The sequence below is a fragment of the Malania oleifera genome, chromosome 1 (genome assembly GCF_029873635.1).
Source record: "Malania oleifera isolate guangnan ecotype guangnan chromosome 1, ASM2987363v1, whole genome shotgun sequence".
In the NCBI taxonomy this organism is placed as follows: Eukaryota; Viridiplantae; Streptophyta; class Magnoliopsida; order Santalales; family Ximeniaceae; genus Malania; species Malania oleifera.
The window spans coordinates 133372150-133444238 of record NC_080417.1 but is presented as its reverse complement, the minus strand read 5'-3'; the positions used below and the strand labels follow the sequence as shown (position 1 = coordinate 133444238).

Here is a 72089-nt window from a genome sequence, read left to right as displayed (position 1 = left end):
TAAAGAGTGCAAACAACAAGATTCAAATCTTTGTCGCTTAAATATCATAAAAATAATATATAATTTGACTACAGTTGCCTTCTTTGAAAAGCACAAAGAAGGAAATTTGTTTATCTATGTAATTCCCTTTGAAAATTTTCTCATGAATTTGATTGTTAGGGTGTGATTGGTAGATGATTTAAAAGGAAAACTAGCTTTAAGAGTAAAAGTAAGAAAATTAAAATTAATTTTATTATTATTTTTTTCCCTATGAGCAAACTGGTTGGCATCATTCAATAAGAGATGAACTTGTTTCTATAATTATTACAATTCAATGAACATTGATTTATGCTGCATTTGTCAATGGCTACTGCCACTATTATCTTTCTATAAACAATATTGCTGCTGCTTTTACAATTTAAGCTACTATCTCTAAAAAATTTGAATAAAAAATTGCAAAAAGAAGAAGCTTAAAATGAAAGAGGAAGATGTTGTCAGCAATAGAAGAAAAACACAATTACATGAAGAACTTGTAGATGCATGTGTGAGTCAAAGTAGAGCTTCCTTTTTGTTTTTGGTCTCTGAAATTATATGTGTTGTTTCTAAATATATTAAAGTAATTTTTAGAATCATTACAAAAATATTTTTTTACTACAAACTAAAAGATATTTTTTTTAAAGTTGGTTATCTTTAATTTTTTCTTTGTTTCCTTTGAGAAAAATTACTTTTAATTTTTTAGAAATTCGTTTTATGCTCCTTTGAAATATATATATATATATATATATATATATATTGTGTATGTAGGTTATCAATTAACAAAATATAAATAAGGAAAATCCTTCTTGTCCCGAGCTCGTGATATCACGAGTTGGCATAGGTGTAGGTAGGGAGGGAGTCCATGTGGAGACCCCTCGTGATATATATATATATATATATATATGCTCATGTTGTGCTTGCTTGTTGTGTTAGTTTGTGACCATTATTAGTTCGTGAAGTTACATTACTAATATGAAAAATATTTTTTAAAAGATTGTTTTCTTAGCAAAACAATGCCTTATTGGTCTTTTAATAAAGTTCAATAAGAATTCTATAGATCCTTTGCCCTCTTCAGCATAAGTCAAAAATGATAAAATTGGGGGTAGGGGGGAAAGGAAAGGTGTTAGATTTAGAGTTTATTTTTAGGCTTACCTTGACTCCTCAATATTGAGGAAAAGAAGTATTTGAAAATGAGAAGATGAAAAAGAATGTTATTTTGTTATAAATTTGATTTTTCTTATGAAAAAGAAGAGATTGATTTTGAATCTTTGGCTAAAAACTTGCAAATTAATTGAAATGTTTGAAAAAAGTCAAATGAATGTGTCATTTTAGTAGACATAAATAATATGTGGATACTTTCATACTAACTTTCACAAGATCTCTAGAAAAAACTAAAATTAACTACTTGAAAGTGTTTAAAAAAAAAAAACTATTTGACAAGTGGGTTGTATCCAGTTTTTTACTTTAAAAAAAAAAAAAATGCAATCTTTATTAATATGCCCTCAGTATTGACGGAAGAATACCGTGATTACAAGACAAACATTAGGAGATTACAAATAAAGAAATTAAATCCCTCCCAAAAAAAATAAAAGTGCACAAAACTTACTCTAAGAAAAATAAAATAAAAAATAAAAGTGTGTGATAATTATGGGAAAAAGTTGCATGTTTTATTTAGCAGAAAAGCGATAGATATTGAAAAACGAAGAGAGAGATTTTTTATTTGAGTTACTGTTCTTTTATCTTTGTAAAGTTGGAAAGAAATATAAGAAAGATAGAGAAAGACAAGAGTATTATAATTTTCTTGAAAAATAATATGTATTGTGGTCTATGTCCCGGAAAGAGATAGGAGAATGAGACCTACATGAAGTTTTGTGAGGCCCACCACCTTATGTCTTGCTGAAATATGTTTCAAGACACACGTGTTGACGTTGTACCTAACCAAATTCTTATTTTCTCGAATAGTGACATAATATTTAAACTACCTGACTTGATTTAGTATATAAGTCATTTAAATTAACCCAATTTTATAACTAAACTATTATAAATGTTGACACACAACTTAACACTTTTGAAAAAATTATTTAGCTTACAAAATATGACTATAGAGCTTGTAATGAAGTCTTATTTTTTTTATTAAAAAAAAAATATTCAAAATGTCTTCATATCTTCTTTTTTTTTTTTTGCTAAATTTATATATAAAAAATATATGAAATAAAGGAGGAGAAAAGTTTTTTCGGAAAAATATCTTGACTTGCATGATATTTGGTAACAAGATAAGAACCAAGAAATTTCAAAATTTTCATGGTCAGAGTCCATTTGGATTAATGATTTTGATTTGGAAAAAGAAAGAAAAAAGTAAGACAGACTCATTTTCCACTATATTTTCCCTCTAAACCAAATAAGGGTAGCAAAACAGGTTCACGGGCCAGGACTGAGCGGGTCATAAATGGGTCAGGATTAAATAAGTCACAACCATGTAAACCCTAACCCGCCCGTTTAATAGACAGGCGGGTCACGGGTTGCCGTTTAAAAATTTTAATTTATTTATTTTAAAATTTTAATGGAAAGAAATTACATTTACAGACAAATTTCTCTCTCTCTCTCTCTCCCACTTTCTCTCTCCCTCTCAGTCTCGATTGAAGAAGAAGAAGGGGTTTAAATCAAAATCAAAATTTTAAATCGTGAGGGTTTAAAACTTTAAATCAAAACCAGTTTGAAAAAGAAGAAGAAGAAGAAGAAGAAGAAGTGCGAGTCTGCGTGCAAGCAGATGCCTAGAAGAAAGGTGAAACGGGAATCGAGAGATGCGAGAGACGTGCTGGTGAGGGAGGAGACAACGACTCAAGGAGTGGAGCTGTGGAGCCTGTGGAGTGGAGACTAGATCTGGGGCCTATGGAATGTGGAGTGTGGAGGTTTGGAGGAGACGACGACTCAAGGAGCAGCAAGAGGACTTTGGAGGAGGTAGCCGCAGCCCACAAGAGGAAATTAGGAGATTTAGGATTTTCTCTCGTCGAGTAGTGCCTTGTGGAGTTTTTTCTCGTTTTATTATTATTTTAAAATAAAATATTAAATAATACTATATTTGGGAATGTTAGCTTTACTATAATCCCAAAAGGGGGGGGGGTAAATTGGTATTTTAAAATTTCTTCCCTAGGTTAATTAACGACCAGCAGTATTTCACAACCGTAGGGTCAATTTAGTGCTGATATAAAATAAATCAATATAAATAAATAAATAAATAAATAAATATATATGCTAAAATTAAATTACACAAATAAGCTAATTACACATGCAAGGTAAAGCAGGTAAAGAGAGATAACTCCAGATTATTACCAAGGTTCAGTAAACTACCTACGTCTCCGCCTTGGCTCACAAGCACAAGGATTACACCGAGGCTTACTTCACGGGTGGAGCGGCACCATAATACAACCAAGTCAAATTAACACAGGGCTGACCTCAATCTTTTACAACCCATCCTTTCGGACTAGATTAACGCCCCCTCAGGCCACACCTAGAATATAACAGAATCACAATATACAATGTGTTAATTCAGGTGTAATCCCAAGAAGGGGTGAATTGGGTATTTTAAAAATCTTTAATTTACCACGTAATCCCTATTTCTATATTTAACAAATTAATTGCAAGGGTTTGAAATTAATTCAAATTATTATCTCAATAAATTCGATTTTACCCAATTAATTATCAAGTGCGTGTGGGGTTATTCAATATACGCACATACAAGATAGGTAATGAAATGCGTTGCAGAAATTAAAAGGAGTAAAGGGAGAGAGAACGCAAATAAAATTTTTACGAGGTTCAGCTAACCCGACCTATGTCCTCGCCTTGAGCAACCCACTCAAGGATTCCACTAAATCCCTGTTCCTTTAACCGGGATAGAGCTTCCTTTACATTCGATGCTTACAAGAGGCACAACTTCCTCCTCACCTGGTTCACAACCCGAACCGTGATTACAATATAGAATTTCAAATATGAAAAACAACTCAATATTGTTTCTAACAAAGCTAGTGAGTACAATGGAAAACCTAACACATATCCATATGATAAAACTTGAAGTTCAGTATGTATGTAACGATGTAATCCTTATATGAACGATATACTTCACAAAATTTCCCTTTGATCAAATCTCCCAAAATAATTATATAAGTAAATTCTTTGGAAAACTTAGGATTTTAGTTCAACTTACTAGATGCAAGAATACCGAATGTGATCTTATTAAAAAATTGATCTTGAATATTATGAAGATCTAAGTTTTTGCTATCAAATAATTTGTAAAGTTGAATCTTTGAATAAATAAAAGGCTTTGAGTATTGCAAAGATTTAAACACTATTTGTTACAACAATATTTCTCACAAATGTATATTGAGAACATTTATACTTTTCAATCAAGTTGATTTCGCAATAACAAAGTATTGAGTCTTTGAATGAAAATGAGAACTTGAAGATCACCAAATATTCGATGTTTAGAAAATCCTTTCACAAATAAATTTATATGTAACAACACAAGGATTTTTCTTTTTCAATAAGAGTAATAGATGTATGAGTATGAGATATGAAAAATCTTCAAGATATCTATATATTGAAAATGCAAACCAATCTCTTGTTTACCGAACCTCAATCACCAAAGCTTGCTATCAAGATGTGTAAACGAAATCCCTTCGTTTTGCTGAGATGATTTGCCCAAACTTGATGAGCATAAGTTGGAGTGCAAGCAATCGTACTGCAATATGTTCAAGTCTCTCAATTCTATTCCAAAAGTTGGGGCACTAGGGTTTAGAAATTGATTATATAGGTAAACTTGGCCTTAGGATAAGTCCTGACCATTGGATCAAATTGATCAAGTGTAAAACCTGTGTATTCTCTCACTAAAGATTAAATTTTTAAACTTCCCGCAGTTTCAGATGACTGAGGTCTAAGGTTTAGACGTCTGATGTTCCTTAAAGTTTCAAAAAAATTGAACTAGACAAAGGGTCAGACGTCTGAAGTTGAGGATCAGACTTCTGAAGTCCCTGCTTCAAACGGCTGAACTTAAGGTTTAGACGTCTGAAGGTGTTCTGCTTGTTCTGTGTTTCAGCAATTAATTCTTCAGACGACTGAACTAATTCTTCAATCTTCTGAGGAAATTCTTCAGACGTCTGAGGGTAATCCTTAGTTGCCTAGGCAGTCCAACTTCAGTTTTTTTATTTTTTTCAAAAATCATTTTTGCTTTCTTGCTTTGCTTCTTCATAAAATATTTTCTAGGGTTTTAAATAGAGTCTCTAAGTCAATGAATAACCCCTAAAATATTTTCATGAGATGCATAAGTCCTAAGATCAGTTTAGGGTATATTTTGAGCTTCGAATTAAATCATATGAAATATGTAAATACATTCAGTTCTATATACCTATTCCCATGACGATCTTGAACTTGCTGCTTGCATCTTCATTCTTCTACTCTTTTAGTTCCATGGAATGTGCCAAGATGTATATATTTTAATCTTCATGGCTTCCATGACTTTCTAGCCTTCCGTGCATGCTAAATATTATTCTTGTTCACTATCTCAATGCACAGATCAAATACCAAGTGATTTTTCATTATCAAAACAGGATTAGACTCATAGAGTCAACAGAATGTGTACAAATTATATGAATCTCAATCAAGCATATTTGCACCAATATAATCAACACATACCGATAATGTAAGAACTAGAAGCTCAGATGTATATGTGTGCAAATAACACTCAGAGTAATGTCTATATTCAATCACGCACAAGAGTGTATCAACAAGCTAATCTTTGAAACTATGTATAGATGAAAATATCAATCACAGTCTAGGATTTCAAAGATTTCTACCAAGAGTAATCAGAATATCTCAAAAATATTTTCTCAATAATCAAGCACAAAGGGATATTCAAAAGTAAGCTTGTGAAGAAATTTTTTGCACACTCAAAAATACAAGCTCAATGAGTCTTGCAATGAAGATGCAAAGACTCGCTAGCTATAAGATTTTTCCCACACACAGATTTATTAAATTAAATTGGGGGAAAAATCTTTACTCATCTCTCAATATGAAAATCAAACAACAACAATGCAATGAGAGTTTCTAGCAATGTATAATCACTCAAATAACTCCCACAAGGTTTGGTTTAGCTAAGGAATGAGTGTGTGAGAGAGTATAGGCTATGTATTTTGCAAAAAGGTTCTCAAAAATAGAGAGAATATTTTGCTAATTGGATTGCTAATTAATTTCTAATCTAAGCAAATGAACCCATATATATATAGAGAGAGAGAGAATGCCTAAATTATAATCGTTGGGGATACATAGGGAATAATTAAATTTTTTTTAATTGATTTAAAAAAAATTAACCCAGTTCAACCCCAATTAACCACGGTAAAATTTAAGCTAACCTAAGAGTTTCGGTCGACCGAGCCATAGGTTCAATCGCCCGAACACTCACATACAGAAATGTAATTTTTGAAGTTCAGGTGCTTGAATAAGGGTTCAGTTTGCTGACCAAGGCGATTTTCCAATCTGTCCGAGGTTCGGTCGCCTAGTCTCAAGTTCGGTCTGCCAAACTTGAACATTCGGTCGCCCAGAGGTATTTTGAACATGAAGTTTGGGCACATGAGTTGTTGGAAAAAGTTAGGGCTTGAGTTCGGTCGACCGTGGACACTCAATTTCATTTGAGTATGGTCACCTGAAGTCAAGTCAACTTTTTGACCATTCAATAGTTAGCCTCATCTTTAAATAGAGAACTTGCAATAATGACTCACACTTATCAAGGACCATAACTGCTGGGACATCTCAGACCAAGATGTGTAATCATTTACCCATTAGATCAATTGTATAAAAGGCACTTCAAAACTCTTACTATAACTTTCTAATTAGTTGGAGTAAAAATTATATGAACTCTCAAACATTCCCTGAAATTCTAATCACCCAATTTCTTTTCAATGCCAAACTAATGCACATGCTTACACTTATAAATTAGGGTAAAGTATCATTTTTCCTACCAAATTGGTTTTTAGATTTTTTTCCTGCTTCAAACAATTTTTTTTAAAGCCCAACTTCTAACCTATGGTGGCACACATTGAGTGTCAAAACATAGTTGGAAAATATCCTCAATGAAAAATATGGATTGCAATTATGGTAAATCTATGTCCTGGTATACAAACTTCAAGCCAATCATGATCTTGTTCCAGTGACTGGACAAGTATGCAATAACAACACATCTTGGTTTTTGATATAGAATACAATACTACTGAAGTTGTTTAGTTAGCTATGATAAGTGATCGGTCATTTTCTGGCAACATAATTCTTGTGTAAAATGGATTAGGAAGGAAAAGATGGCATTTATTTGTACTAAAGAGTTGCTAATGGTAGAAAAATTAGATTCTAAAGATAGATTCAAAAGCCACAATCAACTGCAGATAACAACAAAAGATTTAACATCAAGTTTTATATAAATCAAATTCGAACTGAACCAATGCCTAAGCGGTTAAATTGGTGTTCCATTGCCAAGTAGGATTCGCAAAGGATAGAGCAAAAAGATAAAGCTCTAGGTCCTAGCATGTATGGTTTTTCTTCTAGATAGCAGATTGCTAAAGGTTCGAGTATCATTATGATTTTTCTTCTAGGTAAGTTGAGAAAGATGATTCTCTTAGGTGTTATTTGGTTCACAGGATCCTTCAGAAGACTTGGCAATGTGATGCCCATGACATCTTGATCCCATGGTTGGTTTCAGGTTATGGTGATAACCCCAGTTCTCAAGGAATAAAGAATCTCCATAGAACATAGGAGTCTAATTGTTGCCCATTTAGTATCTTACATTTTTATGGGCATCCTAACTTTAGGATTACACTGTCCTCACTATTTTGGCTGACTTATGGAAATATGGACATATGTAGTCGATGCACACTCTGATCGACCCATCTTCCTTCCTCACAAACAATACCAACGCTCCCTAGGGTGACACCAGGCCGAATATACTCCTTATCCAATAGTTCATGCAACTGTTCCTTCAACTCTTTTAATTCTGTCGGTGCCATTCTATACAAACTTTAGAAATTAATGTTGTCCCCAGAACTAGATCAATAACAAATTCTACCTCACGATAAGGAGGTAGTCTCGGCAAACCTTTGGGAAATACATCAGGAAAACCCCTCACTACAGGGATATCCTCAATCCTCAACTCCCCTTCTGATACCTCCTTCACACAATCTAAATATTCTTGGTGACCCTCTAGCAACAACCCCCTTGCCGGAATGGCAGGCAAATATTGTGGTGGGGTGTGCACTCATAACCTCACAAATCTATACTACTGTCCTCCTAAGGATCTGAATACTACCACTTTTTGATAACAATCTATACTGGCGTAGTTAGCAACTAACCAGTCCATCACCAAGATTACCTCAAACTCGTGCATCTCTAAAACCACCAAATTAGCTGACAAACATCTCCCCTAAATATCCATTAGACAGTCCCTGAGTATCTTTTTGCATATCCCTATAGGTCAAGTTGGCGTAGCGACAAACAATCTAACATCTAACTGCTGAGGTTCAAACCCACATCACTTAACATATTCTCGGGCGATAAAAGAATGATTCACCCCGACATCAAACAAAGCGGAAGCTAAATGAAAGTATTGAAACAGTACCTGTCATCACATCTCCTGCCGCCTCAGCATCTCCCGACGTCAGTGCATAAACTCGCGTCAGAGCAGTATTCCTCTGCTGTTCACCTCGAGGTGCTTGATAGCCTCCTCTATATGATCGAGGAGCAACCGCTATCGCTGGCGGTGCCTGGCAATTTCTCACCATATATCCAGGCTGATGGCACCAATAACAGACAACCTTCCTCACCCAACACTCTCCCGGGTGTCTCTTATAGCATCTGGAACAGAGAGAGGGCATCTGCCTGCCCTGTACCACTTGGTCTCCCATTCCTTGGCTCTGTCCTACACTACCACCATATCTACTCCAAGTCCCCTAACTGGTAGCTACCTAAAATTTAGGAGGCATAAACCTCTTCCTCCGGTTTAGATTCATAAACTCCTCTATCTGGGCATCTCTGGTAGAATAGTGAATGCATTGATCATAGAAAATTTTCTTAAAATGGCTCCATGTCAAGGTTACTGGTTCTGGCCTTTGTTCTTCAAGTAGCTTTACCGACATCCACCAATGCTTGGCCTTCCCAATCATTTTCAAAAGTACATACAGAACTCTCTGCTTGTCTGCACAATGGAGACTTGCTAACAAATCTTCCATATCTTGGATTCATTCCTTCGCAATGATTTGATCGGCTCTCCCCGTAAAGGTCGGGGGATTCATGTGGATAAATTGCTCAACAGTGCAGCTCGGGTTAACTAGTGGGTAGTTCTATCCCCTATAGTTCCACGCAATCCCTGCCATGACTTGCCGACCTACACTACACAACACCTATTCAAGGTCACTGCCACCTATGCTGGAAGCCCCCTCTTCGCCACTACTTCTGGTATTTACATTATTATTCCCGGGTCTCTCCTGAAAAGGGAACAACCAGTCTCAAAACTCAATTACTATCACGCAACCAATACACTTATCAAACTACAACTCATGAAACATTCTTTTATAACCATTCATCATAACATCCACAATCCCAATTTAAAATTCAAACCTACCACTTAGAAACAAGACCCAACGATTGTTTACTAGGGTTTTCCTGAAGTCGTCACTCCAAGAAAATCATAGAAACAATCATGGAATTTCCTGCCTCCAAGCTGTAATATAGAACCCCAAATTCTAATCTCATACTCTAACAACAACCAACTCATATATTAATTTACCCATCTCCTATTCTCCTCACAATCCATTCCTATACTCTGGTATTGTATTTTGTTGTTTACTAAAGTCTGCAAAACCTAGCAACCTAGGCTCTGATACCAAACTTTGACGCCTTGATTTTCATACCAATTTTTTTATAAAAAAAAAACAATATTAAACAATCATATATCGGTCACATCAAAACTCTAATACCATAAACATAACCCGACCCGCATTGGGTATCGAGTAAACAGGCATTTCACATACACAACCTAACAGCGAAAGACATAATGCACATACCATCCAGAATACAATATCCAGAGTATCAATATACATATACACTCATTCTATCATACCCAAAAACAACACAACCCTAGGGGAATTACACCTCCCTAGTCCAAAACTCACCCTGTATATCAGGATCTCAGCTCCCTACTATCTCAGAGCTCTATCAACTGGCCTATATTTGTTCCTTGAAAAGTTTAGATAATTTGGATGAGAGACATCTCAGTAAGACGGAATAAACTATTTATAGTGTGTGGTAGTATGAGTTTCATTATATCATAATATATAGACATATCAGTGATTGTATCTTTTGAGAAATTATACCATTCCATATATACAGTCATATAGATATACAACACAAGCTTTCAAAAGCTTTTAATTTTGTTTCCAAAATCATTCATACACAACTCATGTTTACCAGCGAAGTTCCTGAGAATAGGGAAGCTTAACCACCCATACAAGCAATTTCTCTCTGCCCTAATATCATTTGTATTCTTACCCGAATAACTCGGGTTCGGCGACAACTAATACTTGTCAAGGCACTCACCTTACTCAGTAAGCCCTTAGGCGGTGAGTTTTACTTCGCTTTAATTATTTATAATGTTAACCCACACAATTTCATTTCACATTTTCTTTCTCATTCCCATTTTCATTTCATTTCCACTTTTATCTAGCTCATAAGTGTGCTTGGTAACCAATACACCCATGTCTGTAACTCATAGCTGCCCTGAGGATATTGGCTACACCATGCTTCACCCCATGATCAAGGTCTCACTCCATATTCCATGCCATGCTTCCCACCATAGTTAGGGTTGTACAGCCTGAAGGTTGGATCTAACCGCGGTTGGCCGACCCTATTAGATCAAAATATCATATCATATATCCTGTATCTGTAGTACGACTGGTCGACCTATAGCCCTGATCCTGCCTCAGGGGGCACAACAACTCTACTAAACAGCTCAGTTGACTGTCATGCCACACGCTCCATGAGTCCGTGTGGTTGTACTAACACCACTAGCAATGATACCATGCTCAATATCACAACCCATCATTAGGGTTTCCATATCCATCCCTCGGGGTTATCATTACCACATATTCGCAATCATTATGCGGTATTGGCATTTTATCAATCATATTTCAATGATCCCATTGCAGCTTTCGCACTTTGCAATGTTCACATTTCAATTTCCACATTTCAATATTTATATTATAGAATTCACATTGTAATATTCCCATTTTTAATATTCACATTTCAAAATTCATTTCATAATAATACATATATATCTCGTTTCACATTACTCAACATTTCCCAATGAGACGTTTCTATACTGCGTATTTCATCATTTTTCAGAAAATACTCTTCAATATATTTATATATCCTCGTTTCAACGTTTCTTAATAAAACAATTCTCATATCAGTATATTTTAATTCATCTCTATAAAAATATTCTCATCATTTTTTATGCACATTCCATCATCTCATAATAGTATATACCATGTTTCACGCATTTCAACATTTCTCAGAAAATACTCACTAGTATTTATCACTTTTCATCACCTCTTATATTTCAAATACCAAAACACCACAATTCAATATAAGTCATATACCACACAATTTTATCTGATATTCATATCATAATGATTTTAGGCAAAATAACATATTCTCATTTTCACGTATTAACTAAATCAGTAATTCTCAAAATTAATTGTAATAATTTATTCCCCTTACCTGACTTACTGAGATCTTGCTAAAAATACCCAATTTCTACGCCCCTTGGCATTCGCAACGCAAAAACCTGAAATTCACATTTATCCCAAATTATCCAACTCAACTCCCAAAATAACTTCCATTTATCACTTCCTAGAGTTCATATACTCCAAATTAACATTAAAATTCTAAAATACTCCACTTACCCTGGTTTTCCTGAACTACGCCTATTGGGATCCCAAAATTATAACCATGACGTTCACCTGAATCCTGAATTCAATAACCCAAGTTCAACCTTAGAATGCCCAATATTCTAACATTCCAAATCTACATTAATTAAATAAAAATTAATCTCTAAATAACCCCCTTATCCTAATTTTAGGGCTATACCTACGACGATCCCACAAGAAATTTGCTCCACTAGACTTGTAGAGAATCATCCCTAGATTCTCATGGTGGTCTCTAATCGTCAATTAGGCTTAGGATTTAAGAAAAATTTAGGTAAGAGTGAGAATTTACCTTACCCCAAGGAATATGCCTACGCTACTCATACGACAAATCTGCTCCAGTAGAAAAGTCGGTGGCGAAGAATAGAATCCATCAGTATTTTCTAATTTTCGATCGGATGAATATCAGCCAAGAAATTAAGGAGAGTGGGAGAGAGAGAGAACGAAGAGAGAGACTGAGTGAGTTGGCACAGCAGGGGGATATTCTGCTTCTTCACATTGCAATTCAATAGGAAGCTTCTTTAAGCTTCCTGTTTCTAACTTCTTTCTTTCTTTTTTTTTCTTACTTTATTATATATTATAATAATATTATATTATATACTTATATATACATATATCACTTATCCTTATACATTTATACATATACATGTATAACCATCATATTACTTAATTTAATTAATTTAATTTAATAAAGTTTAATTAATTAATTAATATTTTTTTTTAATCACTACATCCTTCTGTAATAATTATTTTTGGGACGTTACATAATCTCAATTGTTTTGTTCGTGAATGTGAGATTGGATTCTTTGAAATATTAATTGCACTAGTATTACACATTTAATCGGAACTGTATCATAGTGCAATCCAAAATCCATAAGTTGTTATTTCATATAAAACGTTTGAGCACAACAACTTCTAGGCACAATGTATTTAGCTTCGACTATGGATAAAGCAATAGAGTTATGTTTCTTAGAGAACCAAGAAACCAAATATTGTCCTTAATAATGACAAGTGCCACTAGTACTCTTCATATCTACCTTGCTACCGGCAAAGTTAGCATCAGTATAACTAACAATCTCAAATTTCGTATGCTTAGGGTACCATAAACCTAACTCAACAATTCCAACTAGGTACCTAAGTATTCTTTTCACAGCTAATAGATGACACTCCTTGGGAGCAGCCTGAAACCCAGCACACATGCACACACTAAACATGATATCAGGTCTACTAGCTGTAAGGTATAAGAGACTACCAATCATGTCATGATATAATTTCATATCAACAGGGATGTCTTGCTCATCTTTATCAAGTTTGGTGGAAGAACTCATAGGAGTACTAAGAATTTTACCATCTTCTATATAAATTTCTTAGCAAATCCCTAACATATTTAGATTGGCAAATGAAAGTCTCACATTTAGCATGTATAATTTGAAGTCCTAAGATGAAACTTAGTTCACCCATCATGCTCATTTTAAATTCACGTTGCATGCATTTGGCAAACTCATTACACAAATCATCATTTGTTGCTCCAAAAATAATATAATCAACATAAATTTGAACAAGGTGCATATCATCATTTTTAGATTTGACGAAAAGTGTAGTGTCGATTTTGTCTTGGGTAAATCCATTTTCTAATAGGAAACCACTAAGCCTCTTATACCAAGCTCTAGGAGCTTGTTTCAATCCGTAAAAGACTTTGGACAACCGGTATACATGATTAGGGTATTTATGATTTTCAAAACCTGGAGGTTGTTCTGCATACACTTTTTCATTTATATAGCCATTTAAGAAGTCGCTTTTAATATCCATTTGATACAATTTAAAGTTCTTAAAAGTGGCATAAGCAAAAAACATACGAATGGCTTCCATTCTAGCTATGGGAGCATAGGTTTCCTCAAAATCTATCCCTTCTTCCTAATTATATCCCTAGACAACTAGTTTAGCTTTGTTTCTACTAACTACCCCATTTTCATCCTTTTTATTTACTATAAACCCATTTAGTTCCAATAATGGTATGATCATCGAGCCTAAGAACTAGGGTCTACACTTTGCTTCTTTCAAATTTGTTGACCTTATAGGTTATACCCGGTTTTGATAATGACAAATACTCTTGGTATTTGATGACTTTTGAGTTTGTGTGCAAATATATAATTAGTAGATCAACTAGTGGTACATCAAGACTCAAAGTCTAATGACCCCGAAGACTTCTTTTGTTGTAATTAATATTTGCTCTATTCAAGGTCTATAATAGTAAATATAGGAAAAGGTCTGTAATATTAATGCATATCATACATGTAGGATTATAAGCTCAAAATCGTAGATTGACCTTAGGGATCACCCTTCGGTCGACCGACGCCAGGTTCTTTAGTGTACTTAAAAGGGGCTAAGAGAGACCCTAGGTCCTAGCATTTGCACGTAAGAAAGTCCCTAATATCACTTATAATATCAAAGGGGGGTAGCAATCGTTCGTCGACGAACGGATTGGTCTCGTCGACGAATGTTCTTCTTAGCTCGTCGATGAGGGTACATGTCTCGTCGATGAGGAAATACTGAGAGGGGGTTTTTCACAAACTGAAATTCATCGATGAGTTCATTATCTCATTGCCAAATTTTGTACAGGACTCGTCAACGAATCGAAGGGTCTCGTTGACGAATCCTTGTGTATAAAAAGTGGAATTCTTTCATTTTAGTGCGGATTTCTTGCATGCCTTCTCTCTCTCTCTAGAAATTTTGGCCCTTCCACCTTCTCTCTTCGATTTTGGGCTGGATTCAACTCAGTTCGACGATCAGAAGCTACCATAAGACTCTTGGGAAGATTCTCTACAATATAGGCAGAGTAGATCTTTGATTTGAGTGGGAAACATCCAAAAACCAAGGTAAATGAGTTATTTTGGAATTTCTTTAGTAAATATGGTCATTTGGGGCTTAGGAAGTATTATAAGGGTGTCTTGCTAAAGTTTGAGGAATTTGGAATTTTTAATTTTCAGGGTCTCGTTTTGTTGATCTTGGGTCGAATTTCAAGGAGCAGGTAAGGGGAAATATTTTATAATGGCTTTTTCATAATTTTAAATGACTATTTCGAGTATGAATTCTTATATATATACAGGTATAATTTTCTAAACCTTGCTGGTATGGAAAATAATATTTTTTTAGGTAGATAAATTATATTAGGAAAATTTGTGTGGTTGAAACCATTTTTTATAATTATATAATTATAATTAATGTGGAATGAAGAATTATTGAGACTGCGAATATTGTTTGGCTGTGAGGTCTACCTGGTTGAATATACTGATTTTGTGTATTTTGTGGTAAAATTATGGATGTGTTGCATAATTGGTTTGCGGTTGACTTGTGTTGGGGTTCATGTAAATTGCGATATAGCGTTGGCAATGGTATGAGGAGGTCGTTATATCGTGCCTGGTATAACCATCATATAACGTTGGCAGTGGTATGAGGAGGTTGTTATATGGACGTTTATATTGGGAGGTAAACATTGGCAATGGTATGAGGAGGTTGTTTACCTATTTACTATGAACGGAGTGCTGTTTTGTGGCCTGTGTGATTTGATTAGTTTTGTGTGGACCAGTCCTGTGTGGACATTGATGTTGTGTGATTTGATTAGTCCTGTGTGGAAACTAATGTGGTGTGAATCGATTAGTCATGTGTGCACCAGTCCTGTGTGGACATTGATGCGGTGTGATTTGATTAGTCCTATGTGGACCAGTCCTGTGCGGACACTAATGCGGTGTGATTTGATTAGTCCTGTGTGGACCAGTCCTATGTGGACATTGATGCTGTGTGATTTGATCCTGTGTGGATTGATTATGATATAGGTGTATGTGTGAAATTCTGTGAAGCGATTGTGTTGGCTGTGTATGACTATGAATTAATTAAGTATTTAGGGTAAAGTAGATTACACCACCCAAGGGCTTACTGAGAAAGGCGAGTACGCTGGTAATTAATTGTGGGTACCAGAGTAGAGGGAAGCCACTTGTATGGGCGGGTAATCTTCCCTATTCTCGGTGAATTTACCTGAATACATAACCCGAGAACTTACTGAGAAAGGTGAGTGCCTTAGTGTTAGCACTAAAGCAGAGGAAACCTACTTGTATAGGTGGGTAGATTTCCTTATTCTTGGAAACTAACATTAAAATACTGATAATTATGGGTAAGTGATTAGATGATTAAGACATTGATTTTGTGAGATTATGGGCTTGTTATCTAGACTTCTAGTGTATTGTGTGTACACTCTAGATGGATATTTTAATTATATTATAAACACTTCAGCCACAAACTATTATAAACTATTTCTTCCTTACTGAGAGGTATCTCACCTCATCATATGTTAAATCTTTTCAGGTTATCCAGGTGATCGAGCTTAAATAGCTCCAGGGCAGGGTAGTTTTGTGAGTGAGATTTAAACGGCTATGTCTTAGTTTTTATGCTTTATTAAATTTCTATCAGGTTTTGTATTATAGAGAACGTGGATGTGTGAAATGATTTTGATGATGTATAATTATAGAACTCTGGTATATTATGTTCGAGGTTGCTTTGTTATTATCCGCTGCATGAATGGTATTAGAGACGCATGTCGTTCTCATAACACTCCGGGCCCCACATGGCGGGTCCGGGGCGTTACATTTCGGGCGACCGAACCTGTAATCGGGCGCCAGAACTTTAGACCTAGCTCCTGAATTTTACGGGTTAAATTATTTTTTATCGGGGTTAAAATTAAGTAAACCGGGTTAATTTTCTTAATTGGTTTTAAAAACAAATCTAATAGTACCCTATATGTCCCCAACAGTCATAATTTACCCATTCTCTATATATATGTGCTTAAAATGCTAAACCAGAAAAATTTGTGCTTGCTTGTTTTAAATTAAAACTTCTTTTTCAACAAGCATAGCCCCCAGTACCATTTTGAAAACATCATAAGAGGGATATATATATATATATATATATATATATATATATATATATATATATATTATTATATACATATATATTTTTAAATAGCATAACTGGTTCGATAACTTCACATGTAAATGCATGCAAACTTGTTAGACTGTATTTGTGCTCAAACCAATTATTTGCTATCATATGTCGTGTGCTTTTAAACTCAAATCTTCTACAGGTCTTATGATATGTTTCAATTGTAATAGTTTGTGCATATTTATGGTCTAGCCATGTTTTCATGTCATTTCAGTCATTTAAATGACCAGTTATAATGTTTGTGTGCTTAAATGCTTTATACTTTATGAGTTATATCTCTTGTATATTGGTAGTTATAGTTATGTTTTCCGTTTTGATCATACTAGACTGTTGAGCAAGTAGTTGTTGATATATTGTCAATATATTACTCAATTAGGTCACTTGTATATAGCGATTTTTTTTTTTGGAAATGCTCTATATTCAAACGGCATGCTTCCAAAATTTCTCAAAATTTCCTAATTTCTCTCTTGTATATGAATGTGTATTTCCATTTGCCTCTCTTTATACCTAAATGTTTTATCTAATCCCTTTTTGCAACAGCAAAAAGGGGGAGAAGTGGAAAAATTGGGTAGCATTTAAATTTTTAAAATAAAATCTTTATTTTTCCCATTATGCAAAAATTCAAGGAGAGCCTATCTTGGCTATACTCATTTTTGCATGGTGTATTTGTCATCATCAAAAAGAGGGAGAATGTAGATCTTATAGGTTATACCCGGTTTTGATAATGACAAATACTCTTGGTATTTGATGACTTTCGAGTTTGTGTGCACGTATATAATTAGCAGATCAACTAATGGCACATGAAGACTCAAAGTCTAAAGACCCCGAAGACTTCTTTTTCTGTAATTAATATTTGCTCTATTCGGGTCTGTAATAGTAAATATAGGAAAAGGTCTGTAATATTAAAGCATATCATACATATAGGATTATAAGCTCAAAATTGTAGATTGACCTTAGGGTCGGTCAACCGACGCCAGGTTCTTTGGCGTACTTAAAAAGGCCTTAAAGACACCCTAGGTCCCAGCACTTGCACATAAGAAAGTCCCCAATATCACTTATAATATCAGGGGAATTAACTAAGGCAAAATTGGACTTAAAACGAAAATCACTATGAGAGGTCGAGCGACCGAACCCCAGGTATTCAAAACACCTCGGGCGCCCGAACCGTTGAAAAGTCATCTGGTTGACTAGGTTTCGGGTGACCGAATCTGTAATGAATGTATCACCCCTGGGAGACCGAACCAGTGTCATAACACTTTTCACCAATTCAGGCGCCCAAATTTTAGCGTTAAAAAAGGCCGCGGGCGACTGAACTTGCCAATTCAGTTAACTGAACTTATATCCGGGCACCCGAACCGCGGACATAATGTTTCTGACTTTTGTTCAGCCTACTGAACCTAACCTTGGGCACCCGAACCTTTAAAAACTGATTTTCTGACTGAGTCTATTCGAGCACCCAAACCTCAGACCGGGCACCCGAATCTCGCAGGTTAAATTATTTTTTATTGGGGTTAAAATTAAGTAAACTGGGTTAATTTTCTTAATTGATTTTAAAAAAAAATCTAATAATACCCTATATGTCCCCAACGGCCATAATTTACCCATTCTCTATATATAGGGGCTCATTTGTAAAAATTAGTGGTGATTAGCAAATAAGATTAGCCAAAAACTCTCTCAAATTTTTTAAACCCTATTTGTTCATTCCAACCTCATACACTTATAATACTTCCATTCCTTGAGAAGTATAGCCTTGTGAGTGTTTATTGTTTGTTATATTGTGCTAGAAACCCTCATTTGTATATTACACATTTGATTTTCATATTGAGGGTTGAGTTAGATTTTTCCCCCGATATCATTTGATAATTCTATGGTTGGGAAAAATCATATAGCTAAGTGAGTTTGCATTATCATTGCAATACTCATTTGGGCTTATAATTTTGTGTGCAAAAATATTTTTACAAGCCTATATTTCAAATATCTCTTTGTGCTAGATTCTTGAGAAAATATTTTTAGAGATATTTTGATTACTATTGTTGGAAATCTTTGAAACCCTAATTTGTGATTGAGATATACTTTGGTTTATAGTTTTAAAGATTAGCTTATCGATACACTCTTGTGCTTGATTAGATAAATTCATTATTCTGAATGTTGATTGCACACATAGAGCACTGAGCTTATAGTTCTTACATGTTTTATGTATATTAATTTGTGTTGAATCGGTACATATCTGCTTGTGTAAGAAGCGTCTATTTGTATGAAAATTTCATATTGATTATATTCCAGACGTGGGCCTGAAAAGGGGGATTAGCCCTGTTGAATAGTCTCGGATTAACTTAGACCCGGTTAGGAAAGTTAGGTGCACCATCCTAGTGAGGTGTGTATTGGTTGAGGTCAGCTCCGTTAATTGACCTAGTTATAACCAATGTCGCTCCACCCGTTAAGTGAGCTTTAGTGGAATGCTCCGGGTTGCAAGCTAGAGGCGAGGATGTGGTCGAACCTCGATAACATATTGTGTGTGTTCTTTACATTTCTGCAAATTTATTTTCCACACTTTTATTTTCAGCACATATATGTTGTATGCTTGATTCATTATATGTAGTACATGTGTTGATTGGGTTTATAATTGCATAGATAGACCCTAGGTTGCGTAATACTGTTGATTTGGATAAACCTAGGTAGCACAAAATTTTAAAATAACCAACTCACCCCCCCCCCCCACTCTTAGGAATACACCAAAGCTAACAATTGGTATCAGAGCCTCGTGGTATTGACTTAAATGTTTTTGCTAAAGATCGGGATGGCTCAAATTGGTGTATCCTCATTCGGAGAGGGACGATCACCTTCCAGTCCTCCATTAATTTATGGTATTGATTACACCGATTGGAAAATTAAAATGAACATTTTTATAAAATCTAGAAATTGGAGGGCTTGGCAGGTGATCGATAAAAGAATTTGTATACCAGTAAAAAATGATATTAATTTGTTGCATGCAAATTCACATGCCATGGATATACTATATTGTGCTTTAGACTCTAATATTTTGCTTGAGATTATGGCATGTACAAATGCAAGGGAGATCTAGGTTGAGCTAGAAAAGAGATATGGAGAGACCCAAGAAAAGGAAACCATCACTTCAGAGATGTCATGTTCAAATGATTAGGGAATGGTAAGTGATAGGGATAGTGCATCAACAAAACATGAGGTATATGATTCTCACTCTAGCTCGTTTGAGGATTCATGTGTTGAATGTTGTGTTGCTACAAGTGCTGAATCATCTATTGAATATTGTGATAATCTTGTTATTGATATACATGATGACTCTTGTGAAAAATATTGTAATATATTGTATGATGAATCATTTGGTATTCCTTGTGAAAATACTGTTGGTGTTGCATGCAATGATACATGTGAAAATTATTGTGTTAATTCTTTTGATGAATCATGTGCTGAATTGATAAATGAAAGCATACCTTCGTGTGAAAAACTGGAAAATGCTTTATTATGAATAAGTTTCTAGTTAGGGTGAACAAGAAGAAGGTATCTTTCAAAAATGAAAATGAAAGGATAGCTCAAAAATTAGAAAAATTGAAGGAATATCATGTTATCCTTGAGAAGAAAAAGATTAAGAAGGTCTTGAAAATCATCTGATTAGAAAGAAAAATTGATAATGATAGCCTTGTGAGTGTTTATTGTTTGTTATATTGTCCTAGAAACCCTCCCTTGTATATTACACATTTGATTTTCATATTGAGGGTTGAGTTAGATTTTTCCCCCGATTTCATTTGATAAATCTTTGGTTGGGAAAAATCATATAGCTAAGTGAGTTTGCATTATCATTGCAATACTCATTTGGGCTTATAATTTTGTGTGTAAAAATATTTTTACAAGCCTATATTTCAAATAACTCTTTGTGCTAGATTCTTGAGAAAATATTTTCAGAGATATTTTGATTACTATTGTTGGAAATCTTTGAAACCCAAGTTTGTGATTGAGATATACTTTGGTTTATAGTTTCAAAGATTAGCTTATTGATACACTCTTGTGCTTGATTAGATAAAGTCATTATTCTGAGTGTTGATTGCACACATAGAGCATTGAGCTTATAGTTCGTACATGTTTGGTGTGCATTAATTTGTGTTGAATCGGTACAAATCTGCTTGTGTAAGAAGCATTTATTTGTACTAAAATTTCATATTGATTGTATTCCAAGCGTGGGCCTGAAGAGGGAGACTAGTCCTATTGAATAGTCCTGGATTGACTTAGACCCGGTTAGGAAAGTTAGGTGCACCATCGTAGTAAGGGGTGTATTGGTTGAGGTCAGCCCTGTTAAGTGACCTGGTTGTAACCGGTGCTGCTCCACCCATTAAGTAAGCTTAGTGGAATCCTCAAGCTTGCGAGTTAAAGGCGGGGACATGGCCGAACCCCGATAACATATCGTGCGTGTTCTTTATATTTCAGCAAATTTATTTTCCACAATTTTATTTTCAGCAAATGTATGTTATATGCTTGATTCATTATATGTAGTACATGTGTTGATTGGGTTTATAATTGCATAGATAGACCCTAGGTTGCGTAATACTGCTGATTTGGATAAACCTAGGTAGGACAAAATTTTAAATAACCAATTCACCCCCCCCCCCCCTCTTGGGAATACACCAAAGCTAACAAAATTGGTTAACTTTTTCCTGTATAGACATTACCCAATACTCATCCTCTATGGCTTCCTTAATATTTTTGGGCTCTTCTTGAGATCAGAATGCAAAATGACTAACTAAATTTCTTAAGGAAGATCGGGTGGCTAGACCACGTGAAGGTTCACCTATAATTTGGTTTAAAGGGTGATTCCTAATGAATTTCCAATCCCTAGGCAGCTCTTGAACCTCATTTTCAACTTTATCATTTTCAATTGATTCATCATTTGCTTCTGAATTGATATCCACATTATTTTCAATAGATAACTTATCTAAACCTTTTCTAATATCAATATCTTCTTCATCATCTCTTTTAGAAAACGGATTAGATTCATCAAACACAACATGAATAGATTCAACAACAATTAAAGTTCTCTAATTAAAAACTCTATATGTTTAACTTAGGAAAATACCTTCATCACATTTAGAGTCAAATTTCCCTAGGTACTCATCATCTCTGAGTACAAATCACTTACAACCAAAGATATGAAAATAGGAAATGTTAGGTCTATGGTTGTTCCACAATTCATATGGAGTCCTATTAAGTGAGGGCATGATTATAACTCTAGTCATGATATAACATGCAGTACTCACAGCTTTTGCTCAGAAATATTTAGGTAATTTATGTTCATTTAGCATTGTCCTACCCATTTCTTGCAAGGACCTATTCTTTCTTTCTACAACTTCATTTTGTTATGGGGTCCTAGGTGCGGAAAAATTATGTGAAATGCCCTATAAGTCACAATAGTTTTCTATGCCATCATTTTTTAATTCAGTTCCCCTATCACTTCTTATATGTGTGATTTTGTAACCTTTTTCATTCTGAATTCTTCTACATAGTTTAGTGAATTGTTCATATGATTCATCTTTATAAGATAGAAATAGCACCCATGTGAACTTAGAATAATCATCCACAATAACAAAGGCATACAATTTTCCACCTAAACTTTGAACTTGATTAGGACCAAATAAATCTAAGTGTAGCATTTCAAGTGGTCTAGTGGTAGATATGAATTTCTTTTTCTTAAAACTTGATTTAATTTGCTTATCCATTTGACATGTATCACAGATTTTATCTTTCACAAAATGCGTTTTTAGCAAGCCTTTAATTAAGTCATTTTTCACAAGTTTTGACAAAAAGATCCATACTAGTACGTCCTAAACGTCTATGCCACAACCAACTAGATTCGTTTATTACAAAAAAAACATGTAACTTGTTGAGAAGTTAAATTATCAAAACTAGTTGTATACACATTTTCATGACGTTCAGTAGTAAAAAGTACTTTGTTATCAGACTTACTCTCAACAATGCATTTATCATTTTCAAAAGATACTTTATACCCTTTATCACACAATTGGCTAATACTCAACAAATTATGTTTCGAACCATCAACCAATAATACATTATCATTTGTCCTTGGTTGATGACGATTTTAAGCACACCTGTAAGAAAATCTAAGTAACTGACGTTAGTCTCCAAATTTTGTTCAGTCCACAGGGGTTAGTGCCTCGATCACCTTTGACTCTCCACACCTTTTTAATTCTTACTAGTCTATTTCTAAGTGGACAGTCAAACTGAATATGACCAATTTGTATGCATTTAAAACATATCATTCAACACCGAGGATCTTTAGGTGGAATTTGGGATTTTGATTCTCGAGTAAAATGTCTCAAATAAAATTAGGTCGTCTTACATTTACAACACCATTAAATCCAAGACCTTCTTTGCTAAGAGAGTTTCTTTGGGCCCCGAGAAGTTTTTCAAAATTACGTTGGCCCTCAGAAAATTTTATAAACAATTTTGGAGCTATTCTCCAATTTTCTCTCAAGCTTAGCAATTTTCAAATCTTTTTCTTTAAGAATAAAGGCATGAGAATTCTATGCAATTTCAAACAGTTTTGACCAGTTTTCAAATTTTTTTTTCAAAACAACATTTTCCTTGGTCATTTTGTTTGGTAATTTAGATACACAAATATATTCATATTGCAATTCTTTAAATGTAGGTATGCTATCAGAATCACAATCATCATCAGAATAATATGAAATTAAGGAGCAAAAGGATAATACCTCATCATCCCATGCCATTAGGCACAAGTTGGAAATCTCAGAGTCACTGCAATCTGAATATGAATTGCTGCTATTTTGTCTATCCCACGAGGTACTTTCATGGCTTTCTTCTTTCTCTTAGACTCCTTTTTCAGCAACTGGCAATCAAGTTTGATATGCCTGACCTTATTGCAATTGTAGCACGTGGGAGCGTTTAATTTTTTTTTTCTTTTATTAGGCTCTCCCTTCTCAAATACTGAATCTCTAAACTTTCTATATGGCCTACTGTCCTTCCTGAAGAACTTGCTGAACTTCCTAGTAAGCATAGCCATGTCATCTCTAGATTCAGGTTCACTGCACTCACTAGATGTATTAGTAGACGTTTTTAAGGCAGTTACTTTTCTCATCTTGTTGTGCTCATTTAGTCTCTCATTAATAGCTAACTCATAGATGATAAGTGAAACTATCAGTTCATCTAGTGACATAGCCTTAAGGTCTCTACCCTCAGATATGGCCGTAGCCTTTGCTTCCCAAATAAGAGGCAAACCCCTAAGGATTTTTCTGATCATTTCATATGTGGGATAGGTCTTACGTAATGCATGCAGTGAATTAATAATGTGTGTGAATCTAGTGTACATGCTTTGTATGGACTCACCAATGTTCATCCTAAATGCTTCATACTCAGTGGTCAACATGTCAATCCTACTATCCTTCACATCTCTAGTACCCTCACAAGTGACTTCTAACTTATCCCATATTTCTTTAGCAGAAGAACATGTCATAACTCTATAAAATTCATTAACATCAAGTCCAAAGTAGAGATTATTCATGGTAGTAGTGTTTATACTAAGCGCTTTTATATCATCATCAGTATATTCCTCTTCAGTCTTAGGAACTCTAGTTTCTCCTTTAGTTTTTATAGGAACATAGTTTCCTTTAAAGACAACTCTCCACACCTTCAAGTCAATAATTTTAAGGTAGATACGCATCCTCTGTTTCCAGAAGGCGTAATTGACACCACTGAAAATCGGAGGATGTGTGGAAGAGTGTCCCTCAAGGTAGATACACATCCTCTGTTTCTAGATCTTTTGCAGAAAAACATTTAAGTCTATTCTACTAGGCTCTGATACCATTTTTTAGCTTTACTGTAATCCCAAGAGGGGGTGAATTGGTATTTTAAAATTTCTCCCCTAGGTCAATTAACTAGCAGCACTATTTCACAACCCATGGGTTGATCTAGTGTAGATATAATATAAATCAATGTATATATATATATACATATACATATATATATATATATATATATATGCTGAAATTAAATTACACAAGTAAGCTAATTACGCATACAAGGTAAAGCAAGTAAAGAGAGATAACACTAGATATGTTATCGAGGTTCGGCAAACTGCCTACGTCCCCGCCTTGGCTCACAAGCAAAAGGATTATACTAAGGCTCACTTCATGAGTGGAGCGGCGCCGTAATAAAATCAGGTCAAATTAACACAAGGCTGACCTTAACCTTTTACAACCAATCCTTTCGGACTGGATTAACGCCCCCTCAGGCCACGCCTGGAATACAACAGAATCACAATACAGAATGTCTACAAATTATATGCTTCTTAATTAAGCAGATTTGCACCAGTATAATAAACACATACCGATAATGTAAGAACTATAAGCTTAGATGTATATGTGTGCAAACAACACTCAGAGTAATGTCTATATTCAACCACGCACAAGAGTGTATCAACAAGCTAATCTTTGAAACTATGTATAGATGAAAATATCAATCACGGTCGAGGGTTTCAAAGATTTCTACCAAGAGTAATCATAATATCTCAAAAATATTTTCTCAATAATCAAGCACAAAGAGATATTCAAAAGTAAGCTTGTAAAGAAATTTTTTGCACACTTAAAAATGCAAGCTCAATGAGTCTTGTAATGAAGATGCGAAGACTCACTAGCTATAAGATTTTTCCCACATACAAATTTATTAAATAAAATCGGGGGAAAAATCGTTGTTCAACTCTCAATATGAAAATCAAACAACAACAATGCAATGAGAGTTTCTAGCAATGTATAATCACTCAAATAACTCTCACAAGGTTTGGTTTAGCTAAGGAATGAGTGTGTGAGAGAGTATAGGTTTTGTATTTTGCAAAAGGGTTCTCAAAAATAGAGAGAATATTTTGCTAATCGGATTGCCAATTAATCACTAATATGAGAAAATGAACCCATATATATAAAGAATTCGAAAATTATAATCGTTAGGAATACATAGGGAATAATTAAATTTGTTTTAAATGAGTTTAAGAAAATTAACTCAGTTTAACCCCAATTAACTACGATAAAATTTAAGTCAACTCAATAGTTTCGGTTCACCGAGCCATTGGTTCGATCAAGCGAACACTCACATACAGAAAAGGTGATTTTTGAAGTTCAGGTGCCTAAATGAAGGTTCGGTTTGCAGACCAAGGCGATTTCCAATATGTCCGAGGTTCGGTCGTCTGGTCTCAAGTTTAGTCTGCCAAACTTGAACATTTGGTCCCCTAGGGGTATTTTGAACGTAAAGTTTGGGCGCCCAAGTTGTTGGAAAAAGTTAGGGCTTGAGTTTGGTTGACCGTGGACACTCAGTTCATTTAAGTACGGTCGCCCAAAGTCAAGTCAACTTTTTGACCATTGAACGGTTCGGTCGATCGAGGTGTTTTGAACACCAAGGTTCAGTCGCCTAAAACCCTAATAACTCAACACCTTAAGTCTTGTTCTAATTCAATAAGTTCCCCTCATAGTTTATGTGATTTTGGGGACAAACCTAAGTGTAAGTGCAAGGACCTAGAGCCTTTCTAAGGTCTTTCAGCTTATTAGTTTCTACATGCATGATATGCATTAATTTTTACAAACCTTTCCTAATTTACTATAACATACTCGAATTAAACTTAATATAAAATTATAACAAATGAATCTTCTGGGTCTTCTTTTGCTTCAAGGTAACATATGTCATCATACGATCTTACAAATATGAACCTGCACACAAACTTGATTAACATTAAATACCGGAGTATTTTTCATAATAAAAATAGGGTATGACCTATAAGGTCAACAGGGAAAAATTTTCCCAGTTTAATGCTTACGTAATGTCGCGGCTTGGTGTTGCGAGATTTACCACGCGTCAAAAGCCTAATAGCCCTGGTCATTTAAATATCGCAGCTTCGTCCTGCGAGATTTACCACACATCAAAAACCTAATAGCCCTAGTCAATCAAATCTTGTAGCTTGGTGCTACGAGATTTTGCATGCATATATATATATAATTAAAAATGCATATTTCTTATTATTGGTTGTCAAAGAGCTCAATTACTTTTATAACCAATAAAAAAAATAAGGAACTGACTTATTTTTTTTTTTTGGGAGTTTGTTTCTTATTAATTAACCCCTAAAATGCATATTTGTTCCTATTAAATATTCATATATATAGAGAATAAATGCTTTAAATTTTGTACCATAATTGGCCCCCATCACTGTCTACCCAAAATGACAAAAGTTCCTCGATTTTCAAATGCATACAAACATCTATAATTGGCCAAGTATTAATATAAACAATAAATTGAAATTAAATTTATGTTTGGAATAATACAAATTTTAAGTATTAAATTTGTATTTTTATAAAATTTTACTTAATTCACAAAAATTTAAATTCAAAACCTAAAAGTTTGAAATTTAATTCGTATTATAAATTCAACACCAAAAACAACAAAAAGTCTAAGTCATTAGATGAATCATTTTCTGTCAATTCGCTCGATCGAGAACATTTTCTTTTACTAGATTATGAATTATTAAATTCTTCCTCACTATCCCATTTCAAGTTATTTTAAACCTACCCTTACTTCATTTCATGTTAGAAATGGCAACTCACTCACTCACTCCTTGTGATGCCCCGATTTTGATACCAAAAAATAAATAAAATTTCCTATATAAACCACACATCGGCCACGTCAAACACTGATATCCAAATACATAACTCGACCCATAAGTGGGTACTGGGTATACATTATACACACATACATAATCTTAATAGTGGAAGCCATTTCAAATTCATATATACATCCCACAATGAATACACATACCAGAGTACAAAACCATCCATAAATACAAGTCTAATACAAAACCTCAAGGGAAACCAAACCTCCCTAGCTCAAAATACTCACCGTGGCTACTTAGAGTATCTGCTCCCCTCTATCTCGGAGCACTATCACCGAGTCTATCTCGGTTTTCGAAAATATTTAAATGATTGGGTGAGACACATCTCAGAGAGATGGAATAAATTATCTACAATATGTGGCAATATGAGATTCATTATATCATAACATATAAGCACACTAGTGTTAGTATTTTCAGAGAAAATATTCCATTCCACATTTACTATCATATAAATATGCAAAATAAGCTTTCAAAAAGCTTTTGATTCCATTTCCAAAATCATTCAGTGTAACCTAAATTTACCTACGAAGTTCCTGAGAACAGGGAAGCTTACTCGCTCATGCAAATAGCTTTCTTCTGCCCTGATATCGTTTGCAGCCTAGCCGATTAACTTAAGTTCAGCTACAACTGGTACTTATCAAAGCACTCACCTTACTCAGTAAGCCCTCAGGCGGTGTGTTTTATTTCGCTTTAATTATTTATTAACTCACACTATGATCCTCATTTCGTTATTGTTCCCATTTTCATGTTCATTTCCATTACCTTTTCCTTTCCATTTCCATATCTAGATCATGAGTGTCACCATATTGAGGTATCTGTGTCTACACTCATGGCTACCCTAAGAATCTTGCTCCACGTCATGCTTCCCCCCATGAATAGGGTTGTGCAGCCCGAAGGCTGGACCTAACCACAGATGGCCGACCCGATTAGGTCAAATGTCACCATATATCTCATGTATGTAGTATGACTGGCTGGCCAAAGCCCTGATGCGGACTCAAGGGGTACAATAACTCTACTATATGGCTCAGCTTACTGCCATGCCACACGCTCCACGAACCCGTGTGGTTGCACTACTCCACTAGCAACGGTACAATGCTCTCAATATCATAACCCATCATTAGGGTTTCCATATACATCCATTAGGGTTTTCACTACCACATACCAACAATCATTATGTGGTATTGACATTTCATCCATCACATATCTGTATTCCACGTGCAGATTTCAACATTTCATTTCTCACAATTTAATATTCATATTGCAAAATTAACGTGCAATATTCACATTTCACATATTTACATTTCCCATAATCATATTTCATATTTTCATATTGTAGAATTAATATTGCAATATTTTCATTTCTCATATTCACATTTCTTATCATCATGTTTCACATGTTCATATTCCTCATATTCATATTGTAGAATTTTGCATTGCAATATACACATTTCAAAATAAGTATTCTCAACACATTTTATCATATAAACATCTCTTTTCACAAATATTCAATATTTCTCAAAACGCATTCACATATTTCACATTTCCTCATTTTCTTTGAAAATACCTTTCCTGCATATTTTACTATCATCATTTTCCCATAATTCAATTCTCATACCATAACATATTTTAATATCACATATTTCACAAGGTAAATTATTTAACACAGTTTAAACATTTCCCAACACAATTCATAAGCTACACAAATTTCATCTAATATTTATATTATAAATAAATTATAGGTAAAATATCATATACCATTTTCACATATTTTCCAACCCATAATTTCCATAAAATACTGCTATAATTTATTCCCCTTACCTGACTTATTGAGATGCTCACAACAACACCCAATTTTGACGATCCTCGGTGTTTCCAATTCAAAAGCCTAAAAATCATATTTTTACCAAATCAATCAACTCATTTCCTAGAAAAATTTCTATATAATGCTACCTACATTTCAATACTCCAAACAACTCATGATACCCTTAAATCTCTTACTTATCCTGATTTTGGGATGGTACCCAAGTTAGCATAACCAACAATCTACTCTAACAAACTTGTAGAGAATCTTTCCAAGAGTAGTGTGGCGGCTTTCGATCGTCAAACTTGCAAGAATCGAAGCTGAAAATGAAGAGAGAAGGTAGAGGAGATGATTTTAGAGAGAAAGAGAATGGCTGCATGAAAATTTCACTAAAATCCCGAGGTTGGTGTATTTATAAAATGTGGATTCATTGATGAGACACATCACCTCATCGACGAGTCCATAAAGGAAGTTCGTCAACGAACTCGTAACCCTCGTCGACGAAATTCAGGCTCTGCTAAACCCTTCTCGGTAAGTTCTCGTCGACGAGACACGAGTTCACGTCTACGAGACCCCACTGAGTCCCTTTAGAAAAATCATTTTCTCTCCTTTCTTTTATTTACTTAATTTATATAATTCCTCGAGTCTCTACATTCTCCCCTCTTTATAAAATTTCGTCCTCAAAATTTACTATCTGTATTAAACACCAACCTTTAAGGAAAAATCGGCTACTTATTTTATTACTTACCCTCACTTGTGGCGTAGGAGTACCATGCTTACAAAGGGTTTTGGGAGATTACAACCATTGAAATTAAATTCTCCCCAAAACCAATTAAAATCTAAACACTACCTAGTCTACATTATACAAATTAAATCACATACCTTAACCCTGATTCCTGCCAAATAGGTGTGGATATCTTTGGCGCATCTACTCCTCTAACTCCCAAGAAGCTTCCTCTACTACATGATTGCGCCACAGAACTTTTACCAACGATATACTTTTCGTACGCAGCTCCTGTTCTTTCTAATCCAAAATCTGCACTAGCGCTTCTTCATAAGACAAAGCATCACTGAGCTCCAGTGCCTCATATCTGATCACATGGGAGGGGTTCGGGATGTATTTCCTCAACATATGAACATGAAATACATCATGGGGTCTAGAAAAAGTAGGTGGCAGAGTCAACCTGTAAGCAACTGGACCCACTCTCTCCAGAATCTCAAATGGCCCAATACACCTAGGGCTCAGTTTACCCTTCCTCCTGAGTCTCATAACACCTTTCAACGGTGTCACTTTTAAGAGCACATGATCCCTAGTATCAAACTTTAACTCTCGCTGGCGAGTATCAGGATAACTCTTCTACCAGCCTTACGCTACACTGATTCTATCTCTGATGAGTCCAACTTTATCCTGAGTCTGCTGTATCAGCTCTAGCCCTAATATCTGCTCTCACCAATATCTTCCCAATATAGTGGGGATCAGTACCTTCTGCCATATAATGCCTCAAATAGTATAATCCCAATGCTGGCCTGATAGCTATTATTATACGTAAACTCAAATAACGATATAAACCACAACCAACTGCCTCCAAAGTCCAGCACGCATGCACGTAGCACATCCTCTAATATCTGTATCATCCTCTCCATCTATCCATCTATCCGAGGATGAAATGCAGTGTTGAATGACAACTGAAAACCTATGGCCTCTTGGAACTCCTCTAGAAATGGGATGTGAACTGTGGGTCTCGATCTAAAATTATGGACACAAGCACGCCATGCATTCTCACTACCTCATGAATATATAACTCTGCCAACTGGTTTAGGGAGTAGTTAACTCTAATAGGCAGAAAATGGGCAGTCTTTGTAAGTCAATCCACCACCACCCAAATGGCGTCCTGTCTATGAAGCGCCGGCGGTAACCTGGTAACAAAATCCATCGCTATATGCTTCCACTTACGTTCAGGAATATACAACGGGTGCAATGACCTCACCGGTCTCTGATGCTTAGCTTTCACCTATTGGCATGTCAAACTCTATGCTACAAATTTTGCAATCTCTCTTTTCATTCCACTACACCAAAATGAATCCCGAAGATCCTTGTACATTTTAGTGCTACTAGGATGTACCATATACAAGGATCAATGCGCTTCCTCCAAAATCACTTTCTTAATCTCAGGATCGGCAGGTACACATAACCTGGTACAGAACCTCAAGGCCCCATCATCTGAGATACTGAAATCTTCCTCTAGACCATCCTGTACTTTCTTTATCAGCTCTACCAATTCTGCAGCACTCCTCTATGTCGGTTTAATTCTTTCCTGTAAAGTCGGTTGCAACACCAGATTGGCAATAAATTCCTAACGATCATCCTCTACGATTTCTCTCCCCATTTTTTTTAGATACATCTAAATTAAATGCTAGATCTCCACTGCAGATATTGATGCACCCACGGATTTTCGACTTAAGGCATCAATCATCACATTAGCCTTTCCCGGGTGGTAACTGATGGTGCATTCATAATCCTTTGTCATTTCTAACTATCTCCTTTTCCTCATGTTCAACTCTTTCTGCGTGAAAAAGTATTTCAAACTCTTATGGTCAGTAAAAATTTCACACCTACCCCCAAAAAGATAATGCTGTCAAATCTTTAGTGCGTACACTACTGCTGCCAGCTCCAAATCATGGGTAGGATAATTCTTCTCATATTCTTTCAACTGACGTGAGGCATATGCTATAACTCTCCCCTACTGCATCATAACACGGCCAAACTCTTTATGCGATGCATCATTGTAAATCACGAAACCCTCCTCACCTGAAGAAATCGTCAACATTGGTGCAGTAATGAGTTGCTGCTTCAGCTCCTGGAAGCTCTGCTCACCTTCATCTGACCATTCAAACTTAACCCCTTTCCTGGTCAACCTCGTAAACGGACCGGACAATTTAGAGAAACCCTCAACGAATCTGCGGTAGTATCCAGCCAATCCCAGAAAACTTCTAATTTCCTACATATTCTTTGGTCGTACCCAATCTACTACCACCTCGATCGTACTTGGGTCTACTGAGATACCACCCCTGCAAATCACATGTCCAAGGTAGGTAACTTGCTCTAGCCAGAATTCGCACTTCTTAAATTTCGCAAACAGTTTCCTTTCCCTCAATATCTGAAGTACTATCCTCAAATGTTCCTCATGCTCCTCTAAGCTCTTTGAATACACCAGTATATCATCAATAAATACTACTACGAACTGATATAGATACTAGTGAAAAATCCTATTCATCAAATCCATAAACACTGCAAGAGCATTTGTCAACTCAAACGGCATAACCAAGAATTCATAATGGTCATACTAAGTCCTGAATGCCATCTTAGAAACATCCTATGCTCTTACTTTTACTTGATGATACCCAGATCGTAAATCTATCTTTGAGAAAACCTGCATCCCCTATAGTTGATCAAACAAATCGTCGAGGCGAGGAAGCAGGTACTTATTCTTGATAGTCTCTTTATTAATTTCACAGTAGTCAATGTACATTCTCATCGACCCATCTTTATTTTTCACAAATAATACTGGCGCTCCTAAGGGCGACATGTTGGACCGAATAAATCCCTTATCCAAGAGTTCTTGCAACTAATCCTTCAATTCTTTTAATTCTTTCGGTGCCATTCTATATGGCGCTTTCAAAATCAGCGCTGTCCCCAGCATTTAATCAATAGAAAACTCTACCACACGATCAAGAGGTAGTCATGACAAATCCTCATGAAAGACATCAGGAAAATCCCTCACTATTAGTATATCCTCCATCCTCAACTCACCCTCTGGTACTGCCTTTACATAGGCCAATAAACCCTGACAACCATCTAATAGCAATCGCCTCACCTGAATGGCGGATAACAACTATGGTGGAGTACGCACACAAGACCCCACAAATCGATACTCTTGTCCCCCTAGAGGTCTGAACACTACCTCCCTCTGATGACAATCAGTACTGGCATAGTGAGCAGCTAGCCAGTCCATACCCAATATCACCTTAAACCCATGCATATCCAAGACAACTAGATCAGCCATTAAAATCCTCCCCTGAATACACACTGGACAATTGCTAGGTATTTTATCACATATCCCCCACAGCCCATGTTGGCATAGCTACAGACAAACTGACAGCCAACCGCTGCGTTTCTAACCCATAAAATTTAATATACTCCCGGACGATAAAAGAATGCGTCGCTCCCGAATCAAATAAAGCAGTAGCTGTAAATGACAGAATTGAAACTGTACCTATTACCACATCTCCTGCAGTCTCTACATCCGTTGATGTCAATGCATAGACTCGAGCTAAGGAAATATTCCTCTGCTGTCCGCCATAAGGTGCCTGATGACCTCCACTAATGGTCTCGGAGCAGGCACTATCGCCGGCTGTGCCCGACAATCCCTCACCATATGTCCCGACTGATAACACCGATAGCAGACCATCTCCTTAAGCCGACATTCACCCAAGTGTCTCCTATAACATGTAGGATAAGGAGGAAGCACCTAACCGACTTGTACAGCTCAATCTCTCATTATCTGTCTCCGTCCACCTCTGCTGTCTTGCCTCCTCCATGACCCCCAAATGCACCCTGCCTGAACATGTGAAGACGCAGGCCTCTTTCCCTAACCATGCGCTGCGGTGCCTCTCTAAAAGCCACCCTCAATCATGGCAGCTCTATCTACCATGTAGAGACCTGAAGAATTATAGTAATTAAATAGTAAAAGAAAAGGAAAATTCCAAAAAAGACTCATAGGGTCTCATCGCAAATACAGGGATTTTGTCGACGAGTATTCTTCTAGGGAATGTCAACGTGAACACGTGTCTCGTCGATGAGAATTTACCGAGAGGGGGTTTTGTAGAGCCTGAAGTTCATAAACGAGGGATTCGTGTTTCGATGAGGAGAAACTCCCTTTATGGACTCATCAACGAAGTGATGTGTCTCGTCGATGAATCCAAGGTTATAAGTAAGCCTAAATCAGATTTTTCAGCAAGAAATTTCACAATAAATTCTCTCTCTCTCTCTCTCTCTCTCTCTCTCTCTCTCTCTCTCAAAAAAAAAAAAAAAAAAAAAAAAATCAACCCTCTCCCCTTCTTTCTACGATTCCAGCTTCATTTTTCACCGATTCGACGATCGGAAGCCGCCACGCTACTCCTGGGAAGATTCTCCTTAAGTCTGCTAGAGTTGATCGTTGGCTAGACCAACTTGGGCACCATCCCAAAATTTGGGTAAGTTGAATAATTAGGTATTTTCAATTGCATCAGGCTTATTTAAGTTTAAATTTTAAATTATATGGGAATATACTGGTGTTTTGTGGAATAAAATTAGGATGCTATGATTTCAGGACTAGGGTGTTTTTGGGACCCAGCAGGCATGGGTTAAGGACCCAATGAATAGTTTTAGGAGCTCAGGTAAATTATAATTCAGAAAATTTACGAGTATGTAGGTTCGGGGAAATATAGTTGATTTATTGGAAATATGTATATATGTATTATTTCAAGATTTTGGGGATAGTACGCTATGAGCGTGAGGATAAAGTTGGAGGCGAGCCTCCCCGCTAGTTAGGAAAGGGAAATATGCTATGTTAGAAGTTTCAGAAATTACATCAGTAGTATATATGTGTTTTGGGGTGAATTTTACAGGGTATAAATTATTTTTATTATTAGAAAATACATATTTTATTATAGGAATTTTTGTTTATTTAATTGTGTGGCATGAGTTAATATTGGATTAGTTCAGGATTTATACAATTTTTCAGAATAGCATGGTTTACAATGTTTTTGCATAGAAACATGTTTTACTAGATTTTGTAGAATTATGAATTACAGCGTATATGTATATACAGATATATTTTATAGACAGGTATTATACAGACAGATATATTTTGCAAACACATATTTATCAGACATATATTTTACAGATATTATACAGACAAATATTTTACAATATATTAGTAGAAAATATTAATATGCAGTTTTCAGAAAATATGATTTATAGTATTCTTCAAAATGCCATGACTTCAGAACCATAACAATTAGTTATTCAGTTATTCAGTTAGATATTCAGATTATGCAGCTCAGTTTAAAAATGTTATGGTTATTTTAAAATCATAGTAAAAACAGTAAGATAATTATAAGTATCATTACTAAATAGTATCAGACCCTAAGGAAATATTCAGTCAGATTCAGACAGTAAAGCACGGTACCGTTGCTATTTTCATATTAGAGTGCAACCACATATCTTAGATAGTATGTGGATTCCGTCAACCGTGTCTATGGAGAGATTGCAGTCTCCCTAGTATTCTGGGTTGAGGAGGCTGATTTGACGAGGTAGATATTAGTTATTGTGCTCGGAGAGATTGCAGTGGGTCAGATTGATGATTGATGGAGATTTAAATTGACTTACCTGGTGGCCCAACCAGTGTTAAGTCCCGCCTATGGGCCGCACAACCCTATCATGAGGGGTTAAATCATGACATTTAGTTCCTAGGGTATTATCACAGTTGTTTCTATATATATAGATTTACAATATAGCAACAAATTTACTATAATACTAGAATTATATGTAACTAGAAAACTCAGATATACAGTTGTATTTTAAACTATGATAAATGTAATCTATACGATATACTAGACTAACAGTTTAACAGTTTCAGTATTATATCAGTATATTAAAAATGTAACTCAATTGCCACACACTAGTGATAGTGTATCTTCTTTTACTGAGCGTTGTCTCATTCCAGTGACTTAACATTTTTCAGGTGATCCAGCTAGGCGAGTAGATCAGACTCACAAGTAAAGAGGTTCTTGCACTGCCCTTTTTTGAAAGATGAGTGTTTCCTGGGTGTTGGTTGTTTGGGTAGATTCCAAGGTTTTTTATGGATGTCACTGGGAGTTTTATAATATATATTTTGGGACTTTCTAGATTTCTGGTATTGTAAATATAGTTTATAGTTTTATGTTTACCGCTACTTAGGAATGTAATGTGAACAGAGTTTCCCCAGTGCTTGCTAGGGGCCTGAGATGTTTTTAGCAAATAATATAGAGAGAATTGTTATATATGTTCGAGTGGAAAAAAAAAAAGGCATGAAAAATTAGGTCGTTACATACCACCTCTGCAAATTTCTGAGCTCGAAAACCTATAACCTACTCAAATAAATTCTACCTCAGACCTTCCTCAAATTTCCTCGCCTTCCTCTCCTCATTAGGTACCAAATACGAAGCAAACTGAGACAATTCAACAAACCTCATCGTATACTGTTGTACTGTCATCGGTCCCTGCATCATATGCAGAAACTTCGCCGCCTTTGCACTCCGAATAGTAGCGGGAAAATACCTCTCGAAAAACATCTCCCTGAAATGGCTCCATGTCCCAGCTATAGGATCCAGTTTCTACTCCTCCAACAATCTCGCTGATCTCCACCAGCGCTTTGCTTCCCTTGTCAGCTTAAACGTTGCGAATAGAAATTTTTTCTGCTCATTTGTACATGGCAACACTACTAGCATATCCTCAATGTCCTGGAGCAAGTTCTCAGCTACCATTGGGTCATCTCCTCTAGAAAATGACAGGGGTCTCATTCACGTGAACTACTCAATTGTGCAGCTCTACTCCCCTGAACCCTTAGTCATCTCGGCCATCACCTGCTGGGTGACACTATATAGTACAACACCGAGGTCTCTTCCGCCCATGCTGGATGGCCCTGTATCATCACCTTTAGCTTGTGCACTACTACTCCCTGGATCCATCCTACAAAGGATGTAAAACCATTTTAGAACTTTATCATCATAACTCACTATCACACCCAGCATACCAAAATCCACAATATATTCCGCTATACACATCTCTTTATCCCCATTTAAGATTCAATCCTACCACACAAAAACACGATCCGAAGATAGTATCTATGGTTTTCCAGAAGTCGTCACCCCAGGGAAAACACAGAAACAACCACAGAACTCCTGCTTCAAGGTTGCAAGACAGAACCCTAAATTCTAATCTCATCCTTTAACAATCATCTAACCCATATCTCATCAATATCCATTCCTATACTCTAGTATTGTATTCCGTCGTTTACTAAAATCTGCAAAACCTAGCAAACCTAGGCTCTGATACCAAACTGTGACACCCCGATTTTGATACCAAATTTTATTTCCCAAATAAACCACACATCGGCCATGTTAAACACTGATATCCAAATACATAACCCGACCTGCAAGTGGGTGCCGGGTATACATTATACATACATACATAATCCTAATAGCGGGAGCCATTTCAAATTCATATATACATCTCACAGCGAATACACATACCAGAGTACAAAACCATCCATAAATACAAGTCTAATACAAAACCTCTATGGAAACCAAACCTCCCTAGCTCAAAATACTTACCCTGGCTATTCATAGTATATGCTCCCCTCTATCTCGGAGCTCTATCACCGGGTCTATCTCGATTTTCTAAAATATTTAAATGATCGGGTGAGTCACATCTCAGTTAGACGGAATAAATTATCTACAGTGTGTGGCAATATGATATTCATTATATCATAACATATAAGCACACTAGTGTTAGTATTTTTAGAGAAAATATTCCATTCTACATTTACTATCATATATATATATATGCAAATTAAGCTTTCAAAAATCTTTTGATTCCATTTCCAAAATCATTCAGTATAACCAAAATTTACCTACGAAGCTCGTGAGAATAGGGAAGCTTCCCCGCCCATACAAGCAGCTTCCCTCTGCCCTGATATCGTTTGCAGCCTAGCCTGATTAACTTAAGTTCAGCTACAACTAGTACTTATCAGAGCACTCACCTTACTCAGCAAGCCCTCAGACGATGTGTTTTACTTCGCTTTAATTATTTATTAACTCACACTATTCATTCCTCATTTCGTTATTGTTCCCATTTTCATATTCATTTCTATTCCCTTTTCCTTTCCATTTCCATATCTAACTCATGAATGTTGCCATATTGAGGTATCCGTGTCTGTACTCATGACTACCCTGAGGATCTCGCTCCACATCATGCTTCTAGGGGTGAGTATAATTCGGGGAAACCCGAATTAACCAATCAATTTCGGTCGGTTCGGTTCGGTTAACAAATAGGGGTCGGTCGGTGCGGTTATGGGTTCGCTAAATTTCGGGTAATCGGTTATCGGGTCGGTTATGAAAAAATTTAATTCGGTTAATCGAATTACCCAAATTAAGAATTAATTAAAATTTAAATATAATATATATATATATATATATATATATATATATATATGCTAGGTCCTCTCTAGTCTCCTCTATGCCAGACGGCCCCGACTGGCCAACTATTCGTGTCCTCTCAAGTCTCATCTGCGTCGTAGCTTCTCGATGACTCCGTCTGGATGTATCGGACCTTAGTTTTCCTTCTCCAGTTCTCCTTCAAAGTCTTCTCTGCACCACAGCCTCTCCAGTATCCCCTCTCGGTCTCGGACCTCAATTCTCCTTCTCCTTCAGATTTCAGTCCTTCTTCTATTTCCCTCCGCTAGACTTAGCAGGCAATCCTTCTCCACTTCTCCTTCTCCCTCTTTGCAAATCGTCTCTTCAATCTTCATTGCTTTGACTGAGGCTCAGGCCCTAAGCGCCGGTGGCTAAGCCTCTCTTCCCACTTCCCAGTTCTCTATTCTCGTCCCGATCCCGATCCCAAATCCCTCTTCCAGTAGCTCGATGGATCGATTCAGTGACTCAGGTACATATTCCATTCTTTAATAATTAATTTTATTATTTTGGTTAGATTCAGTTAACCAAATTACCCAAAAAGGAATTCGGTCGGGTTCAGTTCGGGTAGCTCTCCTTGTTCGGTCGGTTCGATTAACAGAATTTATTAACCAAAATTTTTGGTTAATTCGGTTAATTAACCGAATCTGACCGAACCGACTATTTGTTCACCCTTACATGCTTCCCCCCACGATAGGATTGTACGATCTGAAGGCTGGACCTAACCACTGCTGGCCAACCAGGTCAGGTCAAATGTCACTATATATCTCATGTCTGTAGTACGATTGGCCGGCCAAAGCCTTGATGTGGACTCAGGGGGCACAATAACTCTACTATATGGCTCAGCTTACTGCCATGCCACACGCTTCACGAGCTCGTGTGGTTGCACTACTCCATTAGCAACGATACAATGCTCTTAATATCATAACCCATCATTAGGGTTTCCATATACATACATCAGGGTTTTCACTATCACATACCAACAATCATTATGTCGTATTGGCATTTCATCCATCACATATCTATATTCCCCGTGCGGAATTCCACATTTCATTTCTCACAATTTAATATTCATATTGCAGAATTAATGTGCTATATTCACATTTCACATATTTACATTTCCCATAATCATATTTCATATTTTCATATTGTAGAATTAACATTGCAATATTTTCATTTCCCATATTCACATTTCTTTTCATCATATTTCACATGTTCACATTTCTCATATTCATATTGCAGAATTTTGCATTGCAATATATATATTTCAAAATCAATATTCTCAACACATTTTATCATATAAACATCTCTTTTCACAAATATTCAGTATTTCTCAAAACACATTCACATATTTTACATTTCCTCATTTTCTCAGAAAATACCTTTCCTACATATTTTACTTTCATCATTTTCCCATAATTCAATTCTCATACCATAACACATTTCAATATCACATATTTCACAAGGTAATTCATTTATCACAGTTTAGACATTTCCCAACACAATTCATAAGCTACACAAATTTCATCTAATATTTATATTATAAATAAATTTTAGGTAAAATATCATATACCATTTTCACATATTTTCCAACCCATAATTTCCATAAACATACTGCTATAATTTATTCCCCTTACCCGACTTACTTAAATGCTCACAACAACACCCAATTTTGATGATCCTTGGTGTTCCCAACTCAAAAGCCTAAAAATTAAATTTTTTCCAAATCAATCAACTTATTTCCCAAAAAAATTTTAGTATAATACTACCTACATTTCAAATACTTCAAACAACTCATGATACACTTAAATCTCTTACTTACCCTGATTTTAGGATGGTGCCCAAGTTAGCCTAACCAACAATCTACTTCAGCAGACTTGTAGAGAATCTTTCCACGAGTAGCGTGGTGGCTTCCGATCATCAAACCGGCGAGAATCGAAGCTAGAAATGAAAAAAGAAGGTAGAGGAGACGATTTTAGAGAGAGAGACAGAGAGGGAGAGAGAGAGAGAATGGTTGCATGAAAATTTCGTTGAAATCTCGAGGTTGGTGTATTTATAAAATACGAATTCGTCAATGAGTCCATGAAGGAAGTTCTTCGACGAACTCATAACCCTCGTCAATGAAATTCAGGCTCCGCTAAACCCTTCTCGGTAAGTTCTCATCGATGAGACACGAGTCCACGTCGACGAGCCTAAGAAGGCTGCTCATCGATGAACGCTCTATGTTCATCAACGAGACCCTACTGAGTCCCTTTATAAAAATCATTTTCTCTCATTTCTTTTATTTACTTAATTTCTATAATTCTTCGGATCTCTACACTCCTCCTTACAAGTGTTTTGCTACGTTTGCATCTCAAATGTTCAAACCATTAAATTCATTCCTTCTTTATCTTATTTTCTACCGGTGTTATGCCTAAATTATTGTTTGCTTGAATCTTATCATATTTCGTTTAGCAAACCAAATATAAAACAAGTAATAGATATTTGATATTTGTACAACTTTCATTCACATATACATGTTGGGGAAAATGAATAAACATTCCCAATTATACATAAATAATACAACGATGCTATACAAATGAAATGAAAATAATGTTATACTACTTGGTGTCGTAGCAAGGTCGTCTCAGAGTTCGTGGTGGCTGCCGTCTGTGTCTGCTCTCTCCTTGCTGGTCATCTGCATCAAGTGTCCTGTCCCGTTGTCATCTTATATGTGGATCATCTCTACCAAAAGGTACTGCTTAATCATCATCCATGCCAAGCGCACGCAGAGAGAACTGATATGATGTCTCTGGATGAGAACGATGCGACATAGTGGGTGCATCAACCTCTCCCCACCAAAAATGTTGTCTAATAAAAATGACATCGATGGGGTGGCAGTAGAGTCAGATGGGGTGTCAGCTTTTCTACTGGATGGTCCTGCAATATCAGTTACTGATAAAGGCGCATATGGTACTGACATACTGAACACGTACTCCACCTGTACAATCAGTGGTGAGGAAATGGGACTTACTGGACGAATAGAGGAGACATGTCTTCCTCCTATTGGAGCTGCTCGACCTCCTCATACTGGAGCTGGTTGACCTCCTCCTACAGGTACATCAAGTCGAGCAACTGGGATCCGTCGACCGTCCTCGTGGATAAGGTTCAATGCAGCACTCATCAATCGATGGATTGCGAGATTTGGCAAAATCTAATTTGCCTCATGTAGTATGTCAGCCTGCAAGATATGAAAATTGGTTAACCCATGCAGATCATAACGGACACATAACAAAAGGAAGTGTGGGTTAAAGTCTTCTTACGAGGCTTAGATATACATTAGTTGTTTTGTTGACGAAGCATCGTGTGATGGACCTATTCCAGGTAAAGTATGGGTCATCCGGACGCATCGGACCGTCCTCCGCCACTCCTGGTAGGATGCATTCTCACCGATGCTCCCATGCAGTCACGAATATCGCGTGAGTAGTCACCCAGTCTGTGACCCCTCGACTGTGTTCATCCATGCCATGGAGGTCATCCCTAAGTACATCTACCCCCGACATCAAGAAGCGGTTAGAAATGCCCTATCGATAACCGAATTGCAGCATGACTCGATTAAGAAGATACCACTCGATAATATGAAAGCATATGAGTGGCACTTAGGCTACCCACAAGTCACTCTCAACTACATAATCGAGAGGTAGGTTGACTAGAATCTCAACCATGTAGGGCCTCTATAGGAACTGCACTTAAACAAAAGTAAAATGTAAGCGAACTATACGTATCTTGTAGAAAAAGACTATGATGTACTACACTTTAATCGGACTATACCTCATGCTCCCGGTGCATGTTCAACTTGAACCTGTATCAGGACAACGTGTGTTGGCAACCGACGGCACCCTTAAGTCTTCCCTCCATCTGTATAAGATGAAACGTGAGTTTCCGAATATAACAACTAGTAAGTACTATGAATTAGTATTCGTAGTACTTATAGAATGAATGAGGAGGGACAAATGATGTCGATACTAACCGGCATGCGAGCGGGTTAACTAGACGATCATCCTGACCCCTCTGAATCTGTAGGAAACCTCGCCGCGTTGGAGCTAAGGATGGAAATCTCTCCTAGACCCAAACCTGTAGTAAGTAGAGTGAGCCAACAATTTGTGTCTTCGACAGGTAAGCGACGTGGCACATCTCCCTGTAAAGCCACGCCAAAGTTGCAGACCCCCAATTGTACGAGGGAATGGCTCCCAGGTCCGCAAGGAGTGGAAGGAACATCAGATCCACGTAGCTCACCGAAACGTCACTAAATAGCACCCCACATATCAAGCGGAACAGTTGGGCTCGTGTGTGGCACTCTATAGTTTGCACATCTGCATTTGCCAGGAGTTTATGAAACATTACCCCCCTCGAGGAACCACATACGAATGTGTGTACCAACCAACTCGCTGTCAGGTGGCACGAATCCTAACAAATGCTCGCACATGGTACGCAGGGTGAGTCATCCCTGACGGTCGGTAGGTCCCTCAACTGGTTCGATAGTACGACTAGTGATAGGGCTTCCATTAATCGGCAAACTGAACAAAACTGCAATGTCCTAGAGTGTGACGGCCGCCTCCCCATTCGATAGGTGGAACGTGTGTGTCTCTGGTCTCTATCGCTCCACCAAAGTTGTCATGAAATGCCAATCCAACTAGATATGGGCAATCTGATATATACCGTAGGACCCTGCATCACGTATCCATTGAACGATGCGATTGTCTGCCTCCAATTAGCGCTTGGCAAACTGCATGCCCCCTCTACAGAATAAGAGGTCGGCATGCCCATCAGCCCACGCTCATCTGGATCGGTGATCATCGCCCATCATCAACACGCTCCGATCAAATGGCCCTAGATCGATCCTGCAAAATGTACCAGCGCAACACAATAAATATATAAAAAAACAAGAAGTGTACTAAAAGTCCTATAAGTGCGTACGAAGTCAATATGATGGTCCAGCTGCATTTCTAGGTTGGGTCCTTCTCGGAAAGCTTGTGCGGTTATGTCCTTCTTGATGACATATGTTGCACATGTTCTTCTTCCTACCTTCCCTTGCTTCCATCTCATTGTGTATATGTGAGCTCCTAGGCCGACCTTTATGTCGAGCATATGCAAAATTTTCCTACAAAGTCGGCAATGAGGATGCTGGCTAGTACGCTTCATGCATAATCGGATGAAAATATGAAGCATATGTCACATAGTGCTCGGCAGTACTCTAACATGACTCAACGTACTGGATAGTGTTCAATCGTGTCTCTGCACATGCAGTGAGAAGGTGGGAGTAGGGAAAGTGTAAAACTTGCTACTTCCCACATAAGCATTCGCATCTACCTTGAATGCTCAAAGTTTGGACGTTGTTTCCTTTATGGGGCCCAAACTACGCAGTTGTGATGCTAAAACTACTCCTAGACCGGTTCAACGTCATGACTTTTGTATGGTTCAATACCTTCTTCCAAAGACATATCATAATGACGTGTCTGTTGGGTGTCTTCCTCAGCTTCAACCACATGCTCAGCAGACGTCCCCGTTTGCTTATCCATGGCGACACCAATGTGAGGAATGGTTTCGACATATAAGTGCACATTTAAATACGTCGTACCTACGCAGTGTACATCCAACACAATGCGCAGACTGTAATCATTAGTTTCAGGACCAGTCTCATAGAGGAATGTATCATTATACCCTCACATAGGGTACTTGCGGTCACCTGCAATGCATATTGTCAGGATCAATATGAAAATATTGATATATCTTCGAATACGATTTATTTAATTTACACCTATGACCAATTCAAATTGGTCGAACTGACATAAAACTATAACTAACACCCTCTACTCCAGCAATAATTCCCCCCTCCCCCCCCCCCATATACAACAATATCGTCACCGGAATACTGCTTGAATTTCTTGCCATTTAGAGATCGACCCTCAAGAAATTGTAAAGACCTACGAAAGTAAATTAAACCAAAATTAGATTAAAAAATATATTTATACCTATGTCTATAAATTATTGCTTGAATAAGAAAAAAAAACTATTGTTTGTTCAGAATAAAATAAACTAATTATATATGTATATATCTATACTTATGTCTATCCTATATATTAACACAATTATGGTAGGGTAAATTATTTTGTGAAATGATAAATATAAGTAATTAAACAATAGAAAAACATTAACAAAATTTTACTATTTTTCAAGTGTCACGTACAATATGGTTGTTCTTCTAAAGTGAATTTTGAAATATAATAACTAAGTAAAATAATTACAATAATTTAATTTTTATTATAGTACTTTCTTATAGTAAAATATAAGGCACCTAAGTACTAATGCTACATGCTATAAAAGGATTCCATTAATTATTATTTTTAGTATGGAATAAGTCAATCATCCACTTTGTGACCTGTGGATGCCCAAGTTGTCATTAGGGCAATCTATGTATTTAAAGATATTTATTAATATTAAGTTTAGTTGCCTAATAGAGGTCACCAAATTGTAATACATTCTATTTTTCTTAAAATTGGAGTTTAGAATAAGGTTTAATATGTGCCCCTAATTATAGAAGTTTTTTTAATTTCTAGAACAAATGAATTATAATATATGACTATACCAAATAATTTAACTCGCTTGTATACTCACTAAGTTGTTTTATATGTTAGTAATACTTTGTTGTGTTTAGGCTTATTATAAATATTAGATGATATTCGTAAGACAATATTAGAAGATTCTATCTTCTTAATTTAAAATTTATAAAGTCTTGTATCTGCATAAATCTCTAGAAGAAAATTTCTAAATTTTATAAGATGCCCAAATTATTTATTTTATGAAAACAAGTTTGTTTTATAATTTGTGAGGGGAAGTGTTGCTAAATAATACTAAGGAAAAGAGAAAAAAAAAAAAAAACCAAGCAAACAAAAGACTTCAATCAATTGTTTTCTAGTTCACTATTGCTAAAACCAAAGAACTATATTTCTTTCTTTTATGTTGAAAGGGCAACATAACAAGAGCTTCAGCCAAAACTAATTTCCATATTAATAAAGAGTTAAGCCTGAAAGGCAAAGCAATTTCAAATTTTTATGCAATAATCATTTAGTGAAAAGGCAACCTATCAAAGTACATACTTTAGTTAAATGTATATGTACATTAAGCAACAAATTGGTTAGTTGAAATAATTCAATTGAAATTATAATAACATAATTTACAGAGGCATAAATGAAGAATGTGTCAATTTTCGAAATAATTCAATTATAAAATTCCACAAGCCACAAGGTAACACATGATTACCATTTCCTATTTCAATAAAAATTTCCCACTTGATCCACAAAAAAATTTAATCCAACAATTTAATAACTTTTTTATACAATTAATTATAAAAACCTATTATAATTATATAATCCTAAGAGCATACATTCCATCAAACCTCATTATAACCCAAAAGCCACAGAACAGGAAAAAATTTTTGGAAAAACTCGAATGAAATGAAACCTAATCTTGGGGGTTTCCAAATGCAGCCTTCAACCAAAAAATCAAAACCACACTATACTTTATGAAGCTAAAATAACAAATCTTCAAACATTTGTTTAACTCAGAACTCAATGAAACTAATTTTATTTTACAGTAAGAAAAAAATACGTACCTCATTTTCCCTTTTTTATAGCTTTCCTCGCCTACCCGTTCAAACGGTCACCTACTCAATCCACTCCCAAATGGTCACCTGCTCAAGTTCACCAAACGGTAACCTACGCTCGTACGCCTCCTGCTGCTCCCGTCCTCCTCTCTACTCTCTCTGCAAACGGAGCTCTGCAGACGGCCCTCTCTGCACTCTCTTCGTGAGTGAAATGAAGGGGAAAACACCGGATCAAGAAAATCTTGCAAGACCATCCTACGAGATTTGCTGCCACGCGTTACCACAAAAGTGTGTCTCTCTTTAAATCTCGCAGCACCAAGCTGCGAGATTACGTAAGCATTAAACTGGGAAAATTTTTCCCAAACAGAGTATTATTTAATATTTTATTTTAAAATAATAATAAAACGGGAAAAACTTTGCCTTGTGGGTTAAATGGGTAATGGCTAATGGGCTATTGAATAGGGGAAAAAAACGAGTTACGGTGACTCGACCCGAACTCGGGTTGACTCGCTTCTAAATGGATGGATCACTAGTTAACTCGTTTATAAACGGGTTGCCTTGCATAAACCCGAACCTGTTTTAAACGGATGGGTCACATGTTATTCTTCGAATTTCGACCCATTTTGACACCCCTAATACCAAATGCTATTAAAAATAAAAAAAAAAATCCTTTTATATGCTTAAATTTTTTTTGAAAATTTGAATACAAAATCATATTTTTATTCATTAACTAGGTTTTCTTTTAGTCTTTCCTTACTCTTTTTAATAACTTAATATGAAAATGTGAACTCATTCATATTTTCTTTTTCTATTTTTAAAATTTTTTCAAGCTTCAAATAGTCTTTAGATTTTAAAAGTGATGTAAACTTCTTGTAACGTTTGATTTTTAAACGCCTATTATTCTTTAAAAAGGTTGAGAAATGATAGAAATTTAATGAATCTCCCCTTAAGATTTGTGTTCTTTTTACAAATCTCAAGAGTTACAAAATTTTTAAAATTAAAAAAAAAAAAAATTATAAATTTTTAAAATTTCAACAAAAGTTGAGAGATGAGTATTTTTTTTTTTTTTTTTCCGGACCAAAATTAATAGAGGGAATGGAGACCTGCATCCAAGATCCAAGCTGGGTTGGGACAGAGGGAGGGCGGTCACCGCTGAGAGCAACAAACCTTACGCCCGCACGGCACTGCACTCAAACCAACAAATTCCTAACATGGACAAAGTTGCTGCACCCAATCTGAAATTTGCAACAAGGACAGGGGCAATAATGGAATTTCGCCTATCAAGACCACAACCTCCTCTTTTGTTTTTTGCCTCTCCAGTCTCCCTCTCTCTCTCTCTCTCTCGCTGCTACTGTTGTCCATTGGAAGAGAAGAGGAAAGCTGTGCCACTGTTTTTTATGGTTAAAATATTGACAACTTGAAAAATATCCTCTCTCTCTCTCCTTTTACCTTCACCAGTTTACCAATAAGCTTGATTACTACTAGGAAAAACAAAAGAACAGTGGAGGAGAGATGAAGAAAAGGGGTCTTCTTTGTCTTTGTGGGTGTTGTCAAGCACCAGCGCCTGATTAGAGTGGACGAGAGGATAAAAAAGAAGTAGACCTCAATTAGAAGCTTAAAACAACAATTCTCATCTGCGTTCCAGAGTTAAGACTTAAGAGAGAGGGAGAGTGAAGAGCAGAAAAGGGTTTTATTTTGTGAAGTGAAAGAGTAAAAGGCAGAGAGAGAGAAACAGAGGGAGGGAGGGAGGGAGGGATGGTGGGCTCAGGAGCATCAGACAGGAGCAAAGAAGCGGTTGGGATGATGGCCCTTCATGAGGCCCTCAGAAGTGTCTGTCTCAACACAGACTGGACTTATGCAGTCTTCTGGACCATCCGTCCTCGCCCGTATCTCTTTCTCTCTCTCTCTGTACCCTACAAGGTCAAACTTAGTATATCCTTTGATTTTGCGCTGTTTCTTGAAATGGGTATCTTCTATTGTTGCAGGAGAGTCCGAGGTGGTAATGGTTGCAAAGTCGGTGACGACAACGGCAGCTTGTGAGTAGAGTTTCTCGCCGTTTGCTTACCGGAAAAATTGAAGAAAGAAGGGAAAACATATACCCTTTTAAATTTATGGCCCCAGTTGACGGAACACTCAACTTCCCAAATTTTATTTTCTGTTCTTTTCTTTTCCTGTGTTTTCCCTGCTGCCAAACAGGGCTTACCCTTGTTTTCTTGTAGAAACAGAGGAAAAGCAGGGGAAGGTAGATACTAATGGGCTAATGGGAAATGAGTTGTTTAGTGATTTTAGCGGTGCTTCTTTGAGTAATTTCTTGAACTGGGTGCTTTCTTTTTGAATTCTTTGATGAAGGATGTTGATGTGGGAAGATGGGTTTTGCCGACGAAGAGTTGCAGATTGTTTGGATGAGATTGATGGGGAACATCCTGTGAGGAAAGCCTTCAGCAAAATGTCCATTCAGCTATATAATTATGGAGAAGGGTGGGTACTGGGTAGGTGTTTATATTTTGATTTTAATTATGTCTCTCTCACTCTCACTCTCTTTAGCTGGATAAAATCTTCTGGGAGTGTAAAGCGCAAACTAACGAAAAAGGAAATCTCCTATGTATATATATATATGCATATGTGTGGGTTGATTGGTTGAATTAATTGAGCAGGTTGATGGGAAAGGTTGCTTCGGATAAGTGCCATAAATGGGTTTTCAAAGAACCTTCAGAATGTGAACCAAACATCTCCAACTACTGGCAGAGTTCTTTTGATGCTGTATGTCGAAAAACAAGCCCTACCCCTTCTTCTTTTTTTTGAAGTTTCATTATTTCAATCTTTTAAGTAGTCTATTGATTGGTTGGCTGAAATTATGTGGATGATTGATGATGATATGCTGGCCTATGGGTCTTAATTGCAGCTTCCCACTGAATGGACCGATCAGTTTGACTCGGGCATTCAGGTTAGAAAAAAATGAAAAGTTAATCATTGATTGATTATGTCCCGTGTTATTAGCATTACTTTTTTCCCCCTTTTACTAGACTTAAACCCTCTCTTACCTAATTTTCTCCTGACCAGACTATAGCCGTGATTCAAGCTGGCCATGGCCTTTTACAACTGGGTTCCTGCAAGATTGTGAGTTTCATTCATTTGATTTTTTCTTTTCTCTTTATCTTTTTCTTCAAGGTTTTCTGCGATGGGGCAATCTTATATTCCCATGGGGAATGATTAAACTGTATACCTGTACATAGATATATTTATGCATGTAAAAGTTCTAAGCCATTAAATACAGATGCACTGATCTGATTGAGACAAAAATATCTATTCTCAGATACCTGAAGACCTTCATTTTGTGCTGAGAATGAGACATACCTTTGAATCTCTTGGATATCAATCTGGGTTCTACCTCTCCCAGCTCTTCTCTTCAACAAGAAACACTTCTTCTTCTTCTTCAGTTCCTTCGAAGCAATCGGCCATGCCCACACGCCCTCCTCCTCTCTTCAATTGGGGCCAAAGGCCGCTTCCATCTGCCACCTCTGTCCTTGCTTCTCCCAGTTTTCAGAACTCTCCCAGACTTGGATTTCTGCCCTCCAAAGATGAAACTCAAATGCTCCTCCCCCCTCATTCATCTGAAACCCGAATTGAGGATATGATGGGAGATCATGAAAATGAAATCAAATGGCCAAATGGGTTGTCTTTCTTTAATGCTCTCACTGGGCGAACCAATGATGCCAAGCTTTTGTTCAGCCCAGAGGGTATAGGAAACAAGCCAGACCAAACTCACCATCCCCTCATCCTTGAAGGGAAGAATCCAAATCTAAACCCAAATTTGGAAGCTTCAAACTTGCATAACACCAGCAGTGCTAACCCGAATGAGTTTTTGAGCTTGGACAGCCACCCAGAGAGTGTCAGAAAGATGGAAAACAAGTTCAAGAGGAGCTTTACTTTGCCTTCAAGAATGGCTTCGTCGTCATCCTCAACTTCACTCGATCACCATCAGCATTATCCCATGGAGTATAGGAGTTCTGAACCAGGGATGTACACTGATGTCATGGAGACCTTCTTGGAGTAATTGTAGAAGGCAGCTGTTTTAGGTGATGAAAGGGTGAGAAGTACTTGCATCTAGGGACAGCACTGTTTTCTTTGTTGCTGATGTTCCTATGCCTTTTTTGATGCTCTGTTTTACATCTTGTGTTTCTTTAATGCATGTACTGAACTTTTTCCATCATTTGTTGTAGTTCATGTTGATAAATTCCTAGAACTTTCAAATATCCTGAAAAACCTTGAGAAATTTTGAAGAAACATTAATGGGTGCCCAAGAATAAGTTTTATATTATAATGATCCTTGTTTGCAAGCGCGTTGGACTTGAATGAGTGAATAAAGTCCAAATATGTCATTTACCACGTGCTTAAATGTAATTATAAGAAAGAGAATGCCCAATCCTTGGATTTTGAATGCTTTAGGCCAGTGAATCAACCTTATAAGTTTAAGTTGTTGGTAAGGATTCAATAGGCATCATATCTTTTTATATTTTTAGGGTCTATTAGAAGACTCATTGGGTTTAGTCTACTCAATGGTGGTAGTTTGTCTTTCATTTCGAGCCCCTATTCAATCCTTTCAAATATTTAAACTTGTAATGTGGTTGTTCTGCGATAAAACCGATTAGTTGTCTCCCAGGAAACTATATTTTAGTATACACCAGATCAATAGGTTTTGTTATTGTTATCCAAAACACATAATTTAAGCGTGCAGCAAATCAAGGATGGATTGGGTCTTGCTCATATTTCAAGCCTAGTGCCAAATCATAACACAACCTTGCAGCTAGGGTTGGATTGGGGCTCTTAAAAATAAACCATGACCCTAGTTGGAGGGGCCTTGTTATTGGAGTTGCTGAAGGTCAAACTGGGCAGTCCTTGATGAATGCTTCAAGACATTAGGGATCTCCGCAGCTTTAGTTTTTGGATCTGTTCTAAGTTTAGTCGTACATATGATATCAGCAAGCAAACACAGAATACATATATTGGAGTCCACCTAGAATTTCTGAAATTGTCAAATTATTTAATTCCTACTGAGGTTCTGCCCTATTATGGTCACTCTATTGAAATGATATGATTGTAACTGGCAATAATGGCGTGGTTTTGTCAGCATATTGTATTACTCTTTTTGTTTATTCAAATAGTTTTAGTCAAATCACAAGACTCTTGAGTCTCACTGAATTGTATTTGGCCTCCTGAAATTTTAATTGTAGCAGTTTCATCTTCATGCTTTAAGTTTTGTTATGATGACGAAATTACTGAACAGGGATTTATGGAATATGAAGTTATGAATTGCTACAATTTAAGATTCAGGGGGGGGGGGGGGGGGTAATTACATGACAAATATACTACACATCAGTACTCTGTGTCGAGCCGTAATTTAGCATAAAGATTTCCTCAAAAGAAAACAAGATGGCGAGTCCAAGCTTGCTTGCCAAAGTGCTTGTGGGTGGGTTTTTGAGAAGTCAAAAGCAAAGGGTATGTGGACTTGGAGGGGGGGCCCTTGGGTTAAAAATGCCCTAGCTTTTAACATGGAAGTTGCCTTCTTTTACCAGGCAATGCCCTGGAGAGCCACTCTGATTGTTTCACCTATCCAACAATTAACCCATCGCCACCAAAACAATGCCATGGTTTTTGGGGTTTTACCCCTTGCAGGACTAAATGCATTCCCTTGGGGGAGGGGACAGCCACAGCCGTTGTAGAGGTTAGGATGCTTAGGAGAGGTTTGCCTAATGAAATTTTACCCTGAGATGGATCCATATGCCACTGATTCCGGACTGATGTCCGGACTTGTTAGGCCACAATTCTGCGCCGCCCACTTTGTGCATGTATGGTTCATTTAACATTGTTTTTCTTGCTTTCTTAATGCCACTGTAAGCTTTTGATTTTGGAGATGTGACATTGCATTTCTTCTTCTTCTTCTTTTTGAGGTTTCTTCTTGAGATCTTTTTGACTTTACTCATTTGGTCCAGTGTTGGGGTCTATATGGATCATGGGGTATTAGAGGATGTGAGATTTTGTCTCAACAATTGATGTTCCAAAAGTCCAAACCCCATTGTTTGTGAAAAATTAGAGGTTGGTCCACTAGACGTGGCATAGGGTTCTAAGCTATGTTTTCTCTTGGCTTTTTATTTTATTTTTATTTTTTTAATAATGAAAAAAAAACGGAGGAAGATGCATGCTCTCACAATTTGTTTGATTTTCACTTTAACCCTTGTGAACATTAAGAAGGACGCCAACATTCCAAATCTTAATTTTTATTTCAACTTTTCATAGTTCTATAATTTTTTTTTAAAAAAAATTAACCAATAAGCTTGAGTATAATGAAGCCAAGCTCCTGTTGGCTTGAATTTGGTTGATGTTTTAATGAGCCAGTTTGAATGGGCATACTCAAACTGAATTCACTGAAAAATTTAATGATTTAAGTTCAAACATGGTAAAGTTTGCCCCCCTTGACTCTTTTGTAGTCTTAGAAGCATTCACTAAGCCAATACTTTTAAATTAAATTCGTACCATGAACAGTGGTGATATATTTACTCGGAAAAAGTCCTATCACGAAGTTAAAACCATTTGATGTAGCTAACTTAGGACAATTGTTTGTTGGCTTATGCATGTTACACATTGTAAAAGACAATGAAATAGATGGTCAGGTTTGGGTCAAATCGTTAAGGGTAAAATTTAAACATGTTGTGTTTGGGTTAACCCATTTATGAAATTTTGTTTTGATTACTTTTAAAAAAAAAAAAAAATAGAAATTTTCTATTTTTCTTTAATGTTTCAACAAATGAATTGAATTTATTAAAACAAAACCTATTTTGAGTGTTTGTTATTTTTCTCTTTGATATTCTAACCAATATGAGTTAAAATTTAAAAATGCGCTATTGTGGAGCATGGACTATGTTAAAGCTATTGATCATATTCATGAATCTTGATACGTAAGTAATTTATGGATACTTGATTCAAGCTCACTAAGCACTTGTTTGTAGAGTCGTACTAAGTACTCGAATTAAGTATTTATGTCAATAAGTAGTGTTTGGTTTATACTTAAATAAATATTTATTTCAAAAAATATAAGGTCAAAAAAAGGAGATTAAGAGGGAATATATTAAAGACAATAGAAGAAAAAGAGATGGAAAGATAAGGGGAATAAAAGACATTAGAATATGTTCTTGCATTGGACTATTGCATTATATGTGTTGAATTGATTGAGAGATATCCTTACAAGATAGGTTATAGACCTATTTATACTCATTCTGTCACGCCCCGAACCCGGAAATGGGATCCAGGGGTGAAAATATAAACCAACCAGTCCCTGTACCATACAAAACATCCAAAAATACAGGACAATGAACGAGGGTCCGACCCCGTGGGGTTCCCAGGTACCTTATACACATTCAAACATAATAAAACATACGCAGCGGAATAAGGTCTTACTATATACATACAGTATCATACCAGAGTCTATACAAGGACAGAATCGAGGTTCCATCAAATAACGTACAAAAGGGTGCCCAACATATCTCAAAACGACAACCCACAAAATATAAGTCCTAGCACTTACCCAAGCGCTACCCGCAGTTACCAGCCACTACGCTCCCTATAGGATGCTAGTTCCGGTTACTCGAAGGACCTGTAAAAATGTACATACAGTATGAGTGAGACACCTCTCAGTAAGGAAGAACACAAGTTATATCGATGTGTGGCATTTGAGTGTTATCATGATGCAACATATACGCAGTTAAATGTAGTCCAGTACTAATTTTACACAGTGCATACACGAACACCCATCAGCCCGAAGCCAGCCCGCGACATACGGCGTTGGCCCATAGCCAAACCGCATAACACGGTGCCACCGACACATGGCCCCGACTCCCATGGCATTGTACCAACGCTAAACTGGTGGATCCACACCCTTCGGCCTGATTTGCCAGAATAGGCTCACGCCCTCGGATATAGAGCTGAACACTTTGCCAATTTATGGCTAGCGATTTCATACGCCCTCGGATATAGAGCTGGACACTCTCAGTACCTGGAACAATTTAGAACCGCGTTCCTACTAGCATTTCAACCAATCACACACATATGCATGCTCATATAACCAAAAAAACCACACCTATTTGGTAATCTAAAATCATGGTTTTCCAAACACATACAGTTTAAACAAGTCAATGCACTGCCATCACTATAACACATTATAAATCAGCATATACGATAAGTTTTCAACAAAACCAGGGATGCACCCCATCGCCCCCTTTTTCCCAAAACTGTAATTATGAAAAACTCATAGTTTTTCCCGTTAGATCCCTCCAAATGAGTAGTCAAAACACACACAGGACCGTGAACCACAGTTCTACTGAGTCCGATTTCAAAAATAACCGATATAAACCAAATTCCTCTTACCTTTCCCACGAATAGCAAATCCCGAACCCTAAGGCTCCTAAACAGAAAACCGAGTTCCAAAACCTACAAATCATAGTACAGAAGATACTCACAACTCCGTCCTCTACCAAACTACCGGATCAAAAAAGAAAATCGAGCCTTACCTCGATTTAAAGCCGAAACCCAAAAATCTTTGAAACAGGATTCTGATCCGTAGGTTTTGTAGAGAATTCTTCCACGATCCCTGTGGTAACTTCAAATTAATGATTATCGTGACGAGCAGCGAAGAAATCAAGAGAGATAAAGAGTGGGGAGAGTTCTAGAGAGAGAAAGAGAAGATTTTTAGATTTCTTAACTTGGAAGTAAAGAGAACTTCTATTTATAGCCCTTTGACTCAGGCGTGTCTTCGTTGATGAAATGGTGTCCTCGTTGATGAGGTCGTATAGACAACTCGTCAACAATATGGTGGATTCGTCGACGAATCTTGATATCACCGGTTTCTCGAAATCTCTCCGCTTCTCCTCGTCGACGAGCCTTTGAACTTCGTCGACGAGACTTACATGGACTTCATCAACGGAATCCGCTAAATTCCCAATTTACCCCTGTTTAATTTATTTAAACCCATATATCACGGTTCGGAATCTTATAATCTCCGCTCCTTACAAAATTTCGTCCTTGAAATTTGTCATCTCTCATTCACAACTCATACATACAACTGAACACCTACATGCAACTCCAGAGAAAACTGGCGACTACTACAGCATAGTCCCATCATACACATACATACACACCCTCACTTATGGCGGAGGTATATCGTGGTTACAACATATACTGTCTTAAGAGTTCACAATATACACACTCCCGACGACCAACAACCTATCCCAACCTATAGTAGGATGACGTACAAGTACTCAAAACAACTGTGAACACTTCCGGCGTATTTCCGTTTCCAGCTCCCAAGAAGTTTCCTCAACCTCGTGGTTCCGCCACAATACTTTCACTAACGGTATCTCTTTGGTATGAAACTTCTGAATTTTACAATCCAGAACCTGAACAGGTATCTCTTCAAACGCTAAAGTATCTCCAATTTCCAACTCATTATAACTGATAACATGTGATAGGTCCAGCACCTACATTCTCAACATGGATACGTGAAACACATCGTGAACCCTCGAAAGTGCTGGGGGTAATGCAATCCCGTAGGCTATCGGACCCACTCACTCAAGAACCTCGAATGGTCCAATATACTTCGGGCTCAGCTTGCCCTTCCTCCCAAATCTCATCACCCTTTTCATCGGAGCGATACGTAGAAATACCTTACCCCCTACCTCGAACTCTAACTTATGGCAGCGAACATCTGCATAACTCTTCTGCCAACTCTGAGCCGATCTAATCCTCTCCCAGATCAAACCCACCTTCTCAGACACCTGCTGCACAAGTTCAGATCCTAACACCTGACGTTCACCAACCTCATCCCAATACAAAGGAGATCGACACCTCCGACCATACAAAGCCTCGAACGGTGCCATCCCGATACTAGTTTGGAAGCTATTATTATAAGCGAACTCTACTAGTGACATAAATTGTATCCAGCTACCACCAAAGTGTAACACACAAGCTCGCAACATATCTTCCAAGATCTGTATCGTCCTCTCCAACTATCCATCAGTCTAGGGGTGGAACGTTGTACTGAAACTCCTCCGACCATACAAAGCCTCAAACGGTGTCATCCCGATTCTAGTCTGGAAGCTATTATTATAAGCGAACTCTACTAGTGACATAAATTGTATCCAACTACCACCAAAGTCTAACACACAATCTCACAACATATCTTCCAAGATTTGTATCGTCCTCTCCGACTGTCCATCATTCTGGGGGTGGAACGTTGTACTGAAAGTAAGCTTCGTCCCCAATGCCTCCTGCAAGCTTGTCCAAAATCGAGAAGTATACCTCGGATCTTGATCTGAGACAATGGATAATGGTACCCCGTTCATTCTCATAATCTCATGCACATACATAATTGCTAACCTACTAAAAGGATAGCTAACCTTCATCGGTATGAAATGAGCATATTTCGTCAATATGTCAATGATCACCCAAATAGCATTCTAGTCGTGAAGTGCTAGCAGCACTCCGGTCACAAAATCCATGGAAATATGCTCCCAATTCCACACCGGAATAGGCAAATGCTGCAACGGCCCTGCTGGCTTCTGATGTTCAGCTTTCACCTGCTGACACATCAGACACTGCTCCACGAACTGAGCAATATGCCTCTTCATACCAGACCACTAGAAGGTCTTGCGCAAGTCCCGATACATCTTTGTAGTACCAAGATGTACCGTATATAATGAGCGATGCGCTTCCTCCAGAATCGTCTTTCTGATCTCATCATCGTTCGGAACACAACCCGATCCCAAACCTCAGCACACCTCCCTCAGAGATGTTAAACTCTGTAGCCAGTCTCTGCTATACTTTTTCCATAACCTCTGCCAACTCCGCATCATTAGCCTACGCGGCCTTTATACGCTCAAACAAAGTCGGCTAGATCACCAAACTAGAAAAGGAAGCCTGATGATCCCCGGATACCAACTCTATACCCGAGCTCTCCAGATTCTATCTGATGTGATGCTGAGCTACAATTGCAGATACAGCCGTAAGTCCTGACTTCCGACTCAACTCATCAGCCACCACATTAGCTTTTCACGCGTGATAATTGATGGTGCAATCGTAGTCCTTAATCAACTCAAGCCACCGTCTTTGCCTCATATTCAACTCCTTCTACGTGAAGAAATACCTGAGGCTCTTATGGTTGGTGAAGATCTCACATTGCACCCCGTACAGATAGTGTCGCTAGATCTTCAGTGCATATACAACAGCAACCAATTCCAAATCGTGCATAAGGTAATTCTTCTTATATTCTTTCAATTTCTGAGAAGCATAAGCTACTACCTTACTCAGCTGCATAAGCGCACATCCCAAATCTTTCAGAGACGCATCACTATAGCTCACAAACTTGTCATCCCCTGAAGGAATGGTCAAAACTGGAGAAGTAACTAGCCGGTGCTTCAACTCCTGAAAGCACTACTCGCAATCACAGTTACCTTGTTAATCTCACGGTAATCAATGCACATATGCATCGACCCGTCCTTCTTCTTCACAAACAATACTAGAGCTCCCCAGGGCGAAACACTAGGTCGAATGAATCCCCTGTCCAGTAATTCCTGCAACTGCTCCTTCCACTCTTGAAGTTCTACTAGAGCCATCTGATACGGAGCTTTAGAGATCGGTATCTTGCCAAGCAGCAACTCTATCGCAAACTTCACCTCACGATCCAGAGATAAACCGGGTAAATCATCTGAAAACACATCCGGGAACTCGCTGACTACCCGAATATCCTCAAGTCTCAACTCGTCCCGCAGCGGTTCCTCCACACAAGCTAGGTACCCTTGACATTCATCCAAGAGTAGCCTCCTCGCCTGCAATGCTGATAGAATCTGTGGCGCTGGACGCACACATGATCCCATAAATTCATATGGCGCTGGACGCACACATGATCCCATAAATTCATACTCCTGCTCCCAAGGAGGTCTGAAAACTACTACCTTCCTACGACAGTCGATCACAACATAACTGGAGAACAACCAATCCACCACCTGAATAACATCGAACCCCGACATATCGTATACAACAAGATTCGCCGGTAGCAGCTTCCCCTGAATTACTTCTAGGCAATCTACCAACATCTTCCCACAAAAAGATACACTCTCAGATGGTGTAGTAACAGATAACACCTCGTTCATGACTTGGGTCTCAACCCCACATCGTCTAACAAAATTCACAAATATAAAAGAATGGGTTGCACCCGAATCAAACAAAATAGAAGCCTTATTTGAAAGCAATAATAAGGTACCTGTTACTATGTTCCTTGCATGCTTAGTGTCCGCTGGAGTAAGAGAGTATACTCTTGTCGGAGCTATATTCGTCTAAACGGTTCCCTGAGGTATTTGATTGCTCCCTCGGTTCACACTGGATACAGGCACATCTCGCTTCGGTGTACGACAATCACGAAACATGTGACTTGGCTGGCCACAATTGTAGCAGTTACCCCCAAATGACCGACACTCAGCCTCGTGTCATTTGTGGCATCTGGTACAACAACCACTAGTCTGGCTCATCTGAGAATCCTGACGCTCGGTATTCTGCTGGTAACCCGAGCCCTTGTTCCTCTTCTTCCACGATCTATGACAAGATCATGTCTGAGAACCAGAAGGTACTGTCCTCTTCCTTGATTCCTGATCCACCTCATCCTCTCGGATACCGGTCTTAATCACCGTGGCTTTATCCACCAACACCGAGAACTCACAGATCTAAAGCATACCCACTAGTTTGCGGATATCCTTCCTCAGGCCCTTCTCGAACCTCTGAGTCTTATCGTACTCACTCGAGATCAAACACGGCGCAAACTGGGACAGCTCTATGTACCAAGCCGCATACCCCTGCATCGTCAAACTCCCCTAAGTCATAGGAGAAAACTCATCCACCTTCGCATGACGTACAGAAGCCGGGAAGTATCTGTCGAAGAATACCTCCTTGAAACGGCTCCATAACATCTCCTCAGACTGGCTCTCTACTTCTCCAGCAGACTCACCGCAGTCCACCATCGACCCGCCTCCCCAAATAACTGGAATATAGCATAAAGCACTCGTTGCCTATCCGTGCAGTGCAGGACCTCCAAGATCCTCTCAGTCTTCTCCACCCAGTCCTCTGCTATCATTGGGTCAAGTCCTCCAAAGAACGTCGAAGGATGCATGCGTGTAAAGCTCTCAATGGTGCACCCCGCAGCAATAGGAGAGCGTTCGCGTCTCCTCACACTTTGCCCGATCTCATGTAACACCTGCCTTATCAAACCTCGAGTAACAGAAGGGGACTCATCACTTGTAGTCTCCTCAGAGTTACTTCCCAAGTTATTATCCTTGGGCTCCATTCTGCAACACAATAGGAATCTATCAGTATTCCTACAACACATACAGTTAACACAATGATCTACACTAATCGTATTAACTGCCCCCTATCAGGTCCAGGTCCGTCCTATCGCACCAACACGAAAGTCATCAATGATCTGCCCTACTTTTACTAGAATCGCCATCCCAGGAAAAACACGGAATACCGTCGACAAATTCCGGTCTAGCAACCAGACAACCCTCAACCAACTCTACTCATATCCAACATCATATACTCTGGTATATACTCATAACTAAGTCTAACCAAGTCCACAAGACCTAACAACTTGGTTAGCTCTAATACCAAGTTGTCACGCTCCGAACCCGGAAATGGAACTCAGGGGTGAAAATATAAACCAACCATACAAAACATCCAAAGATACAGGACAATGGACGAGGGTCAACCTCATGGGGTTCCCAGGCACCCTATACACATCCAAACATAACAGAACATACGCAGCGGAATAAGGTCTTACTATATACATACAGTACCATACTAGAGTCTATATAAGGACAAAATCGAGGTTCCATCAAATAACGTACAAAAGGGTGCCGACCATATCTCAAAACGACAACCCATAAAATACAAGTCTTAGCACTTACCCAAGCGCTACCCGCAGTACACCGGCCACTACGCTCCCTACACCAGGACGCTAGTTCCGGTTACTCGAAGAACCTATAAATATGTACGTACAGTAGGGGTGAGACACCTCTCAGTAAGGAAGAATAGAGGTTATATTGGTGTGTGGCATTTGAGTGTTATCATGATGCAACATACACGCAGTTAAATGCAATCCAGTACTAATTTTACACAGTGCATACACGCACACAAATACAACATCAGCAATCCCGGTGTCGTCACACCCATTGGCTCGAAGTTGGCCTGCGACATACAGCTATGGCCCGTAGCCAACCCGCGTAACACGTCGTCGCCGACACATGGCTAGTCCTTGACTCCCATGGCATTGTACCGGCGCTAAACTGGTGGATCCACACCCTTCGGCCTGATCTTCCAGAATAGGTTCACGATCTCGGATATAGAGTCGGACACTCTGTCAATCTATGGCCAGCGATTTCATACGCCCTCGGATATAGAGCCGGACACTCTCAAGACCTAGAACAATTCGGAACCGTGTTCCTACTAGCATTTCAACCAATCACACATGCATGCATGCTCATATAACCAAACAAACCACACCCATTTGGTAATCTAAAATCATGGTTTTCCAAACACATACAGTTTAAACAAGTCAAGGCATGGCCATCCCTATAACACATTATAAATCAGCATATACGTTAGGTTTTCAACAAAACCGAGGATGCAACCCGTCGCCCCCTTTTTTCCAAAATTGTAATCATGAAAAACTCATAGTTTTCCCCGTTAGATCCCTCCAAATGAGTAGCCAAAACACACACAGGACTGTGAACCACAGTTCTACCGAGTCCGATTTCAAAAATAACCGATATAAACCAAATTCCTCTTACCTTTCCCACGAATAGAAAATCCTGAACTCCAAGACTCCTAAACAGCAAACCGAGTTCCAAAACCTACAAATCACAGTACAGAAGATACTGACAACTCCATCCTCTACCAAAGTACTGGATCAGAAAAGAAAATCGAGTCTTACCTCGATTTAAAGCCGAAACCTGAAAATCTCCAAAACATGATTCCAATCTGTAGGTTTTGTAGAGAATCCTTCCACGAACGGCAAAAAAATCTAGAGAGATAGAAAGCAAGGAGAGTTCTAGAGAGAGAGAGAGAGAAAGAGAGAGAGAGAGAGAGAAGATTTTTAGATTTCTTAGCTTGGAAGTAAAGAGACCTTCTATTTATAGCCCTTTGACTCGAGCGTCTTCGTTGACGAAATGGTGTCCTCATCGACGAGGTCATATAGACAACTCGTCGACGATATGGTGGATTCATCGACGAATCTTGATATCACCGATTTCCCGAAATCTCTCAGCTTCTCCTCTTCGACGAGCCTCTGAACTTCGTCGACGAGACTTACATGAACTTCATCAACGAATCCTGGCTTCGTCGACGAAATCTACTGAATTCCCAATTTGCCCCTCTCTTATTTATTTAAACTCATATATCACGGTTCAGGTTCTTACATTTCAGCTGTTTTATCCAGCATTTTTCAGTTGTCATACATTTACCCAACATCTTTCAGCTGTTTTATTCAACATTTTTCAACTGTCATACATTTACCCAACATCTTTCAGTTGTTTTACCCAACATTTTTTAGCTGTTTTTACCAGCATCTTTCAGTTATTTACATGGTTGACACACACAAGCAACATAGTTCATATCATATTTTATTTTCATTACATTACTTACTTAACCTACATCTCATACATTTAACATATATTTGCACAGAATCTCATGCCACACAATTTAACAGTAAAATTCATACATATTCCTGTACAATAGGTCAACCCACATTTAGCATTTAATTACTGAAAATACAATTTCCATTTCTTATATAATTATCTAGAAAATTTCTTCCACTTTGTTCAATTCATTTCCACAAATACATAACTAAATAAGTGGTCCTAGGCTTAGAAATCATAATTTTACATGGTTGACATTTTTATAATTCACACCAAAACATATATATAATATAACATAAATTATTGTCTTTAATTTCATAAAATCTGATTTAATATATAATTTTCCCTTACCTGATTTCTTGAACTATGCCAACAGGGATCTTGAAAAATACCTACGGCACTCACCCGGACCCTGAGTCAAAAATCCTAATTCCATTAAATTAATCCTAAATAAAATATTATTTTAATACTTCCTAAGCCCTTAAATACCCAATAAATAATTATACCTTTAAATATAGCCAAATTACCAAAATTTTCAAATTTCACTCTCGCTTTGAAGTGGAGCCTAGAAAACCCCAATTCAAACTTTACTTATGTCAAAATAACGATGATCACGACTAGGACCTCACGGTAGTGCCTGATCGTCGATTTAACAGCAGATTTAATGAGAAATTGAGAAATTATGGGAAAGTTACCTTGCCCCAGGCATGGTGCCTACGCTGCTCCCATGACAAATCCACTCCAGTAGAAATGTCAATGGCAGAGTTAGGAATCCAACGGTACCTCCCGTTTCTTGATCGGTCGAATATTCGCTGAGAAATAAGGGGAGAGAAAGAGAGATGGAGACAGAGAGTGGACGAGTGAGACAGAGAAAGAAGGAGAGAGTTCTTGAGAGGGAGAGACGCAGGTTCAAGGTAAGTTTTCTTTATCTTTTTTTTTTTTTCCTTTTTACTTACTTTATCATATGATAATAATAATAATATTATATATATATATATATCATATTATTTATTTAATACATCAGATTTTATAATACTTAATTAATTAATTAATTAATTATATTTTTTAAAATTTTTAAATTAATTTATTTATTTATTTATTAAATTTAATAATATTGAAATAAATAATTAATTAATTAATAATTACTCTTAATTTTTTTTTCATACTATTTCTTTTTATTTTTTTATTTAATACATTAATTTAATAATTTTTAACTAATTAATTGATTAATAATATTAATTTTTAATTTTTTTTAATTTTTTTTCGGGGTTATTACAGGCCTTATCCACCAATTCAGTAAAATCCTGCAACTTCAGTATTGACACCTGCTTATATATCTCTCTCCTCAGGCCTCTTTCAAACTGTTGTATAGGCACTGCTGCCTCCAAGGTTCATCCTAAAAAACAAATAACTTAACTTAAAACCCTATCACCATAACATATCATCCAACTGGTACAATATTTCCTTAATTAACTCATCACTCTTGATCTTAATTCAAAGTTCAATCTTGTAACCTAAATACCTAACCCAACGATAGTTTAACACGACTTTCCTAAAATCGTCACCCTAGAAAAATCACACAAGCTACCACAAAAGTCCTACATTTAGACTACAAAATCAGACCTCAAATTCCTTTATCCTATACTCTGGTATTATTACTGCTGCATTTTAAAGTCTACAGAACCTAGTATCCTAAACTCTAATAGCAAACTGAAACGACATGCTTAACTTACCAAATAATAAAACATATTTAATAATATAGTCAACCCGAACCCGTGGGTACGAGGACACACTTGTCATACACAGCGGAAATCTAAGCAGCAGTAAATGTAAATCACATTCTCATAACTACAAAATACATAATAACCAGAGTCAACTAAATTTCAAAATACTATGTTTATATACAATCTCCAAAACACAAAATATATACATTTTTAGGGACCCACAACAAAAATCTCTCTATTCCTAGATCAAAACTTACCCTCCTAGTGAGGTAGTATCACACTATCTCAACAGCGACCTCAATTCGTCGGTCTTTCTGGGTTTCCTAAAAATGATTTAATGTTGAGGGTGAGACACCTCTCAGTAAGGGAAAATAAACTAAATACAGTTGTGTGACAACATGAATATTCAATGCTATTATAAATATACAGTACATTTTGCATACAAGAAAGCATCAATCATTTAATAACTGCGTAAACATATACTTTCATATTTCTAATAAATCGTATTGTTCATGAACTGGCTGGTATAGCTAATAATACTGAAAATTTATCCAAGATAAATAACTAACTGATGTCATTGGCGGGACCCTACAATGGCTTGCCGACCACTGTCGAGTCAAAAATGTCTATAAATACGATGAGCCCGTCACACCCTGGTTCGGACTGCCAGGTAAATGTCTACAAACCTACACTGAAAGCCACATCGACTATCCATCTCCCACCCCTTCTACTAGCAGGGGCAGTTAGCACAAGTTTGAAACACAATAATATGATCTATATAGTTACGGTACCGTGCTCTTATAACTAAATTGAACTATCATCCGAATTCTGATAATATATAATACATGATAATATACAATTTAACGTAAATAGATTGATAGCATTTTTTGTAATAGCATAAATACATACGACCTTGCGCCGATTACTTTCACATCTGTGTCCTTACGCCAAACATTTCATAAATACGGCCTTGCGCCGAAATCATATATAATACACTACCTTATGCCGACTATCAATCACGGCATTGCGCCGAACATTTCATAAATAATAATCTAAATAAACATGTTATTTATCATGTATTGCAAAATCGTAATGTACTGCATTATTCCATATTTTTTTAAAAGATACTTTATTTGTAAAATTGCCTTAACATAATACTTTTTCACATAAAATAATATTCATACCACACAAGGCTGAATAAGACCATATATTCTATACTGAAAACATATTTTATGGCATTTCATACTAATACATACATTTTAATATAATAGCAGTATTTTTCTAAATAAACATTTTCTCAATGATATTCAAATGTAATACATGTTTTCTGAACATAAATAAACAAGTCCCCTTAGTTGGGTCATCTCGTTGGCCATATTGTTGGTTGTCTCTTCAACCTGTGCTTCCAGTGCACTGATTCTTTCAGCATTGTTTGGTGTCATGGTCACTTACCAAACCTTTCCAAATCCCACAACGAAGGTAATTGAATTCTCGTAACAACTGAGCCTTGGCTCTGTTACCAAGTGTCACAACTTTGGCTCTAATACCAAGTGTCACGGTCCGACTATTTTCACATCCTTGTGAAAGGTCGTGCGGCCCTAGTTAAAGCACTCTTGTTTAACTAGTTAGTCTATCGTTTACCAACATTCATCCACGAAACACTTTCATTAGCATTCAATCAAATGGCAGCGGAAACAGTAAACATTCATGAAAATCGTGACAAGCAAGCATTAAACATTGAAACAAACGTAATTCATTAACAACACCTCCGTTGACATTGTGTGCTTAGTGAGGGAGGCAAGTAGGCTAAATATGTTGACAATAGCTAGTGAGTTTTACAATGACTGATGAACACTCACCCTCCCCTAAAGAGGTTTTTATGTAATTATTATGTTGGCACTAGGAAACATCAAAGTGACCGAGGAGTCATACTGCCTTATTTGGCAAACAAAGACTCTACCAGCAGAAAATAACCCTACACTAGTATTTACATGATGGAAACTCATCCCAAGCATACATAATTTTTTTCCTATTTAAAGAAGAAGTTACTCTATAAATATTTAGAAATATTCAATCTTTCTCTCTTCCTTTTTTTTTCATAAGGCTTTCACAAATTATATTTTCTTCAATCTTAGTTATGTTTTTTGTAGAAATAGAATTCTAGAAATTTGTTCAGATTCTTCTAAGAGTGTTTGTGATCAGTATTTCATTTGTCTATAACGCAAACAGATATCAGATTACATTTTGGGCTTTATTGTATCCTGGAAATGTATTTGCTGACTTAATACACACCGATCTGGTGGGTTGTAAATAACGTTTTAAGGAAAACGATATTGTAATGTGCCTTGAAGCGTTTTCCGTTTTGCAGTATTTTATACATTTGTTATTTTAGATATTGATAGATATTTATGAATATAATTTTATTTATTTGAGTTAGCCCTCAAATTAAAAAAAAAAAATTAAAAATTGAAATAGCCCTCCAAATCTTGTTTACTTGGACTTAAATCCTTAAAAATCATATTGTACTCAATCTAGTACGTATTTATGTCTCATTTGGACCAAGGATTTTGTTCGAGTAAAGAAAATGAGAAAAAAATTTATTTTTCACTATATTTTCCCTCTACATCAAATAATATTAAAAATAAAAATTTACTCTAATATGATTAAAAAATAAAAATAAAAAAATGATCACGTATATAGTCAAAGTTTTGTTAATTGACTTACTGTATTTAATTTTCCTTGTCAATTTCCTTGATAATCAAATATTAAAAAGTTGATTCCTTTATATATTTCTTTCCTATCCCTCATATTTTTCGAGCTCCAAACATACCCTTATCGAGCCACCTCTTAAATTTGTATTTGGCCAGAAAGTAATTCAAAATTATATTTCATTTTGTTCAATTCTGGTCAATTTTAAATACACACTTAAGAGTATTTTTTTTTGTTATTGGCAACTATAACCCACACTCTCATGAATGTAAGTCTGGCTGCGCCGGAGGGGAGGGACAGCCACAGCCATTGCAGAGGTTAGAATAGGTTTGCCTAATAAAATTTTAGCCTAAGATGGATCCATATGCCACTGATTCCGCATTGATGTCCCCATCACCACTGTTACTCACACTCATTAAGCCACAATTCTGCACTTGCTCCTTTGATGCATATGGTTCATTTGACATTTTTTTTATTGCATTTTTAGTAAGCTTTTACTTTTCAAATGTGACATTGTATTTTTTATTATTAGTTTTTTTGGGGGGTTTCTTCCTGAGATTTTTTTTGACTTTACTCTTTTTTTTTTTTTGGGTTACGCTAGGTGTTCTGGCACTCTCGGCTCATTCAGTTACATGATATATGATTATTGGTGGCGTCACGAGGTACTCAGACTAATCTCTCGCACACGTTGTCTGGCCAGACAGCCAACGCAGGAGGTAAATTCAGGTTTTTTCTCAGCGAGGCAGGAATTGAACCCAGACTTATACTGTCAAGCAGCCCACCGCAGATCCCCTACCACCTGAGCCAGTGCTCGGGGGCAACTCTTTTGAGGTATCAATGGATCTTGGGTTGGGAAAGGAGATTTCGTTTTTGGGACTTGGGAATTCACGAGTAGGTTTGATATACAATAGAAAAATAATATTTAGATTTAAAAGTTTAAGTTTATTAGGTCTCGAGTCTAAAATATATATATATAAATACTAACTCTTTATTTTATTTTTTATTATAAGACAAACTTATAAGTGAAATTTTTAATAGTTTTGTTGCAACATTCCGAAATAGAGTCTAAAATGGCGAGAGATTATATTAATATTGAAAATTCAATGAAATCATCATCAACCTGTTATTTTCTTAGATATGGTTAGTTAATCTAATTACTACTCATTGGTTGGTATTTAGACTAATCTTAGGGTTAAGGAACCAATAGTCTCGATCTACTTTTAACAAAACTAGGATCGTGAGTATAATTATGCGAGGAGAAAGTACTAGCACCCTCTACACACTTATTTTACAAACGGTATCTAATTAACTATGAATTAACTCAAAATCAAATAATCCTAAGCAATCCAATAAGCATTAAAATTTTAAAAAAGAAAGCAAAATTAAGCGTGATTTAGGAATGCCTAATAAGACCTCTAAAATAACGGATCTTATTAAATAACCCCCCTCTTAAAACTGTTATAAATGAGATCTAAAACACCTCTTTACCCTTTATTTTATCATCGAGACGCATACACGCACACAAAACATGATACAAATAAATATAAAATGATAATGCAAATGCACCAAATTGAAGTGAAAATTTGGTTTTGACATGCACGTATTGACTAGTTGGTTTTGGAAATTCGATTTTGATATGCACATATTGACTGGTTGGTTTAGCCATGCACAAATTCCCTGGCCCCCCTTCACCTTGACTCCCCGCGTGCCCCCTCTCGTGTTCTATTTATTTCTCTTCATCCTCCCTGCTGATTTTTTGAGTCCGATCTCTGTTTTAATGCTGACAAAACACCAGTGTCTTATATGTGCATTGAGTGCTTGTACAAGTTTTTATTTTGGCACGCTCATAAGATAAAGAGAAATAAAATCCCGAAGCACTTAAAGAACACATACTACTAGTGCATTCCATGAAGACAGAAGAACAAATAGGAAAAGAAGACATATATATTTTAATTGTATATGCATTTATTTCTATCATTTGGTATGTAATAATGCATGCATATGCATGATATGGATACTATGCTCAGATGACCATAGATTGATCTTATGGACCTAACCACTCACATAAAACCTTTTTCCAAATTGCCTAAATCACACAAAAGGTTTTCATAATAAATTAAGGTAAAAAATGAGGGCTTACAAGGTCGACCGACGTTAGGTTTTTAGGCTTAATTAAAAGTCTTGGGCGACCGACCGATTTATGTGTCATAGCCCTCGGTCAACTGAACACACTGTAGGCCAAAAAGTCAAATTGTTGACTAAGTTTCGGGCGACCGAACAAAAATGAACGCATCTTCCACGGTCGACCGAACCCTGGTCATTGACTTTTCCACCATCCTCAAGCGCCTGAGCTTATAGTTCTAAATCACTCTGGGCAACCAAATTTTGAGGTTTGGCAGACCGAACCATTCACCAAGCGACCGAAACCACGAAGGTTTGGAAAATCACTTGACTTAGCCGACCGGTTGTTGCCCACAGTCAACCGAACCCAAAAATTCACTTTTGCTCTTTATGAGTGTTCGGGCGACCGACCCTAAAGACCGGGCAACCGAACCTCTCGAATTGCGGTATTTTTAAATGCTAAAATGGGTTTAAAAATTAATTAAACTTTTTAATAATACCTAGCATGTCCCTAACAGTCAAAAATTTCTCAAGCTCTATATATACCCCTTTCATAACTCAAATTAGCAACTTTGCTTAGCCAAATTTTTCTCTCTAATCTTTTAAACTAATTTTAATCAAAGTTCTCTCAAACTAATTTTTCATTGAAAAATTCTTTCATTGGGGCTAATTTTTCAAACTCTCTCAAAATCTCTTTCATTCATTCATTCACTTGAAAAATCATTTTTGAGAGAGTTTTTATTTAGGGCATTTACTTCATCAAAAGTATTTTACTCTCATTATTTCTTTCATTGTTTTAAAATTATTCTTGAGAATAAATCTTGGTTCTCTCCATATGATTTTTTGAAAAATATTTAAGGGAGAATATTTTTGTTAGGGTCAAAACTTTTGAGTATTCGTCATACAAATTATTTTCAAAATTTGAAATATTATTTTGAAAAAACACTCTTACTCTACTGAGCATATATTTCATATCATATTAGAGTGTATGTGTTTGAGCTTAATGTGTACATCTCTACTTATATTTTCAGAAGCATGTTTTATGTACGAAAAATATTTTTATTGAACCAGTTGGGTTCAACCTGAAAAATTGAATTGGGGAATTTCCGTCTCATAAGGGAGACAAGTTAGGCTCAGCCTTATAATTTAATTAGGGTTTACCTTACCTTATAAGGAAATGTTGTAACGACTTCTGCTCTACCCGTTTAAGTAAGCAGGGATAATGGAATCCTTGGGGGGTATGCCCAAGACGAGGACATAGGCTAGTTTGGCCGAACCTCGATAGCAAATATCGTGTGTGTCTCTCTCTCTCCCTTATCTCATTTGTTTTATGCACGTTAATTTCCATATGTATATGCCTATTCATTTACAGTTATAACCATTTGCATGCTCACATTAAATTAAATGAGATTTACTGCACATGTGTATGTCTACACTCATAGTTTAATTATTTTACATACACGTTCATATTATGAATGAGATATGATTTGTGGTGAATCGGCGAAATGGTTAAAGTAGTAAAAAATTTTAAAACTCAATGCACCCCCCCTCTTAGGATCACACCAAATTCAACACTCCCACTTCCCATTCTTCCTTTCTCCTAACTTATTTCTTTCCCTTCTTCCTCCTTTCTCCTCCAACCTCCCTCCCATATTCAAGTGGCAAGTGAACATTTTACAGATTTACTCTTGTAACTACTCTCTTTCAAGGGTCAGTGACAACACTACCAGTGATGTTTTCAATAAATTTTAGTTTTTGCTTTGATTTTGTACATTTATTTCATTTTTACTTTAGTTGAAAATTTAAATTTCTTAATTTGTGTTGAAAGTTCAAAATGACATCAAGTTCGTCAGCTTACAATCTTATTATACATTGACAGTGAGATTATATACAAGTTGATTGGTATTGAGTATAGCACATGGCCAACGAAGGCCATTTGAGTTAGAATGAGGATGAAGTTATAAGGTTTGAAACTAAAAATATATATATGATTAGATATTGATCCAAATGAGTACATGTTAGAATTGAGTTCGAGATATCTGCAACGAGGGGGTATTGAAAATTTAGTGTATATTGACGTCCCAAGTTGTAAGGCTTGCTCCATTGGGGAAGGAGCGTTGATAGTGGATTGTGGAATCCTTGACTTGGTGCTAAGGCGTGGACGTAGGCTTGGAGCCAAATCACGTAAAAATCTCGATGTTGATTTTCTCTCCCTACTTTTTATTTTATTTTCTTGTGCATGATTTATATTTTGTATATTGTGATATAATTGCTTGCCATATTGCCAAGACTATTGTTTTCTGGAAAGAATTTTTTAATACGCAAAAAAAGTCAATCATCTTATAAAGACCTGAAGAATTATGGTATTTAAATAATAAAAGAGGGAGAAAAGGGAAATTGTACGCATTCGTCGACGAAATGACTCATTGAAATCGTCAACAAGGACACGTGTCTCGTCGACGAGAAGTTATCGAGGGGCTATTTTTCAGCTCTGAATTTCGTCGATGAGAAATGAGCATTCGTCGACGAGGTGACGTGTCTCGTCAAAGAGTGCAAGTGTATAAATAACCTAAACTCGATTTTTTTTGCAGAAATTACGCGAAAAATCTCTCTCTCTCTCTCTCTCTCTCTCTCTCTCTCTCTCTCTCTCTCTCTCTCTCTCCTGTTCATCCCCTCTCCCTTCTCTCTAAAATTCTGGGTCCATTCTTCACCAGATCGACGATCCAAAGCCGCCACGCTACTCTTGGAGAAGTTCTCTCCAAGTCTGCTGGAGTAGATCATTGGTAGGGTTAACTTGGACTTCATCCCAAATTCAGGGTAAGACTTCTTATTTAGTATTTGGCTTTCGTACAGTTGTAGAAAATGTAGTAGTCGAAGAGATACTGAAGTTTTGTTCAGGGAGATATTGTTTTCAAGTTATTAAACGGGGAACCCTGCGGGTGTAGGATTAGTCATTTTAGGGGTTTTCCAGAAGTCACGTAAGGGGATCAACTAAGCCAAGATTCCATGAAAATGTATTTATTATTTTACAGTATTTAATTTCAGAAAAATATGTATATTGCAGAATTATGTTGAAAATAATGTTGTTGATCAGAAATATAGATTTTATGTATAATGTTAGAAATAAGATTGTTATCTCTTTTGTGTGGCATGAGTAATATTTACCACGAAAATTATGATGACGAAATATTATGTTCATAAAATAAGTGTGTTATTACTGCTTTCATGAAAATGTTAAAAGGATACAATGATCTTCAAATAGAGAAATTTATATGGTATGTTGGCATATAGGCCGAGGATTTTATATGATATGTTGGCATACAGACCAAGGATTTTATAAGATATGTCAGCGTACAGGC

General features: G+C 36.8%; 1 protein-coding gene across 2 annotated transcripts; it reads left to right on the top strand.

The window, feature by feature from the left end:
• Positions 1-47785: 47785 nt before the first annotated feature.
• Positions 47786-50772, top strand: LOC131165352 (protein RICE SALT SENSITIVE 3). 2 transcript variants are annotated; one of them, XM_058123069.1, is made up of 7 exons: positions 47786-48334; positions 48434-48484; positions 48798-48926; positions 49103-49208; positions 49351-49392; positions 49509-49565; positions 49762-50772. In XM_058123069.1, the coding sequence occupies exons 1-7, from the start codon at positions 48204-48206 to the stop codon at positions 50500-50502; spliced, it is 1257 nt and encodes a 418-aa protein (XP_057979052.1). In that variant the 5' UTR covers positions 47786-48203; the 3' UTR covers positions 50503-50772. The 2 variants fall into 2 exon arrangements, with proteins under 2 accessions (XP_057979052.1, XP_057979059.1); XM_058123076.1 differs by lacking the exons at positions 47786-48334; positions 48434-48484 and having other exon boundaries at positions 48809-48937.
• Positions 50773-72089: the final 21317 nt, after the last annotated feature.

Coding starts and splice junctions, on each gene's coding strand:
- LOC131165352 (XM_058123069.1), top strand. CDS start 48,204: ATGGTGGGCTCAGGAGCATCAGACAGGAGCAAAGAAGCGGTTGGGATG. Junction 48,335..48,433: donor TGGACCATCCGTCCTCGCCC/GTATCTCTTTCT, acceptor CTATTGTTGCAG/GAGAGTCCGAGGTGGTAATG. Junction 48,927..49,102: donor CTATATAATTATGGAGAAGG/GTGGGTACTGGG, acceptor TTAATTGAGCAG/GTTGATGGGAAAGGTTGCTT.